The sequence below is a fragment of the Arvicanthis niloticus genome, unplaced genomic scaffold, assembly GCF_011762505.2.
Source record: "Arvicanthis niloticus isolate mArvNil1 unplaced genomic scaffold, mArvNil1.pat.X S10, whole genome shotgun sequence".
NCBI classification, from domain to species: Eukaryota; Metazoa; Chordata; class Mammalia; order Rodentia; family Muridae; genus Arvicanthis; species Arvicanthis niloticus.
The window spans coordinates 429,035-500,402 of record NW_023044982.1 but is presented as its reverse complement, the minus strand read 5'-3'; the positions used below and the strand labels follow the sequence as shown (position 1 = coordinate 500,402).

Here is a 71,368-nt window from a genome sequence, read left to right as displayed (position 1 = left end):
CCAAGGGAGCAAATATGGAGATAAAGTGTGGGACAGAATCTGAAGGGGGGGGTTGTAGGGAGACCATTCCATCTGGGTATTCATTCCATGGGCAGTCACCAAAAATAGACGCTGATAGGGATGTCAGGATGGGAAAGCTGACAGCAGCCTGATAAGGCTGTCTCCTTAGAGGTCCCCCAGAGTCGGACATACCCAGAGACAGATACCCACAGCTATCCATTAATCTGATCAAAGGTTCCCAATGGAGGAGTTAGAGAGTAAATTGAAGGAACCATAAGGGCTGGTGGCCCCATGAGGAGAGCAACAATACCAACCAGCCAGAGCTCCCCAGGGTCTAAACCACCAGCCTAGGAGCACATAGGGAGAGACACATGACTCAGGCGGTATATGTAGGGGAGGATGGCCTTGTTGGGCATAGGTGGGAGACAAGATCATTGGTACCCTGAAGGCTGAGCACTGAGGGGGGTGGAATCTGAGGGTGGGGTGGGGAGCTGGGGGTAGGTGGGTAAACACCTTCATAGAGGCAGGAGGAGGGGGGATGGGATAAGGGGTTCCTGGGTGGTGGGGGAAATATGGTAAGGGGATAAAATTTGAAATGTAAATATTATATCCAATAAAAGAGGGGGAAAAATAGAAAAGCGGGTAGAACCAACATTCTTAATAAAATGTCAGCCCTCTTTAAAAAAAAAAAACTATCTTGATACTAAAATTTGTTTTGAGAATTGTATATTGCAGAATGATCAGCCTTGGTGTATCTACTCAACAAGCAAGCTGGGCAGACCTGCTCAAGCCTCTGAGGTCTGCGAATTCCATCTGGAGGCAGCGAAGACACAGCATCAGAGGATTATCAATTTGCTCTCCCCCCCACTCCTCTTCTAATATCTCAACGCCCATAATCAGCTTGAAGAAGCTAATGATGAATCAGTGCCCCTATTCCCTGGGCATGGGGACTAAGTGGTAAATGTTGGGCTGTCTCTCTAGGGAAAAGTAGTGGTTTTGTCAGAATAGAGAGGATTAGCTAGGGTTTATTGCATAGCCATAACCTATTAGTAGAAATCTGTATAATTAATATCAAGATGAAGATATAAATTCTTAAATGGCACCAATTTACTTTGTTTACAAATTTTAAGGTTTTCATTGGCATGAGCTTCGTAGTGATATAAGAGTGAGATGAATATTGTTACTCTCATAGGCATTGTACCAGTATAACACATTTAGGAATACAAGGCTTAGACCCAGTCCTTCTTTAACTTTTTTAACTGATTTGAGATGGTCAGCCTTTGAGTTAAGGGACTATAGCAAATTCATGGCTTGGAGTTTATTATAAGGATGATCTCTATGTTTTATTTAGAAATAGCTGAGTGGAGTTAACAGGCAACAGTCCAGATTACCTTACATGGATAGCTGGTTTTCAAAACATCAGAAATCCTTAGAATTGACATGACAAACATTTCAGTATTAATGTTCATTTTCACTAGAGACCTGTCTGCTCCGGACAGCTTCCTATATTGAATTCTAAGAAGAAATTGAGCATCCTTGGAGTTACTCCAGTTGTGGTGAGATAGCCACTAAGCAAGAATTGCCACTTCCCTTCTACAGACAAATTACTGTCCAGAAAAGGACACACTTGCAGAATAGTCAACTAATTATATCTGCCTAGACAAAGTAATCAGCCCTGAATAATTCTGCAGCACTAAGGTCTGTCAGATGATCCTGGGCCAGAAGGCAGAAGAACAGATGCTCCAACGTTTTGAAGTAGAGCGAGTGTCCAGGTGTTCAGATGTCTCTATAAATTGGCTAAGTTTTTAGAAACTATGATTTGTGCTTCCCACAATTATAGTTAACTCAGTCATTCTGGATTTCTGATGGGGTTGAAAACATATAGCTATTGACCTTAAGAGAAAAGATTTGAGTGGATGGTCGTCAGCTGACATTCATCCTAAAACCAGGTTCAGAACTAAATGTTTTAGTTAGAATAGATGACAGAGGAGCTGGTTAGTCAACAAAAGGATGGACTGGGTATTAGGACTATCCTGTACCTCACTGGTACAAATTGGGATAATTATGCTCTAATTGTATTTTGAGAGAAAAGTTTCATTTTAACAGGAAGGGTGATGTGTAGGAGGAGCTAAGGTAGGAGGAGTACTGAGAGGAAGAAAAGGAGTAAGAGGAGGAGAAGAAGAAAGAGAGGAGAAGCTAGGTGATGAAAGAGAGAAAGAGGGGGGAGTCAGGGAGCCAGATGTTCAAATATCTCCACCAGTCAAAGATAGTTGTTATATCTAGGTTGGTCAGTGGGTTACACCTCTGATTGAACAATTCCAAACTTATAAAGCCTATGATTAACATTATTTTTAAAAAATGTATAAATGCAAAAAGGAAAAAGGGGTATGGGATAGGGGTTTCCTAAGGGGGGTTGGGGGGGATGGGGAAAGGGGATGCCATCTGAAGTGTAAATAAAATATCAAATAAAAAAATAAAAAATAAAAAAATAAAAAAGAAAGTAACAATATTAATCTCACTTTTATATCAATAAGACACTCATAATAATGAAAACCTTAAATTTGAAATGAAAGTAAATTTTGTACCATTTAAGAAATTGTAACTTCATCTTAATAACAATTATACCTATTTCTACAAATAGGTTATGGCTATACAACAAATCCTAGCTATTCCTCCTTGTTCCAACAAAACCACTACTTTTCCCTAGAAAGACAGCCCAATATTAACCATGTCAGTCCCCAAGCCCAGGGAATATGGGCGTCAACTCTTCATTAACTTCTTCAAGAAGATTATGGGTGTTGAGATATTAGAAGAGGGGTATGGGGAGGAGTAAATTGATAAGCCTCTGATGCTTTGTATTCACTGCATTCAGCTGGAATTCCAGGACATCAGAGGTTTGAGCAAGTCTGCTCAGCTTGCTTGATGAGTAGATACACCAAGACTATGTATTCTGCAATATACAATTCTTAAAACAAATTTTAGTATCAAGATAATTTCTTGATTGAATTCTGGAATCTAGTCTTCTGGTGGCTTGCCTCTGTCATGTCTAATCCATATAAGTCTGGGAGTTTCTATGAGGGTTTGCTTTCAATATCCTCCCGTTGCTGCCTCCCTGCTCTCAATTCCCCAACACTAGGGAATCCAAACTTTCAGGCACCAAGGCCATCCACTTTCACTGATACCTGGCAAGTCCACACTCAACTACCTATACAGGTGGAGCCATGAGTCCCTCCCTTTGTGTTCTCAGGCTGGGGATCTTAGAATGGCTACTCCAGCTTGTTTCTTAGGACCATTTGCTTGAAAAATTGTTTTCCAGTCTTTTACTCTAAAGTAGAGTCTGTCTTTGTCACTGAGGTGGATTTCCTGTATGCAGCAAAATGCTGGGTCCTCTTTACATATCTATTCTGTTATCCTATGTCTTTACATTGGAAAATTGAGTTCATTGATGTTAAGAAATATTAAGGAACAGTGGTTGTTGCTTCCTGTTATTTTTGTTATTAGATGTGGAATTATCTTTGTGTGCCTATATTCTTTTGGATTTGTTGGAAGAGGATTAATTTCTTGCTCTTTCTAGGATATAATTTCACTCCTTGTATTGGAGCTTTCCTGCTATTATCTTTTGTAATGCTGGGTTTGTGGAAAGATATTGTGTAAATTTGGTTTTGTCATGGAACATCTTGGTTTCTCCATCTATGGTAATTGAGAGTTTTGTTGGGTATAGTAGTCTGGGCTGGCATTTGTGTTCTCTTAGGGTCTGTATGATATCTGTCCAGCATCTTCTAGCTTTCATAGTATCTGATGAGTAGTCTGGTATAATTCTAATAGATCTGTGTTTATATGTTACTTGGCCTTTTTCCCTTACTGCATTTAATATTCTTTTTTTTTGCATTTGGTGTTTTGATTATTATGTGAGAGGAGATATTTCTTTTCTGGTCTAGTCTATTAGGCATTCTATAGGCTTCTTGTATGTTTATGGACATCTTGTTATTTAGGTTAGGGAAGTTTTCTTCTATGATTTTGTTGAAGATATTTATTGGCCTTTTAATTTGGGAATCTTCACTGTCATCTATACCTATTATCCTTAGGTTTGGTCTTCTCATTGTGTCCTGGATTTCCTGGATATTTTGTGTTAAGAACTTTTTGCATTTTCCTTGGCAGTTGTGTCAATATTTTCTATGGTATCTTCTGCACCTGAAATTCTCTCTTCTAGCTCTTGTATTCTGGTGGTGATGCTTGCGTCTATGACTCCTGATCTCTTTTCTAGGTTTTCTATCTCCAGGGTAGTCTCACTTTGTGATTTCTTTATGGTTTCTACTTCCATTTTTATGTCTTGGATGGTTTTGTTCAATTCCTTCACCTGTTTGGTTGTGTTCTCTTGTAATTCTTTAAGGGATTTTTGTGTTTCCTCTTTAAGGACTTCTACCTGTTTAACTGTGTTCTCCTCAAATTCTTTGAGAGTATTTATGTCCTTCTTAAAGTTCTCTAACATCATCATTAGAAGTGATCTTAAGTCTGACTCTTGCTTTCCTAGTGATATGGGGAATCCAGGACTTTCTTGTGTGGAAGAATTAGGTTCGCCGGGCAGTGGTGGCACACACCTTTAATCCCAGCATTTGGGAGGCAGAGGCAGGCAGATTTCTGAGTTTGAGGCCAGCCTCGTCTACCGAGCAAGTTCCAGGACAGCCAGGGCTATACAGAGAAACCCTGTCTCGAAAAACAAAAACAACAACAACAAAAAACCAAACAAACAAAAAAGAAGAATTAGGTTCTAATGATGCCAAGTGCTCTGGGTTGCTGATGCTTATGTTCTTGTGCTTGCCTTTTGCCATCTAGATTTCCTTAGTTCTACCTTCCCTGTCTCTGACTGGAGCCTGTCTTTCCTATGATCTTGGCTGTATCAGAACTGTATGGAGAGTGTGTTACTACTGGAGTTAGAGCTAGGACACAAGATCTGCTCAGTGCTCCGTCACAGACAGGAAGGAACCAGAGCTCGGGGCCAGGAGTGAATTCCTGGGTCCTAGTGGGTCCCAGTTACTCCTTGTTTGGGGTGGGTGTTGCTGTCTCCTTACCTAAGATACTGCCTGCATTAGAGTTCCTGGGAGGCCAGCTTACTCTGGGTTTTATGATATTGGGGGCAGAGCTGCTACCCAGGATCTGCTCCCCCAGGATCTGCCTTAACAGAATATCCTTAATAGTGTCAAGGACTAGTGCTTGCCCATGGAATGAGTCTCAAATTGAGGTGGTTATTGGGTGGCCATTCCTTCAGTCTCTGCTCCAGTTTTGTTCCTGCATTTTTTTTTTAGGAAGAAACAAATTTTGCCTCAAAAGTTTGGGTGGGGGGTAGGTTGGTGTTTTCTAATCTCCCTGTTGGAGGTCCTGCTTGATTATAAGAGGTAGCCTTTTCAGGTTTGAGATCCTCACTGCTATGTGCCTCAGTAAGGTCACTCACATTGTCTCCTGGGATTCTCCTGTCCATAAAATTTCATAGAGATATCCTCCAACTCCACACCTCTGCAACTCCCACAGCTGCAGATTTGCATTCATTCTCCTGCCCTCTAGACCTCTCTCCTGTGTCTACCCACACCTGATCTTGCCCCACCCCCAATACCCCTACTGTTTTAGTTAGGGTTTTACTACTGTGAACAGACACCATGAACAAGGCAACTCTTATCAGAACAATATTTAATTGGGGGCTGGCTTACAGGTTTTGAGGAGGTTCATTCCATTATCATCAAGCATGGCAGCACCCAAGCATGTATGGTGCAAAAAGAGCTGGTAGTTCAACATCTTGTTCCAAAGTCAAACAGGAGAAGAATGGCTTCCAGGCAACTAGGATAAGGGTCTTAAAAGAATGGCTTCCAGGCAACTAGGATAAGGGTCTTAAAGCCCACACCCACAGTGACACACTTTCTTTATCAGGGCCACAACTACTCCAACAAAGATGCACATAATATTGGCACTGAGGCTCAAGCATCCTTGCTTGGGTCTTTTTTCTTGTTTAACTTCTTTGGGTCTATGGGGTATATAATGAGTATTCTGTACTTTATGACATATATATATATCAGTGAGTAAATACCATGCTTTTCCTTTTGGTTTGGGTTACCTAATTCAGGATGATATTTTCTAGTCCCAATCCATTTGCCTGCAAAATTCATGGTATCCATGAGCACTGACATGTTGGTAGAGCATCCAGAGCATTGGTGGGTAAAGGCTTCATCTGCCCTTGGCTTAGGGAGTGAAGTCTGATTGGGGAACACTAAGATGGCTCAGTGAGTGAGAGTTTGCCACACAGCCTCAGTCCATAGTGTGATCCTTGAAATTTCCTGTGGAAAGAAAAACTAGCCCTCAAAAGTTACCTTCTGACACGCAAGGAGGCATGCACACACAGAGAAATGCTCACATATATAAACACACATAAAGACACACACACTCGAGAGAAAGACAGATAGATAGAAATTCTCACATAAATAAACACACACACTTATACCTTGCACATACTCACACATATGTTGCGGTCTGAGGTGGCCCACATTTGGGGGCCAAAAATGTCTCAGACCTCTCTGTCAATGTTGGAACTTGCACTGCCAAAAGCTTTGAGGACTAAATTGTTAGAGCTTGCATTGCCCCAAGCTGCTCTAGTCTGCTGGTCAGGGTTCAGGAAGAGAGAGACTGAGGATGGACTCAAAGAATGGAGACCAGACAGAGTGCAATTCAATCCTGTTAATTCTTCAGTCTCTCTTCTTAGTCCAAGTCCCAATTCTTGAGTTCCTAGTCCCTAGTGCCTAGTTCCTAATCCCTAGTGCCTCCAAGTTGTAAGTGCCTAATACCTAATAATAATAATTCTTCTGAGTTCTCTAGTCAAAGTGTCTTCTCCTCAATGCCTAATTCCTACTCCAAGTTGTACTCCAAGTTGTACTCTCTAACCTAATTCCTAGTTCCAAGTTGTACTGTAAGTTGTACTCTCTGAAGTGTCTGATTCTCTATTCCTAGTGTCTCTCTGAAGTGTCTGATTCTCTTACACCAAATTGTTCTGAACTCTCCTGTCTGTCTCTCACCTTTTATATGTCTCACTTCTAAGCCACACCTCTAAGTCTCACCTTTAATCATGCCCTTAGGTCTTCTCTCTAAATCTGATCTCTAAGTCACACCCTTAAGTCACACACCTTTAAGTCTCAGACACCCAAGGGAAAATCCTGGGTATCTAAAGCAAGATGTTATCAGAGTGTGCTCAGCTGTTGCAGGCTGATGTAATCAAGTCTTTTTTCAGTGTATATGGCTCAAGATGGCTGCAAGGATGATAGCCGCCTTCTTTTGGCTCCCCACACATATATGCTAACATAAGCACTGTAATGGCTATTTCTGGTTTTCAAATTCACTATATCTGGAATGATCTACAATCCAGATTTGGAGGGCACAGCTGTGGTCCAGATCTTGAGGCTAGAAGACACAGTTTCTGACCAGGATCTTGGTGTGGAGATCTTGAAGCACAGTGGACAAGAAAAGCTTCAGCCCAGGCAATGTTGTATATACATTTAATCTTAGGAGACTGATGCAAAGAGGTATGTGGCTTCAAAGTCAACCTGGGACAAAGCAAGGCCTAGATCCAGGTGTGGTGACACACACCTATAATCAGGGCCATACCTTCTACTGGAAACCTACCTAGTGACATTGGAAAAAGGAAGAATGACTCTTCTTCAACTGCTTGCACTTACTTGCCAGCAAATCTGTTGAAACCTACTTCTACAGAAGACCAGCTCAAACAACTAGCCTCATGATACTGAGCCACTAGTAGATTCTTGGACTTCCCATTCACAGCTGCCTGTTTTGGGGTCAGTTGGACTACAGATTGTAAGTTATCACAATAAATTGCCTTAATATGTTGAGATATTCCAGAAGAACTGTAACTCTAGAGAACCCTGACTTATACAAGCGCATACACACTCAAAACACACATATACTTAGAAATGCAGAGTCACACAAGTCACACTCACAGACTCTCAATGATAACACATCAAAGCACTTACTGAAAACATTGCTCTGAGGGTTTAGTCTCCTGAAGTTCTTTAGATGGGAGAGATTGGAAAGAGCTTTCTGAAGAGGTTCTGACTTTCCTGAAGAGTAGAGGACTGAACAAAAGGGGTGAGCAGGTGGGGGGCATTTCCAGGAAGAGACAGAGATCTGTGATAAAGGATGTCCCCAAGTATCAATGAGGGTGACCTTAACTGTGATTCAGTACATTGGGTATATGGAACTTGAAGAAGACATTTCCTGTAGCCAGGCAGGAAGCCCAGTGGAGCAATAGACATATCAACCCACCTACAAAACTTTTGACTCAATATTATACTTTCTACAAGAACTGCAGGCACAGAGAATGGGGCAGAACCTGAGAGAACAGCTAACCAATAACCAGCCCATCTTGAGACCCATCCCATGGGCTAGCACCAGTCTCTAACACTGTTAATGATACTCTATTATACTTGCAGAGAGGTTTGTGTTGTCCTCTGAGGCTCCACCTAACAGCTGAATCAGACAGATATAGACACCCACAGCTGAACTGTGGATGGAGCTTGGGGAGTCTTATGGAAGAACAGGAGGAAGGATTACAGACCCAGAAGGGAATAAGAACTGCACAGGAATACCAACAGAGTCAACTAACCTGGACCTTCAGGGTTCTCAGAGTCTGAACTACCAACCAAAGAACACACACAGGCTGGACAGAGGCCTCCCCCAGATATGTAGCAGATGTGCAGCTTTGTCTTCCTGTGGTTCCCAAAACTGGAATGGGAGCTATCCAACATTTCTGTTGTATTGGGATATGTTCTTTTAGCTGGGCTGCCTAATCTGGCCTAGTAGGAGAGAGGAGGTACCTAGCCTTGAAGAGACTTAAAATGCCAGGGTGAAGGGATAATGGGGGGGGGGGGAGACAACCACTTATATAAGAAGAAGATGAGGGATGGATTGTGAAAGGGGGTGGCCAGGAGGGGGACAGTGAGTGGAATGTAAAGTTAATAGGTTAAAAAAATTTACAAAAAGAATAGAAAAAAACAAGAGTAAAGGACGAAACCTTGTGTCCAAAGGGGGTTTAATTCTTCCTTCTTCGAGGACATGGCTAGAATCCATACATTCCCTAACAAAGGGGAAGTATATATCCTGAGAGGTAATTAAACCTGTCAACTGAAACCACTCAGAATCCTCCAGCCTGTTCCTCTACTGGCCAAAAACTCAGACATCTGCCAGTGGTCTCTGCCAACCCAGTGCTGGAGTGAAAGGTGTGTGCCACCACAATGGTACTTGTTTTATTCTTTGAAATATTTTAATTTTTTTAGTCATGTGTATGATTTGTATATGTGCAGAAGAGTACAAGTATTTCCAGAGAGCACATTAAAATGTCAGATCATCTGAAGCTAGAGTTACAGATGGTTATAGATATAAAAAATAAAACAGTCCTCTCCAGGAAGACCACCAAGCAATTTTAAACTTTGAGCCATCTTTCCAAGAGAATCTTGGTAGGATTTTGAACAGGATTTCAGGAAGCTGAAGTGTCTATAATCTTTAAACACTAGGTGTGTTATTCTGAAAATTCTGGGTAGACAGAGAGAAGGAAACACAAGAATATGGGAAGGTCAAACAAAACAGTAAGTACCATATTCAAATTTCATTTGCTGTGTCAAGGTATCTACTGTTGAGCTTAGGCAAAAAATAAGCCCTCATTCTCCAAATTAGTACTTCTTCAACTATGATCCAATGGAACAATCATCATTCCCGAGTACATCAAAAAACATATGCTGAAATACACATGCTCTATCTCAAATGTGTCACTTGAGTTCTGGCTTTCCTTTCTCAGAGTCCAGCAGTGACCTCTCTGATTGCCAACAGAGACATAGTATGGCCCCAAATTTGTAGACACAGAATCCCCCACAACCTGCACAAATGTTACTCACAAAACAAATCTCCTTTGGCTGCCTTATAACATTGAGTGTGACCATTAGCTCAGAGCACTGTTGTACAAATTTTTGTGGGAGGACATTACCAAATTCATCATAGACCTCATAGGGGGCAGGGTACCTTTCCCTGGTCAGTTGTCTCAAGTTAGCAGTGTGCTGCAGCAGCTTCTTCAGGATGTCCATAGATAAGAAGTTCATCTGAAAATCGACCTCAGTGAGTTGGGAGCATCGGCTCAGAGCAGGTAGGAGGACATTGATTTGGAAGTCCACGATCATACAGCCCTTCAATTTCAGCTTCTGCAGTGTAGCTGTCAGTCTTCCTAGAAGTCTTCCTAGAAATTTATAACTTGAATTTATAAAGTCGGTGCCACTCAGATCCAGGTGTGTGAGCTGATGGAGCCTTGGACACTCAGACAGACAACTCATATGTGACTCTGTCAGCTTGCAGCGAGTGATTGCAAGGGTCTCTAAGGGACTCTCTAAGCTCCTAGAGAGAGACAAAGGAGATCATCTCCTTAAAGTTCAATAGTGGCACACAAAGGGCAAGATTTCAAGGAAGAAAAGGTTAGCTACATCCAAGGTCATTCTGTGTCCATAATGAAACTCAAGGTTAGAATGTTCCCTGATAGTACCAAATAAATCTTGTTACTATAAGCAGAGGACACACACCATCATTATGATTGCTTTTGCCTGGAGCTCTACAGTGCCCTCTGCACTTGGGAGCACAAGACCACATCCGTGAATAGATGATATCAGCAAGGAAACCCAGTAGGACTGTCTTGGAAAGACCTAGAACCATTCCTGGGTGTGATAACTTTGAGCTCATGAGCTCCACCTCTATGGCATGGATTCTATCCAGTCCACATAGCTTTCCTGTGGCCATAATGACTCTCAATCATTACTCATCCCATACCAGTGTTCAGATAGCCTCAGACCCATGGGGAGTCAGAGGAAGATGAAAAGTCTTCATACAGTTATTAGGACAGAACTGGCATGGGGAAAATGTAATATAAGCTCTCATAGCCTTTATAGATCTGTGTTTAGTACATCTGGGTACTTGGCAAAGAACTTTTCTAAATCAGGAACACACAAATGGCAGTCTGAGTTTACTAACGTGACAACTCAGGATCTAGAGTAGCACAAACTCTAAGATCAATTATTCTAAGGTCACATCCATGTAAATTCAACAGTGCCTGGGAAACCACAGGTGTGCACTGGCCTTTCATGTAACAGAGAATGGCTTTGTTCTGGCCCCTGGATAAGGCTTTCTTTCCTCCTTACTCACCTGAGCACTTGGTCCAGGCATTTATTCACAAAGCAGACGTCATTCAAGTAGAGATGCTGGAGCTTGTGGAGTTTCGAGAATTGGGGAATGATCATACTTACACACCAGTCTTCTATCTTTTTATTTCCAAGCCACTCCAAAGACATGTGGATATCATTGAGAAGGAGTTTTTGAAGGTTTGTCATCTGGCCTAAACCAGGGGCTATCATTGCAAGGGTGTTCAGGTCGCAGTGTTTATACACTTCCAATTCCTGGATAGAACTTAACTCAACTACATCCTGAAGATAAGTTGAGTAGTAGACAGGGTTGGTCCAAATCTCTATCTTCTGACAGTTCACCTGTACTACATCTTTTCTCTCCATTGACCACTGATAAAAATATTCATTGTATTCACTTATGTTCCCGGGATTCATAGAAAGGTTTATCTTTATAGTCAAAGACTGTTTTCCCTGTTGTATGGGATGATACATCAAAGGCTGAGGCTGACTAATGTCTGGAAAGCAAACACCATCCCATATTCCAGCCCACACATTCCAGAAATTATGATTGGCATCTCGTAAATCAAGCACTTGTAGTTTCCACATCCTGTGGATCAAATGGGAAAAAATTCAGATGACAGAAGAGGCAATGTGTAAACAGCTTTGTCCCTATAACACAAAGACCCTTAAATCCATTCCTTGAGGGAAGAGGCCAGGACAGACTCATTGCATATTTTGTGCATCTGTACTCTCTGCTCTGCTGCACACACCACTATCCTTTTTCTTTGTTTCTCTCCACAAAGTTAGTGGCATCAGAAGCCTCTGATTCAACTTGGATTGCATGGTGAATACTTCCATCATTCCACACACTTCCCCCCCCCCCCCACACGCATGCTACTTTGGTGTCACTTACCTGGGTTGATCTTTTTGTGTCATCAGCAAATCCAGGCCATCCAGCACAGTCTTCAAGATCTCCAAGTCTGGAGTTGTCATCAGAGCTCCGACAGGAAGGCATGGGAAGGGCCAGGCTGCCACCATCTCCCTCAGGATTTTATGTTGTTTGCTGTTGAATGCATCCTTAAAGAGTGGTGGGAAGAGCTCCATGGGCAGGTGCTGCAGAGCAGAGATGGTTAAGGCTTCATCTTTCAGCAGACTTCTTCTCGCCAGCTGCACTAGCGTGGGTGGGGTCTTGGAGCTCATCATGGCTTTCAGGTAGGGAGATGCTATGGATATAGCAAGATAAAGAAATTATTTCAGGGAAAATACTCTTTAGCTTGCTTCTTTTCCCACTAATTAGATAAACAGACTCGGCCTCAGTCACTGTTCTGGCAATGTCAGAAACCTGTATTTCCCATTAGACACTATTTTTCCCAGAACCACATTTCCTTTTAGGACCTCCTGGAAAGTCAAAAGCACCCATTCAACCCAATCACATCTACAGCTCACATGCTGGGAAGCTGGTATCAGGACATTCAACCTGAAGTCCACACTTTTGTTTGAAACCATCTACAAATGTATCTCATGACCCTAAATGTCAAAGTTAAAGGTCACATATCCAAACTATCCTTGAATTCAATGAATGGAACTGTTGGAGAGAATCTGTGATATGCATGTTGTTACTTTGACTTCCTTAAGCTTTAGATCCAGTAGGCACACTGAGCTGTAGCCTGCTCTTTGGGAGATTGAATTGTGAGAATTGTCAATTTTATGCTTTCACGGGGGTCACTATTTCCTTCATTTTTCACTCTTTTTGAATTTTCAATCATTTTGAATTAGGGTATTTTAGGGTATACAGCAGATATTGGTAAGAAAATAAGGCCCTTCCTCAGTGGGCCAAGTCCTTGAATGTTACATCCTCAGCTTTCTATAAATGGCACAAAGCAGTTCAACTTGAGGTCTCAGGACTCAGGAGAGAGAGTCAGAAAAATCAGTCTTAAATGACAGCTACATATGGAGTTCTAAGCTAACCTGGGTTGAATGATATTTCCTACTTCAAAACTGTAACATCAAACAAGGAGCCAAAAAAAATTTACAATGACCAAATATCAAAATTACTGAGGTGAAATGGGAGACTGAATAGGAGAAGCATGAATGGTCTGCCTGGGTGAGATGGGGCATCCTAATGGATTGAATGATTTACCTGATCAGCACACTGCTTTCAGGTTTTCCCATCCTAGCAGGAGCAGGTAGTTGCTCCAGGCTCCAAGCCTCAGAATGTCTTGTACAGCCACACTGAACCTTATATCCACCTTTTCCTCACACCTTCCCTTTTAGCCCCACCTCTCAGCAATAATCTGCCACCTGAGTGAATCATAAAGTTTCCACCCATTTAATTATTTTGACATTTACATCTTTAGTTAGATTGAATCAGATTTCTATATGAGAATGTTTAAAATCAAGACCTGGTCAAGGTCTCAGGCCTTCCAAGATGTTTCTCCTCAAACTCTGAGCTCTGAGATTACTTGTCCTAATTAACTATATATTTTGGGAGTTTCTTGTCTGTTTGTTTGAAACATGGTTTTCCTGTGTAACTGTGGCTGTCCTGGATGGCACTCACCATGCACTCTGGTCTGGCTTAAACTCATTATGAAACCCCTGCATCAGCTTTCCCGGTAGCTACTAGGTGGATTTGAGCCATAACACCTGGATTCTCTTCTGCTCTCCTTGCCCACACTGCATCATGGGAGACTGAATGTGCTGATCAGAAAGGGTCTTCTAGTGAAGCAGTGGGACTTAGAAGAAGCATGAATGGCATCAAGGCACACACAATTATATATCAGGGATTGCCTTTGCTTCCCACATGCTGGGATTACAGTTATATTCTATCACATTTCAGCATGTGCCACCCCAGCATTTCCAATGCAGAACTGCTTGGTCTAGCCTTTGTTGGTTCTAAAGCCATAATTCTCCAATCTGCTTGTGAAGCTTGTTCAAAGTATCCTAGTTCCCGAAGACTCTACTAATTCCAACCAATCTTGGGTGAATTCATCCCAGTGGGAAGAGATCAACAGGAAGCCTGGGAACTCAGGCTATATTTTGATGATAAATAAACTATGCTTAGTTCTCCCAGCCCTCATGATTGTAACAGACAATGTTTTATTGTTACTCGGCATTTACAAATACTGTTTTTGTTTGTTTGTTTGCTTGCTTTGCTTTCCTGAGACACATCTTATCCCTGGATGTTTTGAAACTCACTATATAGGTCAGATTGGCTTCAAATTCAAAGATCAGCTTGCCTCTGCCTCCCTGTTGTTGGGATTAAAGGCACACTCAAGAATGCCAGGCTTAAAGTGACATAAACATCATCAGTCAAGGCACTTGAATAACTCACAGCTGTCATTACAGCATGGATTGCCTTGAATTCAAGGTCACATTGATATCCTTTTTGTTTGTTTGGTTGGTTGGTTTTTGGTTTTTCGAGACAGAGTTTCTCTGTGTATCCCTAGCTGTCCTGGAACTCACTCTGTAGGCCAGACTGGCCCCAAACTCAGAAATCTATCTGCCTCTGCCTCCCAAATGCTGGGATTAAACGTATGCACCACCACTGCCACACTGATATTCTTAATGTGAATGTTTTTTTCAAAAAAAAAAAAAAAAAAAACACAGAAACCATACTTACCCAATCAAGCATCCCTCAGTTTTCTGAGACGGGAGAAGGCCAGGCAAGGTTATATAAAAATATTTCATTTCAAAAAAAGACAAATCAGTTATATATATATATATATATATATATATATATATATATATATATATTATTTGAAGTGAGGGTACAGGGCTAGACTAGCTTGCATAAGATAAGGAATCCTGATAATGCTAAGGGGCTTACCTGATCTGGACTCTGCTGAAAGGTCTCTGAACCCAGGCAGGAAAAGGCTCTGACTCCAGGCACCAAGACTCTGAGGTTTCCTCTGGATGCTGTGACTTTTTGTATACTTTTCAAGTGGATGCTCTGACTCTTTATATAACTTTCCATTGAACCCTCCCTTTGTAGCCACACCTTCTCAGCCAAAATCGGCCTCTGATTCAATAGTTGAGAATCTCCCCACGAGATCATTTTTAGATTTTGATGATATAAGTGGATTGGATCAGATCCATACTTAGGAAAATACTTAGGCCAGACTTATATCAAGAACTGATTTATTGAAGCAATTGGTTGTGCCTTTAATCCCAGCACTCCTTAGGCAGATGCAGGAGGATCTCTGAGTTCCAAGGCAGCCTTGTCTACAGAGTAAGTTCCAGGACAGTCAGGGTCACACAAAGAATCTCTGGCTTGAAATAAACAAAGCAAAACAAAAAGAGAAAGAATACAAAAATCTCCAAACAGAAAAAAAAAAACTTTTTAAATTGATCTATGTACTTTGCTTTTTAACGTTTTGAGATGGGGTTTCTTTCATTGTGTATCTAAGATTAGTTGGCACTCCATTTGTTGACCAATCCTAGTTCCTCAGTCTGACTAAATCTGTGTTATGATGTAAGATTCTACTTCTGACTTAGTTTTATTCTTATTTTGACAGCATTGTTCAAGATACAGTAGAAGCTTATCACCTTCACTTACTTCTACCCCTGTGACTAAGGACCAACCTAGGAATACGAATCTACCATCCATCATGATTTAGTGTGGGAGGTGCTTCAAAGAACTCATTAGTGGTCAGTTTCTAGTGAGGGAAAGAGGTGGAGCTTTTTAAACTTTGGAGTGAATTCTAGGTTAGACTTTTATTTCCAGAAAGCTCTCAGGATTCAGGCACAGTTTTTGAAGCAGAGGTGCATACAGTGTTCTGATTTGCACACTACACAGTGAGCACAACTTGCTTCATATATTCTTGCTAAAACTTGAAATCTCCATTGCTAAAATGCTAATCTGAGGTTCTGGCAAGATCCCATGACACTTCTCCTCAAACTCTGAGCTCTTGGATGGTTTTAAATTTTTCTACATTAAGACTCTGTTACTCAAGCCTCTCTGGAACTCACTATGTATCTTTCAAGTCACTGAGAAGATGAGAAGACACTAAGAATTTTTTTCTTTCTTTCTCTTTTTTGTTTTGTTTCCTTCCTTCCTTCCTTCCTTCCTTCCTTCCTTCCTTCCTTCCTTCCTTCCTTCCTTCCATCTTCCTCTCATTTTTTATTTCCTTTCCGCTTTCTTTTCATTTCTGTATGATTTGATCTTTGATGAATCATTGCCATGATGTGGAGAAAGTACGTCTAGGCCTCAGTAATCTTCCAGTCTGGGTGGATGTGTATGTAAATAGGGTATATTCATGTTGATATCTCAGTGCAGGAAAGAATGAACGGAGATACTAGTGAAAATCAGGACTCCTTGCAAGACTGAGTGCTGTGTTGTGTACAGGCTGATTTTAGGGCTAAATTGTACTTCTACCATGGAATCAGTTGTAAGGTCTCCATACAGAAAAGACAATGAACTGAGACCATGTGGCAAGGTCTTTCATCCAGAGTGCTGGGATTAAAGGCTTGAGCCAGCCCTTGAAGGTTCACTTGAAAACTTCTGAGATGGGTTATCAAAGTGTCCTTGAACTCTAGATCTTTCTGGCTATGAAAGCCTCCTAAGCTCATCCTGAAATTCAAGTGGGGATCTGCTTTGGTAATGTAATTCCTTTGCTTTTTATTTGTTTGTTAGATTTCTTTTAGTTTTTTAATATCCCAAACACTGTTCCCTCCAGTCCCCTATCCCACAGATCCTCCTCCACTCCCCTTTCACCTGTTTCACTTCAGCTTGAAAACACAAAAGGTCAAGCAGGCTTCTAGCAATCATTTATAAAGTGATAGAAGATGAGGAGTTCAAGGCCAGCCTGAACTACCTGACACCAGTAAAAAGAAAGAAAGATAATACAAAGATGGATGCTTGAAGGAAAATGGCGAGGGGCTGCATGAGGGGGTCTGGTAGGAGAGGGAAGTTGATATTGGGATAATAAGTGAATAAATAAACTAATTTTAAAAAGAATGATGCTGATTACACAGGTTTTCTCTTTTGTTTTGCTTCAGCAATATTTGATCCTAGCCTGAATATCTGAATAGTAAATGTTGAAATTCACCAAAACTTCCTTCATCAAACCTTTACTTTGATTCTCTTGGATACTTTGCAATTTTTTTTTTTTTACATATACTCGACAAGGCAGATATACAAGTGGGAAATCTAGTTAAACTGTATACATTCTGTTTTATAACACTACCCTGAGGCTGGAGGATTACTCTTACTCACGGGTTAACATAACCTACATAATGAGTAGCTGATAACTGTTAGGTATACTAGGAGAAACTACTTGATGAGAAAAAAAAATTCTAAGAGCAAGCCGGTCAGAAGATACTAGAAAGAAAATTCCAATACTAAGTGGTTAACTACACTCAAGGAAATATAAGGAACAAATGATTCCACATCACTAAAATCAAAAGAAGAGAATCACACATATACACAGTAGCACCAAAAATATACCAGGAATTAGAAAATATTGACCATTAATATCTCTCAAGATCAATTGTTGAGAACTGCACTAGTCCCACGTTTGGGGGCCAAAAAATGTTGGGGCCTAGGCTGGCCCACTTTGGGCAGCCTAAAATATTGTGGCCCTCTCCACTCCACTGTTTCCTGGCCCAGGCTGCTGCTCCAGTCCGAGGGTTGGGGTTCAGCAAGAGAGAGAGTGAGGACAGACTGGAAGAATGGAGACCAGACAGAGTGTGTTTCAATCCCATTTATTCTTCAGTCTCTCTTACTAGTCCAAGTCCCGAGTCTTGAGTTCCTAGTTCCTAATTCTACTCCTCTCGTTGTTCTCTTCCGAGTGTCTAACGTCTATTCCTACTTCTAGTGTCTGAATCTCTGTTATTCCAAATTGTTCTCTCTTTTTATATGTCTCACTCCTAAGCCATGCCTTTTGGTCATGCCTTTAATCATGCCCTTAGGTCATGTCTCTCAATCTGATCTCTAAGCCACACTCTCAAGTTACACACCTTTAATCTCACACACCTTTAATCTCACACACCTTTAATCTCACACACTCAAGGAAAGTCCTGGGTATGTAAAGCAAGATGTTATCAGAGTGTGCTCAGTTGTTGTAGGCTATTGTAATCCAACTCTCTTGTCAGGGTATATGGCTCAAGATGGCTGCAAAGCTGATAGCCGCTTTCTGCTAAAAGTCAGCTCCCAACAATCAACGAACTCAATTCCCTAATAAAATGACCCAGGCGCACAGAATGGATGTATAAACAGAACCCATCATTCTGCTGTATACAAGAAACACATTTGAGCAACAAAGATAGACATTACTTCTGAGTAGATGGCTGAAAAACAAAGGTTATAAAGCAAATGGACCAAAAAGGAAAATATAGAAACCAGTCTAATATCTACTAACAAATTTCCAACCAAAAGTAAGCAAAAAAGACTGGGAAGAACACTTCATGTTCATTAAAGGAAAATGCACCAAGAGGACATCTCCTTGTAAACATCTATGCCCCAAATGCAAGAGCACCCACATTCATAAAAGAAACACTCATAAAATAATTTGAGAAGGTGGAGGCAGGAAACAGCCTTCCTCACTGCTGACTTCCACCTGCCTTGAGTTTGGAGTTGAGGCCTCCCCAACTCTTGTTCCTCAGCAGCCTACAGTGTCTGACCATGTTTGACCCATGGAGAAATGCAGTAATCAGCTTGAACCTGTACTGCTGTGGGGCTAGCCTTGGAGTGGCTGCTTAAATTGCTTGGCTTCCTGGCTGTGTCGTTGGAGGAGACCAATGCCATCATGTCTCCTAAGTAGGAGCTAGAGGTCTGTGTGCCGGAAGTGTATCTTGTTTTATGTAGAGGTCCTCGATCTACTTGGATTCGAGCTTCATATAAAGAGATAGAAATGGATCAATTTACATTCTGCTACTGGCAGACTTCAGGTTAGACCAGCACCATTTGTAGAAGATACTGTCTTTTTTCTACTGTATGGTTTTGGCTTCTTTGTCAAAGATCAAATGACCATAGGTATGCAGGTATATTTTTGGGTCTATTTGGATTCTATTCTATTTATCAACTAGTCTGTCTCTTTACCAATACCATGTGGCTTTTATCATTATTGATCTTTAGTAGACCTTGAGGTCAGGAAAATTCCCACAATTTTTTTTTTTTTTTTTATGGTTCAGAATTGTTTTGCAGTCCTGGGTTATTTTTATTATTCCATATGAAGTTGAGAACTGCTCTTCCTCTATCTGAGAAGAGTTGAGTTGGACTTCTCATGGAGATTACATTTGGTAAAATGGCCATTTTACTATAGTAATCCTACACTTCCATTAGCATCAGAGAGCTTTTCCCCCTCTGAGATCATCTTCAATTTCTTCTTTCAGGGACTTGGCATTATTCTCATACTGATCTTTCACTTGCTTGGTTACAGTTTCACCAAGATATTTTATATTATTTGACTATTGTGAAGGGTGTTATTTCCCTAATTTTTAAAGCCATTTTGTCCTGTGTATGGAAGAAGGCTACTGGTTTGTTTGAGTTAATTTTGTATCTACCCACATTGCTAAAGCTGGCTGTTTTTTTCCCAATAGTCATCATGTGTTTCTGACAACAACTGACCAAGTCTTCAATGGCTGATTCTGAGGGACACAGGGAAGAACTGCACTTCTAATTTTCAAATGATGAGTTCAATTAGGGTTTTAGTTTTCTGAGAGGTATAAGCATGTAAAAACAGGATCCGTGTTTCCCAATGACAGTAATAAACAATCCACAAGGCATTAAAGTCTCTACTCAGAGGAAAATAGATAATTCCAGGGAAAGCAAAAAAAAAAAAAAAATTATCGTACAGATTTTTGCTTTTGTTTTTGTTATTGAAGCTTTCTCTCTTCTAAAGAGGACATAAGACAGAACACTTTACTCTTAACCAAATCTCTAAAACTTTTAGATTTTGTTCCTTCATGAATAACAGGGTCTGGTCTTCCACTAACTGAGAGCTGGAATGACCAATAACAAAACAAAAACCAAAATCAACACAAGGGGCCAGCAGGGATATATATGCAAAGAAATGGTGAAGACAAGAGAAGATAAATTCACAGAAGAAATTCTTTTGTTTGTGATCCAGACCTTGACCAACATTCCTCATCCCCTCAAGATTCTTGTATCTCGAATGCTCTTAAAATCTCCAAGAGCACACTAGTTACCACAAACCTATCAAACTTTCCTAAGGCTTCAAAAAAGCACTAGGCTACTAAAGTGACTCTGTTAGTGCTGAGGACCAGCTTTCTTTAAAGGCCACTGGAGAACTATGATTTTAGAGGCTGGCTGTGCTTCTTTAACTTCTAAGCCTTGCCTTCAGAATACCTCTTGTAGGAAGGATCCCATGTCAGAATAATCTACTCTCCCAGCCCCACAAAACATAGCAACAAAGACCCTCCCCCCACCAAAATAAGACTTTCCATTAATAAATAAGGAATCTCAGGTTCCACAACACAAAACACACATGTTCAAAGTGCAAATTTCTGCCATTAGCCTGGGACTTTTCTCACTGACAGAGAGCCCTATCTTACAGCCAGAAAGACTGTACAGAGGGCAGTACCCTCTCTTGGGAGCCTGCTTCCAAGCAAGTGAGCACCATTAAGAGCATTATGGAGGTTCAGACATGGGGGGAACTGAGGCGCTGGGATCCACTGAAAGGGAAGGAGGTGGTCCCCATGTATCCTTCCTTCCCCAAACCCAGTGAGTAATGGAAGAGGGGTGAGAGATATGTGCTGTTTTAACAGCATCCTGCCAAGGGGCCCTAAAGTGCCAAGTCAAGCTGCCAGCCTCCAGAAAATAGAATTATATAATATTTGAGGATAAGTGTTGGTTGTTGCAGTGGGGAGAAGCCAGAGCCATAGGACAGTAGTAGAGGAGAAAAGATTTAGATGATAGTAATATACTATTATGAGTTCAAAGCTGATCCAGAGCACATCAAAGTTAGAGGTTGGAAAAAAAGAGATCTGCCAATGAGCAGGAAGTCTGCTGCTGGCTAGAACCTAGTATGTTGCTGCTTTTTAATCAACCTTTCTGGTAAAGGCTACATCAATATTTTAAGGATGAGGAAAAGGAGTTCAGGGAATGGGGATGGTGTGTGTGTGTGTGTGTGTGTGTGTGTGTGTGTGTGTGTGTGTTGTGATCCACAATGCAAAGAACAGGCCCCTCAGTTATTTTACTAGATTTTTAAATGCTTTAATTTTTTTGTCTTTTTTATCTTTTAAATACAAAGTCTGCACTGCCCCAGTGCCCAAAGTCTTCCTTTGCACTAGGGTCCAGTAGTAGAGTCTGTATCTTCAATCAGAACCTCTGTGATAGCACCGAGTATATCCGAGTTCATGACCAGCCCCACTGCTGCCACTTCCCACAAAGATCTTCCCGTCAGCCATAAGGCTCACCCGTTCTGTCCCACTGCAGTATGACTTTGACATCCCTTCAGCTTCTAGCAGTAGGCACTCTCCAGATGTTGAGTTTCCCAAGGGCTCAGGAAGAAGAGGAAGCCCCTGACCATCTGCAGGTTGTGTCAGGGGCTCTGGGTTAGTGCTGGTGATGAGGGCGCCCGCATTGGCTGCCAGAGCTTCTGCAATCAGCACCTCAGGGTGGCTTTTTGCTTTGTGTGCCACTACACTGTCCTTCTTCTCAATTTTTTTTGCCACAGATATTGCAAGAATACTGGTAGAAGGAGTCTGCATCACATTTCTTCATGTGCCAATTGAGAGATGCTTTTTGTCGACTAGTAAATCCACAGATCTCACATTGTAATGGCTTCTCGCATGTATGAATCATCCAGTGTACTGCCAAATTGTGGGAACTCTTGAAGGCCCGAGCACAATATTCACAGATATAACCCCTCTGGTCTGTATGATGCTTCACATGTTGCAAAAGTTGTTTCTGGAGCCTGAAGTCCACAGGAGGGATGGGGACATACATATTTTTTTTCAGCAAATGCTGGTATTTAATATGGTGCTGCAAATAGCGAGGCTGAGCAAGAACAGTCCCACATCCTTCTACCTCACAATGGACCTACTGGATTGGAGGCTTTTTTTCTCCTTTTGGGTAACCGTGGACTTTTGTCATCTTTCGCCTTCTCCCTCTCTTCCTAGGAGGCTCCTCATCTTCCCTAATTTCATTCTCTTCTTCTTTCACCTCTACTTCTACTTCCACTTTAATTTATTTCTTTTCTTTCTCTTCTTTCACCTTCCCTGATTTCCTCCGTGGCTTTGGGGTCTCCCTTTCAAGGTGGGGCTTGTAAGTCTCACCTCTTGGGTCATCTTTGAATGGTATTTCCTCTTCACTGTTTAACATTTCTTCCTCCTCATCTTCCTCATCACTACTAATGCCACCGGGAGACTGATGTTCTTCTGGAACGTCATAATCAAGTTGATCTGTAATTGGTTCTTGTTGCAAACCCCCCACGCTTGGGCACCAAACTGTTGCGCTTACTGGAGCCCGATGTTGGACGCCAAACTGTTGCAGCCCGTACTGCCCGTTCCGGTCCGAGGGTCAGGGTCTAGCGAGAGAGAGAGTGGGGATAAAGGGGAAGAGAAGCGAAGAATGGAGACAAGACAGAGATTCTGATCAAGTCTCGTTTATTGAAGGGAATTCTGAGCTATTTATAGGCTTTTGCCACGTGCCTTGTAGGCACATCCACGTGCCTTGCAGGTGTTGATATGACGTAAGCCTTACAGGCGTCTATAGCATGGACAGCACGTGTACCGCAATGCCTTGCAGGCGTGGATAGCACATGCGCCTTATAAGCATGTATGGCGTAGATAGCACGTGGACAGCACGTGAACTGCATGCCTTGCAGGCGTGACTACCACGTGCACCTTGCAGCTGGGGCCAGTAAACAGCAACACAAAATATGTGGGATATCAGAGTGTGCTTCAGCTGTTGTAGGCTATTGAAAACCAAATCTTTCGTCAGGGTATATGGTTCCAGATGGCTGCAAAGTTGATCTAGCCGCTTTCTGCTAAAGTCGGCTCCCAACAGGTTCTGTCTTGCAGACAAGTTGCAGTGAGCCAGTCTTGGACCTAGAGCTCCGAGTATTCTCACTGTCTGGAAGGGGAGAGACAGAGGTCCTGCTACTACTGTGCCAGCTCCTGCTAGGTATAGTTGCAGTAATGGAAACTTCCCGAGGGAGGACAGAATCATCTTCTTTCTCTTCCTTGGGATCTAGATGAAAACATAATTCTTTATCAGTTGTTATTTTTTCTATACACTGGAGTCACAGACACTTCTTGCCTTGAGCAGGAGATGGGCTTCGTGGCCACGGGCTAATGCCCGGGACCATCGTCTGGAGGCCTGTTGCTGGGGCTGTTCCTCTGCCAGCTGGGATACTCGGTCTTTCTCAGGCGGGACACAGCAGCGGAGGTGGCCGCGGTCCGGACATTGCCTCAGCCCTTGGCTGCTCGCGGTTTCTACAGGCGCCTCCTCTGCGCCGCGCCTGAGCTAGATTGAAGCAGCATTGGCCGCCGCTGCGGGAGGGCCCCCTTCCTGGTCCTGCTGCTCCGGGAATCGCAGCTCCTCCGTCTACCCCAGCATCGGGGTTCGTCCATCCCCATCCCTGCTTCCCAGGCGGTGGAGGCTGCCTTGACCGCGGCACAGCTCTCCCTGACCCCCTTTGCTCCCAGAGGGTGGGGCTCCCTCACTCCACAGCGCCTCCTCCCCCCTTTACCACCCCCAACTCCCGCCCCTCTACCCCTCCACCGGTTCCTAGGGCGACCTTTTTTTGGTTTTCAAGACACGGTTTCCCTGTGTAGCCCTGGCTGTCCTGGAACACACTCTGTAGACCAGGCTGGCCTTGAATTCAGAAATCCTCCTGCCTCTGCCTCCCAAGTGCTGGGATTAAAGGCGTGTGCCACACCGGGCGCTGAAGCTGTTTTTAAGTGGAGGAATTCTCTGACAGAATTTTGGCGGCCACTTATGTATACTCTCATATCATCCACAAAGAGTAATACCTAGAATTCTTTCTTTACAATTTATATCCCAGGGACTTCATTTGTTGTCTATTTGCTCTAGCTAGAATTTCCAATGTTGTATTAAAAAAAATAGAGTGGGCAGCCTTGTTCCTCATTTTAGTGAGATTGTTTCAAGTTGCTCTCCATTCAATTTGATGTTGGCTGCTTGTTTGATCTATATTGCTTTAATTAAGTTCAGGCATGTGCCTTCAATTCCTGATCTCTTCAAGACTTTTAACATGAAGCTGTGTTGTATATTATCATAGGACTTTTCAGCATCTAATGTGATGATCATGTGAATTTTCTCTTTGAGTTCTTATATAGGGGATTACATTGATGGGTTTCAGTATATTGAACCATTCCCTGCATCCCTGGAATGAAACCTACTTGATCATTGTGTATAATCCTTTTGATATGTTCTTGGATTTGGATTGTCAGAATTTTATTGAGAATTGTTGCACCAACATTCAAAAGAAAATTGGACTGAAATTCTCTTTCTTTGTTGGGTCTTTGTATGTCTTAGGTATCAGTGTAAATGTGACTTCATGAAATGAATTAGGTAGTGTTTCTTCTGCTTTTATTTTGTGGAATCGTGTGAGAAGCACTAGCATTAGGTCTCCTTTGAAAGTCTGAGAGAATTTTCACTAAAACGGTCTGTCCTTGTGCTTCTTGTAGTTTGTAGCCTTTTAATGACGGCTACTATTTCCTTAGGTGTTATGGGTCTGTTTAGATAGTTTACTTGATTCTGATTTAACGTTGGTATGCAGTATCTAGAAAATTATCCATTTCATCTCCTATCTAGAAGGTTTGGATGTGCATAAATGGGGGAAACCACTTAATGATGCAAAATAAACTCCCAGCATTTCTTCTTGATTTCTCAGATGATTATACTGAAGATCTCATGTTGAGCCTGTTTTGTGAACAGAGTTGATTACATGCTACTCTTGGCTGCTTCAAAAACAACAACAGAAAAAAAAGAAACCAGTCATGAGGCCTCATACATATAGGCTTAGCGCTCAGGAGGTGGAGACAGTCAGATTACTCTGTTTATAGCCAGCTTGATCCACATAAAGAGTTCCCCATAAATCCAATTTATCAAGCCAAACCAAGTCTCCAACAAAATAAATGGATTACTGACAAAATTATTAAAATTCCTGATTTAATCATATGTGTCCAGTAAGACAGGTCAATGACAAAGTTTTACTGTCAGAAGTGAACCATGGAGGTCAACTTCAAACTCAAATGCACATGCAAAGGGAACATGGAAACTTAAATAAGCCACAGATTTAAAAATTTTTAATTAAATTTTTTATTTTTTGAAATTAACAATATAATTACAGCATACCCCCAATTTCCTCTTACCACATCATCCCACATACCCCTTGCTCTTTCAAATTCAGAGCCTATTCTCTGTTTCTCTCTCTCTCTCTCTCTCTCTCTCTCTCTCTCTCTCTCTTCCCCCCAAAACATAAATACAACCTGCTCACAGGCTGCAAAACATTACTTATAGGTAAACCTTGAACTCATTATCTTTGCTTCTCTCTCTTTTTTGGATATTTTATTTATTTAAATTTCAGATGTTATTCCCTTTCCCCATCACCCTTGAAACCCCCTATCTCATCCCCCTCCTCCTGCTTTTTATGAGGGTGAACCCCCACCCACTCCTGCCTCCCCACCCTTGCATTCTCCCATACTGGGGCATCCAGCCTTCACAGGACCAAGGGCCTCCTCCATCCTCCACTACATATATGGCTAGAGCTGTGGATCTCTCTAAGTGTATTCCCAGGCTGGCTGCTTAGACCCTAAAAGCTCTGGTTAGTTGGTATTGTCACTGTCCATATGGGGCCACAAACTCCTTCAGCTCCTTCATTCCTCTCTCTAACTCTTCCATTGGGGACCCCATGCTCAGTTCAATAGTTGGCTGCCAGCATCCTCCTCTGTATATGCAGCCTCTGGCAGAGCCTCTCAGAAGACAGCTATATTTACACTCAGAAAACACACACTAGAAAACCCTCACACATTTGAGTATATAAACACACACTAAACAATTCAATCAGTAGACTCTTCACTTTCTAATTTACTATTTTTGAGTTCACACAATCAACTATGATTCAATACATCTACCACAAGAAGAACCAATCACAAAGATCCAGAAGATGGAATCTTGCGCTTAGGGGTGGGGCTACATAGGTTGGGTGTGGTATAAAAGGGTTAAGACAGAGTTCTGGAGTCTACAGTCTTTGCCTGACCTCACTGGGAATAGGACCTCTCTCACCAGTATCCTGATCAGGTAAGTCACTTGTCACTCTCCTCTATCAGGAGGCCTCTCACAGTCTGGACAGGCATATTACTAACTCAACTACATTTCAAGATGCTGGATTTAAAATAAAATAGGGCAAATTCATATATATATATATATCTCGAAAATGATGATGATGAAAATGATGATAATTTGCTTCTATTGGGTTTGGTGTTAATGAGAAATTCACATTGCACTGGAATTTTCATGTTAATAGGTTCATTTGAGTACTATTAGGAGATGTGGTCTTGTCCCTTCTTCTAACCACATGGGAGCCAGTCTTCCCCTAATGGTCTTCAAATGAAGACATAGAATTCTCAGCTCCTCCTGCACCATGCCTGGCTGGACAAGGCCATGCTCCCATTGTGATGATAATGGATGAAAACTCTAAAGCTATAAGCTAGAACAAATTGAATGTTTCCATAACAGTTGCCTTGGTCATGGTTTCTATTCACAGCAGTAAAACCCTAAGACCCTAAATAGCTACCGAGGACTCGAGTACTGTTGTCATAGGCCTAAGCTTTTGTTTGGAAGAGTGTGGGTTTTTTGGACTTTGCATCTGGAAAGTCATGGAATGCCTTAAGTGGGGCTTAATGGGCTGTCCTAGTAGGAATATGGAAGAGTTGGTTGTTGAGAGTGATTTGAACTGTGCAGACCTGCCATAAGAGGTTTCAGTGGAGAAGAATTTTAGTATGTGGCCTAGTGATCATTTTTGTGGTATTTTGGTGAAGAATATGGCTGCCTTTTGCCCTTGTCTGAAGAGTCTGCCTGAGGCTAAGGCTAAGGTGAAGAGAATCAGATTAATTGCATTGACAAAGGAATTCTCAGCAAAGGCCAGCATAGACTTTGTCCTCTGGCTTACTATCACAAAGAGCATTTTTATCAATTATAGCAAGCTTAGAAAGGAAAACCACAAAATATATAGTTTAGGTAATAATAAAGGGGCACCAGGACATGGAATAGAATTTAATCCTGTGCTTAGGAGATTAAGAGAAAGTGGTGATCTCAGAGCAAGATCCCACCCAGCTAAACTTATTTTTTGTGTGTGCAGTCAAACAAGGAGTAGTTTGGACTTTTAATCTGGAAAGAAATATAATCTAGAAATGGAGGGCACATGTGTAATCCAGATTTTGAGGCTGGAAGACACACTCTTTTGATCCAGATCTTTAGGAATAGTGACCATGAACAAACTAGGCCCAGGCATTATGGTATATATCTTTAAATCCAGGAGACAAACCCAGCCATATTCAAACCACCACAAACCCTACTACCAAACCATTTCCTATCATATGTTATTTGAAATCTACTACTCAGGAGAGGCGTGAAAGTATAATATGTAGCTTAACTTTCCCCAGAATCCTCCTTACTCCTCCTCTAAAATGCTGATATTAGAGGCTCCTACTACCACACCTGGCAGCTATGCAGTATTTTACAAGTAAAGTGCACTAGCCAGGTGTTGTTGCTAAAACAGAGTATTCTAATCCTCCCAGTGACAGTTAGGACCATGGCGAGGGGGTGCAAGCCTAGGCTACAAAATGAGTTCCATTCAGGTTTTGAACTGTGCCCAATTTCACTGTAGCCTCCACTCTAGGCAACAACATATTTTAAAAAGGAAACAAATCTAGATGGTTTTCCTAAAGTCATTCTTTTCCTAGACCTCAATGAACATGGGAAATCCCCTTCCTTGTAGCCCCCTACACTGGCTTCTCCACCTCAGACTCACAGTCTTTCTGGATGCTCTCATTCAGTCATGGCTGCTTTGAGGACCCATGAGGTTTGGCTTTACATTTCAGACAGAGTCTGTCAGACACTTAGGCACCTTTTTTTCCCCTTCCTTCCTGCCTTCCTGCCTTCCTTCCTTTCTTTCTACATTTCTTTCTTTAGTTTTTAGTTTTCCATACAAGGTTTCTTTGTATATCATTAGTTGTCCTAGAACTAGCTGTTGCGCTTACTGGAGCCCAATGTTGGACGCCAAACTGTTGCGGCCTGTACTGTCCGTTTTGGTCCGAGGGTCAGGGTCTAGCGAGAGAGAGAGAGAGAGAGAGAGAGAGAGAGAGAGAGAGAGAGAGAAGAATGGAGACAAGACAGAGATTCTAATCAAGTCTCTTTTATTGAAGGGAATTCTGAGCTATTATAGGCTTTTGCCATGTGCCTTGTAGGCGCGTGGTTATCACATGTCTTGCAGGTGTTGATATGACGTAAGCCTTACAGGCGTCTATAGCGTGAACAGCACGTGCACCGCAATGCCTTGCAGGATTGGATAGCACGTGTACCTTACAGGCATGTATGGCGTAGATAGCACGTGGACAGCACATGAACTGCAATACCTTGCAGGCGTGGCCACCACGTGCACCTTGCAGCTGGGGGCAGTAAGCAGCAACACAAAATATGTGGGATATCAGAGTGTGCTTTAGCTGTTGTAGGCTATTGAAAACCAAATCTTTCGTCAGGGTATATAGTTCCAGATGGCTGCAAAGTTGATCTAGCCGCTTTCTGCTAAAGTCGGCTCCCAACACTAGCTCTGTAGACTAAGCTGGCCTCAAACTAACAGAGATCTCCTTGCCTCTGCCTTCTGAGTGCTTAGAATAAAGGTATGTGCTACCACTACACAATGGCAATCCATTCCTTGAGGACCTTGAAATATGATCAGTGCATGCTTTGTCACATAAAAGATGCTGATCAGACTGCTTGCCCCTGACCAACCTTTTCAAAAGGGAATAAGATTCAGAGGAGCAACGACAAGTGGTTGTTACCTCATGTGCCAATGGTTAGTTTGTGCACTGCTGCAGATTCTTGTGAGAGACCCTATATGCAGAGAGTGATAAGGGTTTGGCTTTGTGACCACCAGATTTTACAACAGGACATGCTGAGTTCCACACTGTGGCCAAAGCAGGGACTCTGGCACTTTGGTGATTCCTTGGTATAGGGATTTACAGATTCCCAAGACATATCTTGAAAACTGGATTTCTGAATGCTTCAACAGGTCCATTCTGACTAAAGATTCATCAAGATGAGCTTCCAGGTCCCACCCACACTCCAGAGCTTGGCAGTACAGAGCTTGTTGAAGAATGAAGCCTTGGCCATGTCTGCTCTGCAGAAGCTGCCGAGAGTGTTCTTCCCACCACTCTTCAAGGCAGCCTTCATTGGCAGACACACAAAGATACTGAAGGCAATGGTGGCAGCCTGGCCCTTTCCCTGCCTCCCTGTGGGGGCACTGATGAAATTCCATGACATGATGATATTGCAAGCTGTGCTGGATGGTGTAGACATGCAGCTGATAGGAAATTTTCACCCAAGGTAAGCAATAACCATGTAATGCCAAATGGCTTATATTTATGTGTAGGGAGGAGGACATCTGGGTTCATGAAGAATAAGGGTCAAAGGTGTATCAGAGGCTTCTGTTGGCATCATCTTAAAGAGTCCTGGGCAGCTGTTGAGTCTTTGTATCAAATGTCCATTAAGTATGCAGTACACCTTGGAACCCATGTAGCTACATGACCCTGTATCTCTACCAAGTAATAGATATAGGAACAGCAGAAGTCCAGAGTAACAAATGGAGGAAGGAGGGCAGATCTCCAAATGCAGTTAAGGCCCTTGCCCAGCAGGCTTGAGTTGCTATATGGAGACCCAGCACTGGAAACTTAAATCTGTGGAGGACAGACAGACAGAGTACAAAAGCTAGCAGCTAACAAGAAAGTTGTCTAGAAAAAGCTGGCTAATGGCTAATCCTCCTTACACTTCTACCTGTTTTACCCACAGAAGACAGAAGCTTCAAGTGCTAGACCTTAGGAATGTGCACCATGACTTCTGGGATGTTTCAGCTGGACCTGTTGATGGAGACCGCTCAGCAGAGACTGTGTGTGAAAAGCAAATACCAACACGCCCTCATCGATATGCACTGAGGCAACGTCTGAAGGTGGTCACTGACCTTCACCTTGAGTTTGATCTGGATGAATACCAAACTTATCTATTGCAGTGGGCACAGGAGAGAAGAGGTTGCCTGCACCTGTGCTGTGTGAAGATGCAGATAAGGGGATTGTCTATGTCCACAGTCAAGAAGGTCTTCAAGATTTTCCAGCCAGAGTGCATTGAGGAGTTAGAACTGAATACAGGGTGGACTCTGTCCACACTGGCAGGCTTTGCACCTTGCCTGGGTCAGATGAAACATCTTCGTAAACTCCTTCTAACAGTAGTCCATGAGAATCTCTTTAATTTTCTAATTACGTCAACAGACACACAGGAGAAGAGAGTCACCAAGTTCATTTCTCAGTTCTCCAAATTCAACTGTCTCCAGCATCTCAATATGATTGGTGTCTACTTTCTTGAGGACCGCCTGGATGAATTGCTTCGGTAAGGAAGGAGGAAGAGCTCTTTTTGATTCCACAGCAAACGTTCCTTGGTTCCCATATAGATGAGTGGCCATTGTAGATTTAGCAATAATGATCAAGTCTTATCATGATGGCCACTGTTAACAACCTAGAATGGTGTGACCTGAGTGGAAGACTCCAACAGGCTCCACTGGATGCTCACTGCCATCCCACAGGGACACTGACCCCAGATATGTGGTTTCCCCTGCTCTAGGTTAGCCCTGTCACTCTATGCCAAACTGATCTCACTGTCTCTCTTCAGGTGTCTGAAGACCCCATTGGAGTTCCTGTCCATTACTCTCTGCAAGTTCTCACAATCAGACTTGGAGTCCTTTGCCCAGTGTCAGAGCCTCCATCATCTCAAACATCTGCATTTAGCAGGCATCATTTTGTGTGATCTGAGTCTTGTGCCTCTCAGAATTCTCCTAGAAAAAGTCACAGACACTCTGAAGACCCTGCAATTAGAACACTGTAGAATGACAGACTCTCAGCTCAGTGCACTTTTCCCTGCCCTGCGTCAGTGCTCTCAGCTCATTGAGTTCAACTTCTATGACAATGACATCTCCATGGCTGTCCTAAGGAACTTTCTGCATCACACAGCCAACCTAAAGCAGTTGAATGTCGAGTTTTACCCTGCCCCTCTGGAATGCTATGAAACTGGTTCTGTCATCAGAGCAGAGACATTTTTCCAGCTTTCTTCTGAGCTTATGAACACACTTTGTACTTTAAGGCAGCCCCAGTTTGTCTCCTTTGCCTCTCAGATATGCCTTCAGTGTTCATGGCGCTGTATCTATAACATGGAGACCAGACTTTGCCATTGTTGGCAGTAAATAGGAGAAGGTTGCTTTTGGTTACTAAGAAATGAAACTCTAGGGACAAGTCTATGACCAAGGGGCTCCTGAACACATGTCTTCTTATATTATTCAATGTGTTGGAAACAAATAGGCTGACTTTGACATCTAGAGAGTGGAAATATGAGGAGAAAAAACTAATGGAATCATACAGCTGTGCATTTCAATATGTGGATCTGTCCAAGACTAGATGTTCAACCAGTCACTTCTGTATTTAATTCTCAAATGGAATATAATTGTATTAAATCAGTAATCATGGTTAGTTAAATAAATACATAAGTAAATAAATAAATTAATTAATACCTGTTATTAAAACTCTAGGTGGAGGTGGCTCAGTAGATAACAGCACTGCCTTCTCCTACCAGACACCTGAGTGTGATTCCTGACATCCACCAGGCATCTCACAGCCATCTGTAAATATAGTTCCAGAGGCTCTGGCTCTGATATGCTCTCTGGCCTCCTCAAGAACTAGACAAATGCTTGGTACACAAATATAGCATGCTGACATAATCTGCATACAAATTAATTAAATAACAAAAATAAGAAGAGGAACCTTGTAGACTTGTAATAGGTCAGGGTAATATCCCTGATAAATCCCAGTGTTCTTTTGTGTTGAGAACTGCATTGGCCCACGTTTGGGCTCCAAAAAAATGTTGGGGCCTAGGCTGCCCCACTTTGGGTGGCCTAAAATGTTGTGGCCCTCTCCACTCTGCGCTTGGCAGCCAGTGTATCCCAGCCCAAGCGGCCGCTCTGGTCCCCGAGGGTCAGAGTTCAGCATGAGAGAGAGTGAGGATGGACTCGAAGAATGGAGACCAGACAGAGTGTGATTCAATCCCGTTTATTCTTCAGTCTCTCTTCCTAGTCAAAGTCCCAAGTCTTGAGTTCCTAGTTCCTAGTTCCTAGTTGTACCCCTCCTAGTTCCTAGTTGTACTCAATCTGTTCTCTTCCGAGTGTCTAATGTCTACTCCTACTCCTAGTGTCTGAATCTCTGTTACTCCAAATTGTTCTCTGCCTTTTATGTCTCACTTTTGAGCCATGCCTTTAGGTCACGCCTTTAAGTCATGCCCTTGGTTCTTCTCTCTAAATCTGATCTCTAAGTCACACCTTTAATCTCACACACCTTTAATCTCACACACACAAGGAAAGTCCTAGGTATCTAAAGCAAGATGTTATCACAGTATGCTCACCTGTTGTAGGCTATTGTAATCCAAGTCTCATGTCAGGGTATATGGCTCAAGATGGCTGCAAAGCTGATAGCCGCTTTCTGCTAAAAGTCTGCTCCCAACACTTTTGGTCCTGTTTTTTTTTTTTTTTTTTTTTTTTTTTTTTTTTTTTTTTTTTTTTTTTTTTTTTTTTTTTTTTTTTTTTTGCAATGGGTATGTTACAATGTGTATTAATCATTACTAAGCAGTGTGTGGTGTTCTGTTCTTAGAGGAATTTTCCTTATGCAGACAGGTTCAACAGGTGCTGCCTTTTCCATCTCTATAATATTTTAGAAGCCAGTTTTCAGAAGAAGGCATTTGAAAGTTAACCCTGGAGTTTGAGATGGCTCATCAGTAGAGAGTACTGAGGACCTATGTGTGATTCCCAGCACCCACATGGCAATTGCTAACTGTAACTCCACTTCCAGGGACCTGATCTCCTCTTTTGGCCTCAACTGGCAATACACAGCCAACATGTATTCACACAGACACACCTTCACATGAATGAAAATAAAAATAGTTTAAAAGGAAATGAGTATGTGTAGCCAAGACTGCTCAACATGCAAAGGAACCCATAGCCAAGCTTACCAATCTGAGTTTGATCCATGCATGAGACCCACATGATGGAAGGGGAATGACTCCCAAAATTGAACTTTTACTTCCGTGAGTCTGCAATGGTGCTATGTAAAGTGCAGGCATCCACATAAAAATATATGGTAGTAGTCCCAGCATTGTAGGTGAATGCTGAGTTCCATATAACATGAGAAACTCTGCAGCACCTCCTCCTCACTAATAATGTGAACAAAAGTAAAAAACGTGAACTGAAGAGGTCCTAAAAGATAGCTCAGCAGTTACAAAGCACATGATGTTCATGCAGGGAGCCTTGGTTCAGAGAAGGCATCTGTGCTATAATGGAGATCCTTTCCTAAGACAGGACATTAAACAGAGGTCTGGGGAGGTCACCTGAAAGAGACCAGTGTGTGGGGGGGCAGGCAATGATGCAAAGAAACAGGGCTTGTCTATGGGCTGATCAAACAGTAATTTTTAATTTTTAATTTTTAACACAGGAGCTATATACACAAAAAGGCAGGATGTGGGGACAGGGATGACACAGGAGTGTAGGTGTTCAGGGTTAGTACAGACATCTTCCAGAACAGTGTGTCAGCTGGATGAAGGTTCAGGGGACAGGACACTATGACTCTGCCTATGATTCATTTGTCCTAATCTAAGTTGGTACTGTCTACAAGGTCACATATCTACCAGGTCTATGACTAGAGCCTGGCAACTATCTACCAAAGCTGTTGTTTTACAATAGCTTCTAGCCATCTGTTCTAGTGTTTTTACCCAGAGACTTAAGACTTTGTGCTAGCAGGCATGCATGTTAGGCCTACTGCTGTCTTCAAGCATAATTTCAGGCTGATTCCAGGCCTTCAGTTTATAGACAGAGATACCCCTGACAAAAGATGGTTTGACTGTGTTTGTGTTGATATTGTCTTCTGTTAATGGTGTTTTATGAATTGCTGCTGGGCCAGTGACCTTTAGATACCTTTTAGAAAATGGGCATTTGTCTTCCACACATTATGATGGATGTTAAGACTGCAATTCTAACCTCATGTCTCTGTCTCTGTCTCTCTCTCTCTTTCTGTATGTGTGTGTGTGTTTATTGCATTGTGAGTATTGATTTATGCATGTCATGATGTTTATGTAGACACTAGAGGACATTTTTTGCACTTTGGTTCTCTTTTGCCACAGTAGGGATCAAACTCAAGTCCTTTGGATTTGTATGGTAAAGGCTTTCATCCACTCAGCCATCTCTACTGGCCATTTCTTACCATTTTGAACAGAAGTGTTGAAATAAATGAAAAATCAGAACAATGTGGAAGTTGACAAGTGTAGACAGATCATTATTTGTTGGGAGCTGACTTTTAGCAGAAAGCGGCTATCAGCTTTGCATCCATCTCAAGCCATATACCCTGACATGAGACTTGTTTTTCTACAGCCTACAACAGCTGAAGCACACTCTGATATCCCACATATTTTGTTTTGCTGTTTACTGCCCCCAGCTGCAAGGCGCACATGGTATCCATGCCTGCAAGGCATGCGGTTCACGGGCTATCCATGCTATAGACGCCTGCAAGGCTTATGTCATATCCATACCTGCAAGGCACGTGATAGTCACTCAACTACAAGGCACGTGGCAAAAGCCTATAAGTACCCTAGATTTCCCTGCAATAGAGAGAATACGGGAGACAATGAGAGAGACAATAAAGGAGAGAGACATACAATAAATGAGATTTGAGACTTGATCAGAAGCCTCCTGTCTTGTCTCCATTCTTCTTGTCGTTTGCCCCACATTCTCTCTTGCTAGACCCAGACCTTTGGAGCAGAGCAGGCCATTACAATTATTGGCTACCTAGTCAATTTGAGGCCAGCCATGGATACATAAGACTCTGACTTAATAAAATAAAAATGATTTTAGTACTCTAATACTTAAAGTTGTGAGCCTTTAAAGTCATGACAAACCTATACATGAGAACAATATGGTGGACATGTCTTTCATTTCTGAACTTGAAGATAGAAGCAAGATAATCTTTGATGTGAGGCCAGCTGTGTCTACATAGTTAATTCCAGTGCCACAGACTGAACCTCTTCTCAAACTAGCAAAATCTGCACATGAAAATTTTAAATCGTCTCTATAGAATGACGAACAATGCATAAATTCCTGATTCAATTTGCTCAGCTCATGGGTGGCAGTGTTTCATGAAGATAAGTTTACTCACATATTGTTGGGAGCCGACTTTAGTAAAAAGCAGCTAGATCAACTTTGCAGCTATCTGGAAACATATACCCTGATGAAAGACTTGGTTGTCAAAAGCCTATAACAGCTGAAGCACACTCTGATAAATATATTGTTTATCCCACATAGCTTGTTTTGCTGTTTAGTGACCTCAGCTGTATGGTGCACATGTTAAAGTGTTTTCACCTGTGTTCTCCTGCGTGTGTATATAAATACCTCAGAATTCCCTTCAAAGAAGAGACTTGATCACACCCTGTCTTGTCTCCATTCTTTGCATCTCCTGCCCCTGCAGCCCCACTCTCTCTCTTGACCAGAGCACTTAGCCCCAAAGCATTGACGCAGAGTAAAGATTACCAACAACATATAAGACTGATTATTCAGCCCCAACATTTGAACACAAGTGGAATAACCTGATGTTATAAAATGGAGTCACTCCAAGGCTGAAAGATACATATTCTTTGAAACTACTAAACAGAAAAGGGCATAGATTGACCTAAAAAACATTCAGGTTAAGCTATAGCAAGTCAAGCATAGTGACACATGCCCACAATCCAAGTACATAGGAGGTAGAGGCAGGAGAATCAGGAGTTCAAGACCAGCCTGGACTACAGATTGAGACCATGTCTCAAAAGAAAAATAAGACCAAAATAATGACTTGAGTCAAGGACATGAAACCAACACTAGACCTATGAAGAACAAGGCCTGTTGACAAAAGCCTGTAATCTGAGCTACTCAGTAATCCTCCAGCTACCCTGGAGGCTGTGGCAGCAGAATCACAGAGACATATGAAAAATTATTTTAGAAACTCACTAGCACAAAGGATAACTTAATAGAATTTTTTTAAACAGGAGTTTATGTAGGCATAATGATGCATCCCTTTAATCCATAACTGGGGAGGCAGAGGCACATGGATCTGTGAGTTGGATGACAGCCTAGTCTAAGTAGGGAATTTTAGGATGATCACTATCATGTGGCAAGAAAATGAATAGATTTCTTAGAATGGTTTACAGGCTGTGGTTCAGCTAATTCAACTATGGATTTCTACCAACTGAAATTCCAAGAGTCAGTTGTCATTCAGTCCATGAGGATAGATGTCTCAGGTGTTCAGTACATGCTGGAATCCCAAAGAAGTGCTTCTAATGCCAGTGAAGGTAAGGACTTGCTAGCAAAAACAAGCAGGCAAAGAGGAAGCCTCCCCTTTCTATACACTTTATTTAGACTGCTTGAAGAAGGTGTTGCCCAGATTAAAGATGGATCTTTGTACTTATGCTTAGGCATAAATATTTGCAAACTCCTTTTAACAAGGCTTCTACCTTCTCCTCTAACACACCACCCAGAAGAGTAGTGGAAGAGAAAAGTTGTTAGGGTGTGGGGGAAGTAGAACTAGTCAGCAATAATTTTTTGGCAGCAGTTCAGTTCCATAGCAAACTATGACTCAGCAGCTGCAGACCAGTCCTCTAGGCAGGCAGACAGCAGCCATGAACCAGCAGCTAAAGTCCAGTCTTTTTAGCAGGCAAAGACCAGGCATGAACTGGCAGTAATTCAATCCTGAAGAAGCCACCAGGCTCTAAGACCTGCCTGAGGTGAGGCTACTAAAACAGCAAGCTGCCTTCATGGGACCAAAATGTCTCCCACCTATGCCCAACAAGGCCATCCTCCCCTACATATACAGCTGGGGTCATGTGTCCCTCACTATGTGCTCCTAGGTTGGTGGTTTAGACCCTGGGGAGCTCTGGCTGGTTGGTATTGTTGCTCTCCTCATGGGGCCACCAACCCTTTTGGCTCCTTCAGTCTTCTCTCTAACTTCTCCTTTGGGAACCCTTGATCAGATCAATGGTTAGCTGTGAGTATCTGGCTCTGGGTATGTCAGATTCTGGGGGACCTCTAAGGAGACAGCCTTATCAGGCTGCTGTCAACATTCACTTCCTGTCATCCATAATAGCATCTATTTTTGGTGACTGCACATGGGATGAATACGCAGGTGGAATGGTCTGCATACAACCTCTCCTTTAGTTTCTGTCCCACACTTTGTCTCCGTATTTGCTCTTTTGGGTATTTTGATGCTCCTTCTAAGTAAGACCTAGGCATCCACACTTGTTCTTCCTTCTTCATGAGCTTCATGTGGTCTGTCAGTTGAATTTTTGTTGTTTCAAACTTTTGGGCTAATATTCGCTTATCAGTGAGTAAATACCATGTGTGTTCTTTTGTGATTGGGTTACCTCACTCAGGATGATATTTTCCAGTTCTATCCATTTACCTAAGAATTTCTCGAATTCATTATTTTTAATAGCTGAGTAATATTCCACTGTGTAAATGTTCCACATTTTTTTTTTTTTATCCATTCCTCTGTTGAAGGGCATCTGAGTTCTTCCCGGCTTCTGGCTATTATAAATAAGGCTGCTATGAACATAGGGGAGCGTATGTCTTTGTTATATGTTGGAGCATTTTCTGGGTATATGCCCAGGAGTGGTATACTTGGGACCTCAGGTAGTGCTATGTCCAATTTTCTGAGGAACCACCAGACTGACTTCAAGAGTGGTTGTACCAGCTTGCAACCCCACCAACAATGGAGGAGTGTTCCTCTTTCTCCACATTCTCACCAGCATTTACTATCAGCTGAATTTTGATCTTAGCCATTCTGACTGGTGTGAGGTGGTATCTCAGGGTTGTTTGGATGTGCATTTCCCTGATGACTAAGGATGTTGAGCATTTCTTAAGGTGCTTCTCGACTATTCGTGTTTCCTCAGTTGAGAATTCTGTTTAGCTCTGTACCCCATTTTTAATGGGGTTATTTTGTTGTCTGGTGTCTAATTTCTTGAGTTCTTTGTATATATTTTATATTAGCCCTCTATCAGATCTAGGATTGGTAATGATCTTTTCCCAATTGATTGGTTATCATTTGTCTTATTGACAGTTTCCTTTGCCTTAAAAAAGCTTTGCAATTTGATGAGGTCCCATTTGTTGATTCTTGATCTTAGAGCATAAGCCATTGGTGTTCAGTTCAGGAACTTTTCCCCTGTGCCTAGGTATTCGAGTGTCTTCCCCCAACTTCTCTTCTATTAGTTTCAGTGTATCTGGTTTTATGTGAAGGTCCTTTATCCACTTGGAGTTGAGCTTTGTACAAGGGGATAAGAATGGATTAATTTGCATTCTTCTACATGCTGACATCCAGTTGAGCCAGCACCATTTGTTGAAAATGCTGTCCTTTTTCCACTGGATGGTTTTAGCACCTTTGTCAAAGATCAAGTGACCATAGGTGTTTGGGTTCATTTCTGGGTCTTCAATTCTATTCCATTGATCTTCCTGTCTGTCTCTGTGCCAATACCATGCAGTTTTTATCACTACTGCTCTGTAGTGCAGTTTGAGGTTAGGGATGGTGATTCCCCCAGAAGTTGTTTTACTGTTGAGAATAGTTCTCACTATCCTAGGTTTTTTGTTATTCCAAATGAATTTGTAAATTGTTCTTTCTATCTCTATGAAGAATTAATTTGGAATTTTAATGGGGACTGCATTGCATCTATAGATTGCTTTTGGCAAGATGACCATTTTTACTAAATTAATCCTGCCGATCAAGGAGCATGGAAGATCTTTCCATCTTCTCAGATCTTCTTCTATTTCTTTCTTCGTAGATTTGAAGTTCCAGTTGTGGTGAGACAGTCACTAGGCAAGAATTGCCTCTTTCAATCTACAGACCAATTACTGTCCAGAAAAGGACACACTTACAGAATAGTCGACTGATTATATCTGCCTAGACAGAGTAATCAGCCCTTAATAATTCTGCAGCACTAAGGTCTGTCAGATGGTCCTGGGCCAGAAGGCTGAAGATCAGATGCTCCAAAGTTTTGTAGTATAGGGAGTTTCCAAGTGTTCAGCCATCTCTATAAATTGGCTAAGTTTTAGAAGCTATGCTTTGTGCTTCCCATAATTTTAGTTAACTCAGCCATTCTGGATGTCCTACAGGGTTGAAAACTTATAGTCTCATAGCAAATTCCTGGCTATTTCCCTTGAGAGAAAACATTTGAGTGGATGGTTTTCAGCTGACATTCATTCTAAAGCCAAGGATAAAGCCAGGTTCAGAACTAAGTGTTTTAGTTAGGAGAGATGACAGAGGTTCTGGTTAGTCAACAAAATGATGGACTGGGTATTAGGACTATCTTGTACCTCACTGGCACAGATTGGCATAATTATGCTCTATTGTATTTTGAGAGAAAAGTTTTATTTTAACAGGAAGGGTGATATGTAGGAGGAGCTAAGGTGGGAGGAGTACTGAGAGGGAAAGAAAGAGGAAGGAGAGGAGGAGAAGGAGGAGAGAAGATAGGTGATGAGAGAGAGAAAGAGGGGGAATATCAAGGCAGATGTTCACGTGTCTCCACCAGTCAAAGATAGTTGATATATCTAGGTTGGGTATCGGGTTACACTTCTGATTGAGCATTACCAAACTTATAAAGCCTTTGCTTAATATTTTTTAAAAGTGTATAAAAGCAAAAAGGAAAAGGGGGCATGAGATAGGGGTTTTCTAGTGGGGGGAGAATGGGGAAAAAGGATGGCATCTGAAATGTAAATAACATATCCAATAAAAAAAATAATAAAAAAATAAAACAGCAAGCTGCCATAGGAGCCTCATGAGCAGTTCTTGGGTGAGTGTCTTTCAATGGTGATATTATCACAAGTTGAGCTCAACAATGCTATATAAGTCAAAACAATAAAGATATGTGGTTAGGGAAGAAGACCATACCAAGATGGAGCAAACGAAACCAATGCTCAGTGCTGGTCTCCCACTGTCTGTTATACTCCCTCATGACAAGTATTTTCACATGTTTGCTATATCAAAACATCCTCTCACCTGTGTCTGCTTCAGTAAAGCATTTTTTTCACGTGTCAGCTTTAGCAAGGTATCCTTTCATCTGTGTGCCCCAGCAAAACATCATTTGACATAACTAATTTTCCAAAGAAACTAGAAGTTTCCACTTCATCTATGAACATTTAATTTTTGATAAAGAATCCAGAAATACACAATGGAAAAAAGAAAACATCTTCAAAAAATAGGACTATTCTAACTACACATCTGCATGTAGAAGTCTAAAAATAGTTGCATATTTATCATCCTGCACAGAACTCAGATCCAAGTGGATTAAAGATCCCATTACAACAGACTCACTATACGTGATAGGAGAGAAAACACATCGTACCAGAAGACAATGTCCTAAAGAGAACACTGTTGCAGCCCGTACTGCCCGTTCCAGTCCGAGGGTCAGGTTCTAGCGAGAGAGGGAGTGGGGATAAAGGGGAAAAGACGCGAAGAATGGAGACAAGACAGAGATTCTGATCAAGTCTCGTTTATTGAAGGGAATTCTGAGCTATTTATAGGCTTTTGCCACGTGCCTTGTAGGCGCGTGGATACCACGTGCCTTGCAGGTGTTGATATGACGTAAGCCTTACAGGCGTCTATAGCGTGGACAGCACGTGCACTGCAATGCCTTGCAGGCATGGCCACCAAGTGCACCTTGCAGCTGGGGGCAGTAAACAGCAACACAAAATATGTGGGATATCCGAGTGTGCTTTAGCTGTTGTAGGCTATTGAAAACCAAATCTTTCGTCAGGGTATATGGTTCCAGATGGCTGCAAAGTTGATCTAGCCACTTTCTGCTAAAGTCGGCTCCCAACAGAACACCAGTCATGCAGGAACAAAGATTGCCAATTAAAAAGTGGGACCTTATGACTGTAAGACAAAGGACACCATCAATAGTACAAAATAGCAGCCTACAGAATGGAAAAAGATTTTTTTACCAACCCCATATCCATAGAGGGATAGTATCTGAAATATCTGAGGAACACAAAAAAACTACACATTAACAAACCAAACAAGCCAATTAAAAATGGGCAAAGATCTAAACAAGGATTCTCAATAGATGAATCTCTAATGGTTAAGAAACATAAAGAAATGTTCAATGTCCTTAGACATAAGGGAAATACAAATCAAAACAATTCTGAGATACCATCTTTCACCTGTCAGCATGGTTAACATCAATAATACAGGTGACAATCCAAGCTGGAGAATATGTGGAGCATAGGAAACACTCCTTCATTGCTGGTGAGAGTGTAAAGTTGCACAGCTATGATGGAAATCAATACGGAATTTTCTCAGAAAATTGGGACTCAATCTACCACAAGACCCAGCTATACCACTCTTGGGCACATACCCAAAAGACACTCCATTCTACCACAAGGATAGTTGTTCAACTGTGTTCACAGCAGATTTTTTTTTATAATAGTTAGAAACTGAAAATAATATAAATGTCCCTCCACAAATAAATAGATGAAGAAAATATGGGGTTCCCAATGGAGGAGTGAGAGAGGAGACTGAAGGAGCTGAAAGGGTTTGCAGCCCCAGGAGGAGAGAAATAATACCAACCAACCAGAGCTCCCAGGGTCTAAACCACCAGCCTGGGAGCACTTAGAGAGGGACCCATGGCTCCAACTGTATATGTAAGGGAGGATGGCCTTGTCGGGCATAGGTGGGAGAGGAGATCTTTGGTCCCATGAAGGCTGGATGCCAAGTATGGGGGAATTCAAGGGTGGTGATGTGGGAGTGGGGGAGGTGGCTGGGAGCATATCTTTATAAAAGCAGGAGGAGGGGGGATGGGATAAGGGTTCCTGGGTGGGGGGGAAAGGGGATTACATTTGAAATGTAAATAAAATATCCAATAAAAAAAGAAAATGTGGTTTATTTACACAAGGATGTATTACTAAGCTTTTTAAAAAATAAGTATCAGTTGTGTGGTGGTGGTTCTTAACTTTAATCCCAGCACTTGGGAAGCAATTTCTAGTCCTGCCTGGTCTACACAATGAGTTCCAGAGCAGCCAATGCTACATACAAACGAAAAAATACTCTGTCTAAAATAAATGAATGAGTGAAAAAGAAAAAGTAAAAAGAATGAATGAAAGTAAGAAAGAAAGAAAAAATATGACATCATGAAATTTGCAGACAAATGGATAGAACAGTCATCCTAAATGAGGCAACCCAGAGCCAGAAAGACAAAAATAATATGTACTCACTTATAAGTGTATATTAGCTGTTAAGTATAATCACACTACAACACACATTTCCACAGGGTCTGATAAGGAGGGCTCTGCCAAGGGGCATGATCTCCCTGGAAAGGGAAAATAGAATAGACTTTTGGTTGGGTTGGCTGCAGGTGGACATGGGAACATGGGGGATCAGGTGGGGAGGTAGAGAGCAGTGGCAGGAGTCAACTAGAATAAGGAGGCATTTAGTAAGCAATGTGGAAACCTAGAGCAGTGGAGACTTCCCGGAACCTGCTGGTGACCTAGCAGGACTTCTAGTAATGGATGATATGGATCCTAAATAAACAATCTTCAATAATCTGGAAAGGTTTCCAGTGCTGTGGCTGGGACATCGAAACATCCACAAAACCTGTTGACTCATACCTTTAGTACTGCAGGATATGCAGGGGCAATGGTAGTACAGAGCATGTTGAAGTGGCCAACCAATGACTGGTGTAACATGGAGCCATGAGAGGAAGCCCATGACCAACACTAACTGAATGACCAAGAACCAGAAGCTGGATGGCTCAGAGACTAGGATTTGTGCCTAGACCAATCATCATCACAGATATTTCCTCCAGCAGCTGATGGGAGCAGATATAGAGACACATTCAAACATTAGACAGGAGGTACCCCATGGAAGATGGGTAGGACAGACTGTGGGAGCCAGAAAGGTTGTGGACACCAGGAGAACATAGCCCACAGAATCAGCTATAAAGAGCACATAAGGCCTCACAGAGACTGTTCTGGCAGCCAGGAAACCTGCATGGGTCTGAGCTGTGCCCTCTGCAAACATAGTGTGGTTATTTAGCCTGTGATTTTTGTGGGCCTCCTAATACTGAGAGTGGGTGTCTCTGACTCTTCTGTCTACTTTTAGAACCCATTTCCTCCTACTGAGTTGCCTTGTCCAGCCTCGAGGGTTTGTTCCTGGTCTTATTGCATCTTGCTATGTATGTTCAGAGATATCACTTGGATGCCTCCTTTCTGAAAGGAAATGGAGGAGCAGTGGATCTGGGAGAGAGGAGAAGTGGGGTGCATTGGGAGGAGTGGGGAGACGGGAGGCTGTGATCAGGATGTGTTAAATAAGTAAAGAGAAAATAAATAAAAAGGGAAAAAAGGAGGGTGTCTGTGGGGAGGAAATCTCACTGGTGGGGGGAAGAGGGAGTCCAGCAGCCGAGTCCCACGTCGGTCTGGCATTAGGGTCCCGGGTGGGCTTCCCATGCCGCCAGCAGAGGGTCCCACATTGGGACAGCCTCCACGGGCTCGAGGTGGGCGGCTCAAGTTTCCAAAGGCTGGGAACCTGGCTGTGGCAGATCAGGTGACATGTGGAGTCCGGTTTTCCAAAGCTTTTATTGTTCATGGCATGGTAATGAATGTAGGTGGTATGCACTTCCCCCACCAAAGGCTAGGGCAGCCTAATTTTATAGGGAGGGGGAAAGGGGCGGGAATAACTTAATTAGCAACACCCCTGGCCTTTAGATAACTCATTAATATTTAAACCTCTGGAGGTGGAGACCTCTACCTGTGCTACCTGAAGGTTGCAGGTTAAATAGAGTTACCTTCTCCAAGGCCCAACAGGTGTCTTCCCATTTCAAATGATTTAATTACCAAAAACAACAAATCCCTTGGTGGGCAATGGTTGTACTTGCCTTTAATACCAGCACTGAGGGAGAGAGAGAGGCAGAAGCAGGTAGATCTCTGTATCTGAGGCCAGCCTGCTCTACAGAGATAGTTTCCTGATAGCTGGGGTGATACAAAGTAACCTTGTCTCTTAGAAAATGGAGAAAGAGAAGGAGGAGAGGAAGGAAGGAAGGAAGGAAGGAAGGAAGGAAGGAAGGACAACAAAAAGTCATCATTGGTGTACTTAACCACATCCTTTCTTTAAAAACAAACAAACCAATAAAAAAATAATTTGTTTGATATGTTCTACATGGCTCAACAAGTATCTTGGGTTGCATCTTCAATACACTCTCATCAGAGTTTACTGCAATCATTAGATGACAGCCTTGGGTTCATGTATGTGCCACAACCAGCCACACAATTGAGATGTAGCAGAGTCTTCCCAAAATGAGGGAGAGAATGTGAAAGCAACTTCAGTATATTTTATTTCAAGTGGCTATCCACACAACTTTTTTAGCTTTACAAATATAAACCATGCTAATTATACCGATAGGAAAGATACACATTTCCCAGTTCCAAATATGACTTTATAATCACTATACTGGAGTATTTCCCTTATATATCCATCTTGCCTAAATTCACTCTCATGACTGTCAACAAGTCAACAAGCAACCTAAAACCATATGTTGTGTATGCCCTTACGAGATACCTGTGCCTTGCCTTTCATCTCCCACTGTCCACCAAGGTTTTTGATATTTGCATACAGCTAGTAAGATCTCTGACAGTTACACATAATGGTTTTCTTATAGATATATCGATTGCAGCACTGATCACAGCGGTCAGTACCAAAGAAGACCCTGCCTGGCTCCCTAATGGTTTTCAGTAGATTCATAAGATCATCACAGCATTGTTGCATCCTTTGCATGTGGGGAGTACCGCTGTAGTCATAGCTGTCCTGAGGGACAGGGTACAGCTCCAGCCTAAGGTGTATCAATCTGGCAGTGTGGTGTAGTAGATCCTTCATGGCAGGCATAGAGATTTGGTTCCCATAGAAACTGAACTTGGTGAGCCGGGAGCACCTGCTCAGGGCAGGTAGGATGGCATAGAGCTGGCTCTCCTCAAGGTGACAGTCCTCCAAGTCCAAGGCCACCAGGGTGGGTCCAGCTTTTACTAACAGAACTCGGAGGGGTTCAGGACTTAAACCAGTCAATCTGACATTTTCCAAATTCAGGTGTTGCAATTGACTGACACATGGGAACTCAGAAAGATGGTTCCATTCTGATACTGAGAGAGTACAGTGAGTCACTGCCAAGTCATCCAAGGAGGTCTTCACAGACCTAATGAGAAAAAAAGCAAACAGTTCTTGGAATTGATGGCTAGTATAGGAGGATGGCCAAGAATAATATAGGAGGACCATGTGGGCCAAAATCTTTGTAACTCTGACAGATCAGTACCCATGATGCTACACAAGAGTCTACATAATAAAATCTGTACTAAGGTCTGCCGCCATCCTCAACTGCACATACTTCACTCATTGTCAAGCAAGACCCAAGTCATGCCTAAAGAAGTAAGGAGCACAAGAAAGGACTGGCAAAAGCCATGCAGCAGCCACTGACCAACCACACCCTCAGCAATCCTCTCTTTGTCCAGTGTTTCACGCCTTTGTACCTCCCCAACCTCACTACTACACATTCCCAACTACCCATCACCTATCCAGACTAAAAGACATCAAAGCTGGGTGTGGGAACTAGTCAGATTAGTGTACATCTTTAATCCCAGCACTTGGAAGAGGCAAGTAGATATCTGTGAATTTGAGGCCAGCCTAGTCTACACAGTAAGTTCTAAGACAGCCAGAGCAACAAAGTGAGAACCTATCTTGAAAAAAAAGCTGAGTATTCCAGCACACAACTGTAATATTGACACCAGGAAGCTGAGACAAAAGAAACAAGGTGTTTAAGGTCATTCCGGGCCACATAGTAAGAAGTCATTTTTTAAAGAGCCCATTCCTGCTGGGTGGTGGTAATGCATGCCTTTGATCACAACATTCAGGAGGCAGAGGCAAGCAGAGTTCCTAGTTAGAGGCCATAATATATACAGAGGTTTACAGAAGGATTTCCAGGACATCCAGGGCTACACAAAGAAACCTTGTTGGGGCTGGAGAGATGGCTCATCAATCAAGAGCACTGGCTGTTCTTCCAGAGGTCCTGAGTTCAATTCCCAGCAACCACATGGTAGCTCACAACCGTCTGTAATGGGATCCAATACCATCTTTTGGTGTGTCTGAAGACAGCTAGCTACAGTATCCTCCTATAAAATAAATAAATAATTTTTTTGAAAAAAAAAAAGAAACCTTGTTGAAAACACACAGATAGAGAAACATAAACACAAACAAAAAACAAAACAAATACAAAGAGAAAATTAAACAAACCACAACAAACCCAACCTATTCCAGGGTAAGACTCCTTAGCAGATAAAAGTGCCTGTCCCCAAAGGGGCTGACAGTCTATATTTTATCACTGGGATCTATATGATAGAAGGAAGAGAACTGACTCCTGCAAATTGTCCTTTGACTTCCACAAGAGCTGAAGCTCTCCATCCCCATTTGCCTGAAACACACAAAATAAATTCCTTAGAATATAGTGATGAAGATTGCAGCTTCTTCTAATCCCAGCACTGGAAATGGAGACAAAGATAAACAGACCACTGTCAGTGTGATCTGAGGAAGGTAGGGGGCAAAGTTCAGTGGATCTCTGTGAAACTGACACCAGCCTGGTCTATAGGACAACTTGGGTTACATAGAGAAACCCTATTTCAAAAAACAAACAAACAAAATAATATAAAACAAAGTTAGGTGCTAGAGCCTGACTGGAGTAGTTAAGAGCATTTGCTGTTCTTGGAAAGGATGTGGGTTCAGTTCCCAGTACCAACATGTTAGCCCACCTGAAACAGTACCTGGGGATCAAATCGATAATGACTTCTTCTGATCTCTACTGGCAAATAATATACAAACCTACACTTAGACTCACACATATACACATAAAATATCAAAACATCTGTAAAGCAAATTTTCCCTATTTCTTCAAAAAGGGCAAACTTTAATTTATGCTCAGAAACTTCAGATATTACCATCATGAATAAGCCTCCACTAAATCTAGTCATGAGGAAAATGAAAACATATAGGCCAGTCAGAATCAAGCGAGGCTAAATGATTCACACTTCAGCTTGGTGCCAAGGAAAATGCCTGTTAAGAACTCTTAGAAGTGTTTCTCCATTTCTACAGGATAATTTTTTTTATAATAGCACCATTACATTTAAAGAAAAATTTCATTATTTCCTATATGAGAAATTGTATGCAAACTGATGTGACTATTCACATGCCTGCTGAATAGAGGACAGATGGAAACCTAATACAGTTAGTTGTAACAATGCCCTTTCACTTGTCTCTTTCCCTCTTAGTTGAAACACACTAGCTAAGGAAAAAACAGAAGCCACTCACTAGATCTCATTGACTTCTAATGGGCTTCTCAGCATGCATCTCTTTGAAGATCACCAAGCCCAGGTTAGACCTGCATCTTTCCATTAGTGATTATGTGAGACTTCTCTCCAGGCCAGAGCAGACATGAAAATGACACCCTGATATGCTAATGCCTCGGTAGTGTCAACCTACAGTGGCTGCAGGGACTCAAGTACCCACTAATGTAAAGGAATAGGCTTGGCTTTGCTCTGCAGAGCATGTCTTTACCCAAGCAGCTGGTCCAGGTGTCCCTCAAGGAAGCAGACAGCATCGAGATGCAGCTTCTGCAGTCTCTCCAGCTTAAGAAGCTGCAAGGTAAACCTGGTGATGATACGCCTCCTCTTCTCTGGGGAGACAAAGTTCTCTTCACGGATGTTGGAGAGAGCAAGTTTACGCAGGTTCCTCATTTGGCGCAGGTAAGGAGCCAAGTTAAGCAAAAAGGATGGACTGCAGGAAGAATGCAGGCCCAGTGTTTCTACGTGCTCCAGGTTCACCTTTTGTGAGAGCCTCCTGTAGTTTTGATGGGATGGTGACCAAATCTGAAGCTCATTACAGTACAGCTGTAACAACCCTTTCCTCCTATCACTCCACTGAACAAGGTAGGAGAACAGCCTACTCTGGCCTCTATCTTTGAGATACAAGTCCACTGCTACTTTCAAGGGATGTGTTAATACTGTCTTAGAACAGCAAGGATCTGCTTGAGTGGTCTTGGGTAACCAGTCATCCATGGACCCAGGCCACACATCCAAATAGTGTTGTCCCACAGACCGTAAATCCAGCACTCTTAGTTTGTACTTCCTGTGGGTAAAACAGAAAAACAAGTTAAAGCAGGTAGGCAAGGGGGCAATATCTAAAGAGAGAGAGAGTGTGTGTGTGTGTGTGTGTGTGTGTGTGTGTGTGTGTAAGATTTATTTATTTATTTATAATGTAGTGTTTTGCCTGCACATATGCCTGAAAGCCAGAAGAGGGCAGTAGATCCCACTACAGATGGTTGTGAGCCACCTTGTGGTTGTTGGGAATTGAACTCAGGACCCTTGGAAAAGCAGCCAGTGCTCTCAACCTCTAAACTATCTCTCCAGCTCCCTGAAGTGTGTCTTTATTCTATCCCTGAAGTTGGCCTTCCATTCTGTGTCTCACTTTTTTCCATGGACTTTGGCATGTCCCTGTCCCATTTCTAGTACCTGTGGAAAGCAGGGGTAGGCCTTCAGCCACTGCTGTATCCAGCCTGTGTCCCGCACACTCCACAGCCCTTTCCAAGATGGCACAGCAATGGCCAAATCGTCCGTGGTTCTCCAAGTTGATGGCATCAGAATCCTCCACCCCATCCTTGCACCCTTCCACACCTGACTCCCTTCATCTCTGCTCTAGATTTTCTGGGCTACCCTGTGAGTGTATCTAAGTCTTCCTCACCTGGGGCAAACCTTCTGGATAAGCAGCTTATCAATCTCCTCTAAGACAACTTGTAATTGAGTCTCCAAGTAGGGTGTCCTCTTCCTCAGAACTCCAAGCGGAAGGCGGGGGAAAGGCCAGGAAGACACTATTGACCTCAGGACCTTACAATGATTACCATCATAGGCTTGTTTCAACAGTTGTGGTAAGAATAGTATGGGTAAGTCCTCCAAAGCAATGATGGCCAAGGCCTCATTCCTCAGAAGGTTCTGTCCTGCCAGCTCCTGGAGAGTGAGTAGGGGCTTGCTGCTCATCTTGGTGTTTCTTCAGGGGTAAAAGTCCTGGAGAAGAATCTAAAAAAGAACATCTATTTTTATGTTAGGACTTAGAGAACCCTTCTCACCCATCACAGGGCCACAGTCACTGCTCAGTCCACTCTGGGTTCCATTGAGCTTAAACCCAAAGCACACACTGCTGGCTGCAGTAGCTGTCTTCTCTCAAGCATCATTGGGCGCAGCCTACTTCATCCTCATCCTTGTCAGTTCAAAGGGAGTCCTGAGGATCCTGGAAGCTCACTTAAACTCTCTTAACCTCCACTCAAGACCCTGCATGGCTGAGAGTGCACAGGCTTGTGTTCCCAACACTTGAAAGACAGGAGGTCTAGAGCTAGGACAATGGCTCAGCAATTAAGAGCACTTGCTGCTCTTATAGAGTACCTGGATTTGATTCTCAGCTTTTGCCTCTCAATTTGCAACTGCCTGTAACTCCAGGTCCAGGAAATCTGATATATATATGTATATATATATATATATATATATATATATATATATATATCTCCCAGCCTTATGTATGTTTATATGTATGTGTATACTTACTTATCAGGCTGAGTCTTTTTTAAGATTTATTTATTTATTTACTTATTTATTTATTTATTTATTTATTATGTGAATACACTGTAGCTGTCTTCAGACACATCAGCTTATCAGGCTGAGTCTTTTTTAAGATTTATTTATTTATTTATTTATTTATTTATTATGTGAATACACTGTAGCTGTCTTCAGACACATCAGCAGAAGGCATCAGATCCCATTACAGACGGTTGTGAGCCACCATGTGGTTGCTGGGAAATTGAACTCAGAACTTCTGGAAGAGTAGTCAGTGCTCTTAACCACTGAGCCATCTCTCCAGTTCTAGGCTAAGTCTTATTACTATGTAGTCAGAATGGAAAATCACTGTGAAGATGTAGATAGACCAGGCTAGACTTGAACTCAGAGATCTGCCTGCCTCCCCAGTGCTAAGATTAAAGTTATGGACCAACATGCTTGGTCTCCAGACAGAAAGCCCCCATTCTCACCCCCCACCCCCCCACACACAGGGTTTCTCTTTGTAGTCCAGGCTGACCTTGAACTCAACAGAGAGACCCATCTCAATAATAATAATAATAATAATAATAATAATAATAATAATAATAATAATAATCTAATTCAGTAAAATATGTAGCTTAGAATTTAGGATGATATAACTTGTATAGTACTGCATGCTCAACTGCAAAATGAGAGGACTTTAAAAATAAAAATGTTTGCCTCGGGATGGAGATGGCTCAGGAGTAAGAGCACTGACTGCTCTTCCAGAGGTCCTGAGTTCAATTCCCAGCAACCACATGGTGGCTCACAACCATCTGTAATGGGATTTCATTCCCTCTTCTGGTATGTCTGAAGACAGCAACCATATACTCACATATATAAAATAAATAAATCTTTAAAAAAAATTGTTTGCCTCGGGTTTTTGTAAATTTTTATTCCATTTTTTTTTTTTTTAGACAGAGTCTTTCTTAATCTAGCCCTGGCCTGGAATTCTTTAGTAGACCAGGCGGGCGTCAGACTCAGAGATCCTCCTGCCTCTGTCACCCAAGGACTGTGATAAAAGGTGTGTAATATTACATCTGGAAGTTTTCTGTACTTTTTAATGAAAAGTGTACATTTTCACTGCTGCTGCTTACATGTAATACTAGTTCATGAGGCCAAGGCAGGAGGATGTCCCTGAATGTGAGACTAGCCCAGACTCCATAGTGATTCCCATGTGGGGCTCAAGAGTGAAACCCCCACCCCCAGCCCCACCAACTCAGAAAACAAAGTTCAAAATTCCATGTTAGAAGTCTCTCAATGACTGGGTTTCTGTCCTCATTGAACTATAGCTGTAGCTCCCCAACCCTAAACAGCCTCCTTCTACAAACTTGCAAAGTCATTACCCCCTTCCTTTCTAGTGTTTCTCTCTTGAAAATAAGTATACTAAGGTAATGCTATCTTATCCCCAGGAATCTACCAAACATGAACCAAATGCTGCCCAACTCAGTGACTCTAGTCCTAAGACTAGGATGAAGCTTGCTTCCTGCTGCAGAGGACCCAGGATTGATGCCCAACACTTACATAGATCGCCCAGTCATTTGTAACCCCAGTTCCAATGGATGCAGGGCTCTATTCTGGCATCTCTGAGCAGTGCATGAACATTATGATATAAATAAGCAAGTTAGGCTGGGAATGCGACTCAGTGATGGAGAAGTTGCCTACTGTGTCAACCCAACTCTATGAACAATCCCTGGGTAGATGTGAACTAATAAGTTGTCACCCCAGGTAAACCACCAATGGTGACATGGGAGCTTCCCACTGAAGTTCAACTTGGCCAGCCAATGAACTTATCAGATTTCTATACAGGATCCTGGGTGAGGTTATATACAGAAGCCTAAGTGACCCCCAAATAGTTACAACACAGTCCCACCCCAACATGACATCCCCATAGCTGCAAAGATGGAACCCTTCCTTCAGCGAACCTTCTGCTCCAACATACTCAGCCTCCTGATAGCAGGAACAGTTCGGGCAGAAATGCATACAGCTGGCATGGGTGCACCACAGGTGAGGGGCTAGTGTCCCTCCCAGAATGGAAGGTCAACAGACATGATCAAGTAACCACAGCTGATATGATAAAGAGGTTAATGGCTCGTGGGCACCAGGGCAGCATATCACAACATACCTCTACTATTTTTTTTTCTAACATGAGAGTCTCCCTATTTACTTTGTGCTGGCCTCTAACCCATATTTTTTCCTGGCTTGGTTTTGCAAGTTTACAGGCCTGTGCTGCTAAAGTCTTGCTTTAAATATAATGTAAATATCCAGGTGTGGGAGGTTCATGTCTTTAACCCCAGCACTCCGGAGGCAAAAACATGATGATCTCATGGAGGCCAGCCTGGTCTCCCTAATGAGTTCTAGGACAACCAGGACTATGTAGAGACTGTGTTTTCAACAAAATAATAATAATAATAATAATAATAATAATAATAATAATAAATAATAATGTAAAATAAGCGAAAAGCAGAAATTAAAATGATTAGGCAAGGCTGAGCATGTTTGTAAATGTTTTTAACCACAGCAGTGCTTGGAAGGCAGAGGCAGGCTGATATCTTTGAATTCAAGGCCAGGCCAGGGTAACATAGTGAGACCTCAAAAACAGGGGTTCGGAAAGTGGAGGGATAGGTCAGTGCCTAAGTGAGTTGGCTGCTTTGAGAACTTGGGTTGAATTCTCAGCAGCCACATGATGGCTTACAGCTCCGATTCTAGGACTCTTCTAGGCTTCACAGGCTCCAGGCATTCATGTGATACAGAGTTCAGGAAATCAACCATTGTGAGATTCAGGTTAGCCTGGGATACATAACAAGATTGTCCCCAAACCAGGGAAATATTCCATTCACCTAAGAGTCTGAATCAAGATCATAGCATATCAAGTGCATACACACTTGGCTACCAGAGATTGGCTGTAGACAGTGCTGAGATCCTCCAGCACTCCTTCCAGCCCAGCTATATTGCTCAGTCTAGCTTAGAACTCCTGAGCTCAAGAAGTAACCTGACCCTCCAACCTCAGTGGAGCAGGATTCTAGGTGGCACTACCAAGGGCCTCATTTGGGGGAAAGAGAGAAGAAGGGTCTCAGTGGAAGTGAGCGACTCACCAGATGGGACAGAGAACTTTCTATCTGCCTGCCTGTGACTCCAAGTTCCCAGAAGTCTTCTCTGGTTCTGCTGCAGCCTTAACACCTTGCTACTCAAATCTCCCCTTCACAGCTGGAACTCAGAGGCAAACTGCTACTAGCTGATTAGAAGTTGGAATCTCCACCCAGCAAACCTCTTAAGGAGGTTTGGTTTTCCTTGTGTTTAGTAATTAAAAGGGAAACTGTGAAATTCAATTGTAAAATCCAAGTGAGTTTCAAAACCTTTGGAAATTCACACCACAAACACCTACACTTCCCAGTGAGTGAGCACTGCCTTAGGCCTTAGGGAACAGATGTAACAAAGCATTTAGTCTGTGTACCTAGACTGAAACCTGAAACCAAACCAATACCAAACAACAGTGGACTTGCAGGCTCTGGCCTGTAGTCCTAACACTTTTGATGTAAAAGCTAGAGGAGTAGAAGTTGAGGACAGCCTGAGCTACATAGTGAGAGGACAGCCTGGATTACATGAAACCCTGTCTCAAACACAGAGTCAAGAAGATGGCTCAGCTAGAAAAGACACTTTATGTCAAGCCTGATTACCAAACAATTCCCTTAAATAGAAATAGAGGCTGAGAAATGGCTTAGTGGTTAAGAGCACTGGCTGCTCTTCCTAGAGGACCCAGCTTCAGTTCCCACCACTCACATGGCAGCTCACAACCTTTTATAACTCCTGTTTCAAGGGAACTAACTTTTCTGCAGACACACACACACACACACACACACACACACACACACACACACACACACACGGTGCACAGACATACATGCACACAGGTAAAACACACACAAAAAAGGAATAAATCTAAATAATAATAACAAAACCCCAAACCTTTCATTCTTTGACATCAAAAGGTTACAAATATTCCATAGAGAAACAGGTCTATGAAGACAGCCATTCTTCATGCCTTCCCTCCACAGAAAGGCACCATGCAGCCAGTGTCACCTGATTTGATTCCCTTCAGACAGGACACTGTTATATCCAGACTTGGATTTGCTGTTGGGTTAATAGCAGCTGCTACTACTGGGTAGAGAATGTCTGTTGGTGGGTCTGTAAACTGCTTGCTTGTCTTCTGGCCTCACCATTCAGCTTTGCTGCCATTTTGGCATCTCGAACAGAACAGCTGTTCCTATGTATCTGTTATCCCAACATGTAGAACCACAGTTTCTAAGTCTGAAAGTACAAAAGGTGAGTTATGTTTAACATCTGATTTAATTATCAAGGATTCAGATTTTCTGTTCTCTCTCTCTCTCTCTCTCTCTCTCTCTCTCTCTCTCTGTTGTCTAGTGTGGTGTGGTGGCATAGGCACCCCAATTTCAGCACTCAGAAAGCAGATGGACCTATAAATTCAAGGCCAGCCTTGTTTATATAGAAAATTCCAACCTGCCTACATAGTGAAGACCTGTCTCAAAACACCACCACCTAAACTACACATTCTGTGTGCTGTATGTCATGTATGGTTGTCAGGTAGGAGTGGTAAGCCTGTCACTCCATGAGAATAGGCGTCAAACACATTTTGCACCTTCTACTGTTACTTGGGTTCCTAAGATTTCACTCTGGTTGTCAGGTGTGGGCCTTTAATCCCAACATTCCAGAGACAAGCACAATTGAACTTCTGTGAGTTCCATGTCAGCCTGGTCTACAAGTGTTGAGGCCTTTACTCTGCCTCAAGGCTCTTGGGGGCTAAGTGCTCTGGTCAAGAGAGAGAGTGGGGCTGCAGGGGCAGGAGACTCGAAGAATGGAGACAAGACAGAAAGTCTGATCAAGTCTCAAGTCTTAAGTCTCTTTTTTATTGAAGGGAATTCTGAGGTATTTATAAGCTTTTGCCACATGCCTTGCAGGTGTGGATATGATGTAAGCCTTACATGTGTCTATAGCGTGGATAGCACGTGCACCGTGTGCCTTACAGGCATGTATGGTGTAGATAGCTCATGGACAGCACATGAACTGCATGCCTTGCAGGCGTGGCTACCACGTGCGCCTTGCAGCTGGGGGATGTAAACAGCAACACAAAATATGTGGGATATCAGAGTGTGCTTCAGCTGTTGTAGGCTATTGAAAACCAAATCTCTTATCAGGGTATATGGTTCCAGATGGCTGCAAAGATAATCTAGCCACTTTCTGCTAAAAGTCGGCTCTCAACATACAAGAGCTTGTTCCAGGACAGCCAGGGTTACACAAAGAATCTCTGCCTTGAAAAACAAAACCACAAAGAAAAGAAATCCATTTCTATACTTACTTAAATCAACAAAAACAAATGCAATGCTATCTCAACTAGTCCAAGAACGGAATTTGACAAGACTCATCTACACATTCATGATTTTCTTTGCATTACCCCACTCACCCACCCACCCCAAAGCAATGTGTCCAGTGGCACAATCCACCTTTAAACTTGCTGTCTGGCCAAGGATGACCTTGAATTCCTGATCCTTGCCCCCACCTCCACTTTCACCTCCTCAATCCTAATCCTGCAGCCCTTTAAGACAGGTGGGGCGACCTCCCAATATAAAACTATTTTGTTGTTACTTTACAACTGTAGTTCTGCTGCTGTTATGGAACGGAATGTAGATAGCTGACGTGCAGCACATTTGGTATTTGATCACAGGTTGAGAACTAGTGCCCTAAATGATGGGATTAGATGCTAAGAGCTGCTGTGTGTTTTCTTTAGTGCTGAGGATTGAACCAGGTGTCAGGCATGCTGGGCACATCTCCAGGCAATGTGTATCATTGCTTCAGGTAACCCAGACTGTCCGTAGACTCTCTGTGTAACTAAACGTGACTTTGAACTTCTTATACTCTTGCTTCTGCCTCACAAGAGTTAGGACTATAGCTGTGTGCCAGTGTACATGACTTTTAGTATTCTTTCCATCTTGTGTAATAAGCCTAATTAGCTTAATACTGCTCTTTTAATTCTTTGGAGAATTTCTGAGACTCTTCATTCAAGGTTAAAAGAATTAGATGAAGCATTTAACCTTGGGAAAGTTGGTCAAAAATGTCAAAAGTTTTAAATCACTTAATAAAAACAAGTAGACCCAGATCATGATGAAACAAAAGCCTTTTCATTTACCAGAGGGATAACTAGAAGGGTTTAAAAGTGAAGACAGGAAGTTATATGTTAAAGGAAATAAAAGACTGTCTCTGTTTGTTCCTCTACCCAGAACTATCACTAGGTAGTCTGGAAGGGACAGGAGTGCTTACAGCTCAAGACAACACTCTGTCTCAAGAAACAATGCTCATCCTTTCAGAGGCCTTCATGATATGGTCCCAAAAGTTTAAAAAAGAAAAAGGTCTATTTTGCTGTGTGTGTGTGTGTGTGTGTGTGTGTGTGTGTGTGTAGGTTACCTGTAGAGGCCATAAGAGGACATTCGATTCCGTGGAACTACTGTTTCCAGAGTCATCCCTAATGTGAGTGGCAAGACCTAACCTCTGGCTCTTCAGAGAGCAGTAAGCCCTCTTAAGCCCTGAGCCCTCCATCTTTCAAGCTCTGGTCCCTTCCCATCTTAGATCTTCTTCTTAACCATAGTTCTGGGACTCCCAGAAGGCTATTGCACTTTAACATGACCTTTGGTGTAATTTCCTCCATAGTTAGGACTATAGCTGTGTGCCACTGCATATGACTTTTAGTGTTCTTTCCATCATATGAAATAAGGCTGATTAGCTTAATGCTGCTCCATTAATTCTTTTGAGAATTTCTGAGACTCTCAGTTCAAGGTCAAAAGGATTAGATGAAGCATTTAACCTTGGGAAAGTTGGTCAAAAATATCAAAAGTTCTTTTTTGTGTGTGTGTGTGTGTGTGTGTGTGTGTTTCTAGACAGGGTTTCTCTGTGTAGTCCTGGCTGTCCTGGAACTCACTCTATAGACCAGGCTGGCCTCGAACTCAGAAATCCACCCGTCTCTGCCTCCCAAGTGCTGGGATTAAAGGAATGCGCCACCACTGCCTGGGCCAAAAATGTCAAAAGTTTTATTTAAATCATTTAATAAAAATAAATAGACCCTGATCATGATGAAACAAAAGTATTTCCATTTACCAGAAGGATAACTAGAAGAGTTTAATTGCTCAGACAAGAAGTTACATATTAAAGGAAATAGAAGACTGCCTCTGTTTGTTCCTGTCCCCAGTGCTAGAACTAGGTAGTCTGGAAGGGCAGGAGGAGTGCTTACAGCTCAAGGCAGCACTATGGGCTTACTTTTTCTCCTAGTGGCAATGTTGATCAAAAGTGGGAGGGAAAGAGACTATGCCCAAGACAGAGTGACCCAGGAATGGCAATGAGCTCCCAGTTCACCCTGTTAGAGTTGTTTTCTCAAATCACTCAATTGTAGACTGATGAGTGTCACCATCAATGTGGGAGTGTGTGAGTGCACAGTTGTCAGCTACACTTATTCAGTGACAGGCAGACACCCAGAGCTGCCCCTAGGACCACAAGGGTACACAGGAAAGAGCAATAAAAGCCACCACAGGATCATATTGAGTCTGCCCCTGGTGTATGTCCATTCTGTAAATGTACCACAGTTTCTGTTTCCATTCTTCCATTGAGGGACTTCTGGGTGGATTCCAGCTTCTGGCTATTTTAAATAAGGCTGCAATGAACATAGTGGAGCATGTGCCCTTGTAGTATGGTGAAACATCTTTGAGTATGTGCCCAGAAGATATATAGCTGTGTCTTCAGGTACAATTATTTCAAGTTGGTTTTTTTTTTTTTTTTTGAGGAACTGCCATATTGATTTCCAAAGTGTTTGTACCAGCTTACAATTCCAGAAGAAATGGAGGAGTGTAGCTTTTCTCAACGATCTCCCCAGCATCTGCTGCTACCTAAATTTTTTATATTACCCAACGTGATTGTTATAAGGTGAGATCTATGAGTAATTTTGATTTTCATTTCACTAATGACTAAGGGCTTTCACCATTTTCCTTAAGTGCTTCTAGGCCATTCCAGATTCCTACAAAAGAATTCTCTGTTTAGCTATGTATTACAATTTTTAATTGGGTTATTTGGTTTTCTAGAGTTTAACTTACTCAGTTCTTTGTATTTTTGGATGTTAGCCCTTTATTGGAGGTAGGGTTAGTAAAGATCTTTCCCAAATCTGTTGGATGCTGTTTGGTCTTATTGATGGTGTCTTTTGCTTTACAGAGGTATTTCAGTTTCATGAGGTCCCATTTGTCAATTGTTGATCTTAGAGACTGAGTAACTGTTGTACTGTTCATGAAACTTTCCCCTGTGTCAACATGTCCAGTGCTATTTCCCACTTTCTGATGTATTAGATTCAATGTATTTGGTTTTATGTGGAGGTCCTTAATCCACTTGGATGCAAGCTTTCTATAAAGAGATAGAAATAGATCACTTTACATTCTCCTACTGGCAGACATCAAGTTAGACCAGCACCATTTGTAGAAGATGCTTTCTTTTTTCATTGTATGGTTTTAGAGTCTTTGTCAAAGATAAAATATCCATAGGCATGTGGGTATATTTTTGGGTCTTCAATTCTATTGCATTGATCAACTAGTCTGTGTCATTACCAATATCATGTGGTTTTTATCACTGTTAATCTTTAGTAGAGCTTGAGGACAGGGATAGTGATTCCAACAAAAAGTGCTTTTATGGTTCAGAATTGTTTTTCAGTCCTGGGTTATTTTGTTATTCCACATGAAGTTCAGAACTGCTCTTTCTAGCTCTGCAAAGAATAGAGTTGGACTTTTCATGGGGATTGCACTGAATCTGTAGATTGCTTTTGGTAAGATGGCCATTTGACTATAGTAAACCTACAATTCTATGAGCATCAGACAGCTTTCCCTCCTCTGAGATCATCTTCAGTTTCCTTTTTCATGGACTTTGCATTATTCTCATAAAGACCTTTCACTTACTTGTTTAGAGTTTCAAGAAGATATTTTACATTATTTGACTATTGTGAAGGATTTTGTTTCACTAATTTCTTTTTCAGCTCATGTGTCCTGTGTATGGAGGAAGGCTACTGGTTTGTTTGAATTAATTTTATATCTACCCACATTGCTGAACCTGTTTTTCAATGTAGGATTTCTCTGGCAGAATTTTGGCGGTCACTTATGTATGCTATCATATCATCCACAAGTAGTAATACCTAGAATTCTTTACTGCTTGTATCCCGGTGACTTTATTTTGTTGTCTTATTTGCTCTAGCTAGAAGTTCTAGTATTGTATTAAAAAAATAGAGACTGGGGAGTATTGACTTGTCTTTGATTTTAGTGAGAATGTTTCAAGTTTCACTCAATTTAATTTCATACTGGCTGCTGATTTCATCTTTATGGTCTTTATTAAGTTCAGGCATGTGCCTTCAATTCCTGATCTCTTCAAGACTTTTAACATGAAGAAATCTCGAGGGTGGGGGGGAGGGAATCCAGCAGCAGGGTCCCGGGCGGGCTTCCCACATCACCAGCGGAGGTCATGCAGCTGTCGGTGGGCGGGCCGGCGGCTACATCAACAAGGTTCCAGGGTTCCAAAAGCTGGGAATCAGGCGGAGAGACCATGCTACACGTGGAGTCAGGTTTTCCAAAGCTTTATTGTTCATGACCTGGTTATTGGATGTAAGTGGTACACGCTTCTCCCGCCAAAAGCCAGGGGAGACCAAACTCTTAAGGGAGAAAGGGGAGGGAATAATTTAATTAGCTATGCCCCTGGCCTTTTGATAATTCATTAATATTTAAATCTCTGGAGGTGGAGACTTGTTAATCAAGCCCTCTACCTGTGTCCTACCGTGACTAAAGGTGTCAGGTTAAATGAAGTTACCTCATCCAAGGCCCAACAGAAAATCTCATTCTTTGTTGGGTCTTTGTGTGTCTTAGTTATCAATGTAAATGTGACATCATGAAATGAATTGGGTAGTGTTTCTTCTGTTTTATTTTGTGGAATTGTGTGAGGAGTGCTAGCATTATGTCTCCTTTGAAAGTCAAAGAATTTTGCACTAAAACGGTCTGTCCCTGTGCTTCTTTTCATTTGTAGACTTTTAATGACTGCTACTATTTCCTTAGGTGTTATGGGTCTGTTTAGATAGTTTACTTGATTCTGATTTTACGTTGGTATGTGGTATCTAGAAAATTATCCATTTTTTTCCCTATCTTATAGGTTTGGATGTGCATAAATGGAGAAACCACTTAATGATGCAAAATGAACTCCCAGCGTTTTGGCAGAGCAGCAATGAGGCACAGGAAGATAAGTGGGGGCTCTCCAGGAATATGATCAAAGTTATTTTAAATATTTAGGGAAAGGCCGTGATACCCACCATTTCACATGTAAACCTCATTGTGCTTCTTGTGTTAGTTTTGATTTTTAATTTGTTTGTTTCGTGTTGTATTTGTTACTTTTCATTTTGTGTTGTTGTTCTTATTGTGGTTGTTGTTATTGATGGTTTTTGTTGATATTTGTTTTGTTTTGAAACATGATCTCTATGTGTAGCACCTATTTTTCTGGAATTTGTAGAAGAGGCTGATCTTGAAATCAGAGATCTGCCTGCCTCTGCTGCCTCAAAGTTGGCCTGTGAAACAGTGTCTGAATACAGATGTGATTAAAAAGTCCTAACATTCTTTCTTTTTGTTTCCCCTATATGGATGCCTGTCTGCCTGCCTGTATTTTACATTTTTGCATTGTGTGGTTGGATGGATCACATGGAAGCTAGCAAAGGGCAATAGGTTGGTGGAACTGGAGACAGATTTTTGTTTTAGTTAAATAAAAGCAAAGTTTTTTTTTCTTAGTTTTGGGATTTGGTGCATGTGACCATTCCATGACACTCTCATGGAGGTCAAGTATATATTTTATGGAATCAGCACCCTCTTTTCAGAGATTAAAGTCGGGTGATGATGCTGATGCAGGCATCAACTTTACTTGCTGAGCCATTTCAAAGAAGCCCCTTATCATACATGTACATAGCATACATGTCTTTGTGTTTAGGTTACCTCACTCACTATCTTATATTCTATTTGAATCAATTTCCTTGCAAAATTCCCGATATCCTTGATTTTAATCTCTAAATAGTAGTCCAATGTGTAGATGTACCACATTTTTTTATCCATTTTTCATTTGAGGGACATGTAGGTTTCTTGTGATTCCTATTAGAAATTAACTTGCCATGAATATTATTAATGAAGTGTCCTTATGGCATAGTAGAACATCTTTTGGGAATGTGCTAGGAAGTGATACTTCTGGGTCTTCCAGTATAAATCCCCCAATTTTAAAACAAAAAATAATTGATTTACATCACAGTTGGTTCTCAAATCAGTGATGGCTCAAAATGTAGAGAAGCTTCAAGCATACATTCTATACTAGTTCTGTACCCAGACTACAGCTTGGCTTCCTGTTTTCCATTCTTTCTTTGGATTCCTCTTTCATAGTACTGATAACTGCATCCAGGGCTTTCATTGGGCTAGGGAACAGCTATTCTGCCAGCTCTGGTAGTACACACTTTTAATCCCCACACTCAGATTGCATGTGAATATCATGACCTGGAGGCTAGTCTTCTTACCATGAGTTCCAGACAGGCAAGATATAGAGCTATAGAGCTACACATACATACACACACATGCGTGCACACACACACACACACATGCGTGCACACACACACACACAAGCACACACACTCACACAAAGAAAGAGACAAAGAGACAGAGAAACAGAGAAAAACAGTGACAGAGACAGAAAGAAAAAGAAAGAAGACAAAGATAGACAGAGACATAATGACAAGGAAAGAGAGACAGCCAGCAAGAGAACATTGCTGTGGAGCTTTTGTTATGAGGCATTCAAGACAGCAGGGACTGGGATGAGATTTCTGTGTATGTCTTGTCATTTCTCAAGAGTAAAAAATTGTGTCCTGCATCCTAAATGCACTAAACGTCATCTTTCTTCATGGAGGACATGGCTAGAATTTATAAAATCCTCATCCAGAGAACATATTCATTCTTGAGTTGGAACCATAGCCATTAAGCACAAACACATATTCCTCAGCCTCTGTCCTGAAGGTCCATCACCAGCTAAACTACCTTTAGATTTTTGTATTTTGTAAAAAGTAATCGCAATATGTTTAACCAATGTATGAAGAAATTAACCAATGTTTGTTTTGATGCATTAACTTACATTTTAAAATATTTATTTCAATTTGTTTCTAATTAGATAAATGACTTTGTGTTTTAGCATGTGTAGGTGACTCAAGTGTTCCTAGAGAATAGAGGAAAATGTCAGACAGCTGTAATTGGAGATACAGGTACTTGTGGGTACTGGGAATCAACCCCTCCTTTTCTGGAAGAGCTCCAAGCTTTGTATGCCCTTGAGCCATATCTCCAAATGATTCCATATAGCATTTAGGATAGGGTCTCATGAGTCATAAGATTATAAAGTCTTTCTGGGGAAAGAACATGTTGGGTCATTATTTACTCTGAAAAATCCAGGAGGAGGAAGGGGCAGAGACAAGGGGACACATGATTATTGGCCCAGGGTAAGCACAATACCCAAGTATGAATTTGTCAAAAAACTAACTCAGTAAAACAAAACAAAAATGCTCATATTCAGAACTGATTATTGGAATGTATGACAAATTATACTTGGTTGTGGGAGAAGAGCAAATCAGGCTGCAGGACCTCCCCAAGAAAGAGACACAGCTTAAAAATCATAACACTCTAATACAAAGAGACTCCTGGGTAAAGTCAGAATTATATTTTATAAAAATGTGTCCATACAGTGCAGAAGAGTATCTAAGAGGACAGCCAAAATGTGGATGCCATCCAGAGGCAGAATGACACAGAGTCCTCCTATTTAATTGCATTATGCTCTTTATAATGTCTTCTTTATCTCCTGTGCTTCCTCTAGCGTCCCTCATTCTATGAAAGTGCTGGGAGGAAAGCTATACAAATTTCATATATTGCTGCTCTCCAATGGTGTGTTTTTCCTGTAGACATAAGGCTGAAAATAAGCTTATGGTTCTCCATGTCTACACAGTTATTTTAAATCTGAAAACTTTTATTAGAATTAAAATGAAATGAAATAATTCTTTCCAAAGTCCATTCAGAAATGGTTAAATACACATGGCCAATGCCTCTAATCAATCACTTGACTCCTGCCTTCCATTTCTCAGAGCCCAGAAAAGACCTCACTTTATATATCCCCAACAAGAACATTGCCTGGCCACCAAATTATAAAGAGCCTAACAATCTAGACATATTAATTACAGAGCAGACCTGTTTTGGCTGCCTTATATTCGGGACAGTGTCCATAAGCTCAGAATAAAGTTGTATAAATCTGTCTGGAAGAAGACCCATGTTATTATAGATCTCATCTGGGGGAGGGTACTTCACCAGGGTCAGCTTTGTGAGGTTGGCAGTATGCTGCAGCAGCTTCTTCAGGCTGCCCATGGACAAGACATTCTTCCCAAAATTGACTTCGGTGAGCTGGGAACACTGGCTCAGCGCAGGCAGGAGGGCACTCATTTGCGAGTCCATGATCATACAGCCCTTCAGTTTTAATGTCTGCAAAGTGGCTGTCAGTCTTTGTAACAGGCTTCCTGGAAATGCATCATTTAAATGTACGAAGGTGACACCACTCAGGTCCAGGTGTTGGAGCTTCTGGATGCTTGGACACTGGGACAGGTAGTTCATATCTGATTGTGACAGCAAGCAGTGAGTGATAGCAAGCGTCTCTAATGGACTCTCCAAAAACCTAGAGAGAAAGACAAAGATAAAAACTTTATATCACTCAAGATCAATAGTGGCAGAAGATAACCTGTAACTTCAAGGTAGCAGAGTCACCTTATTCCTAGGTCATTCTCAGACCATTATTAACATCAAGGCGGGAAGCTCCATGAAGAATGGCTAATGATTTAATGTCATGTTCTTCTAGGTAGGACATTAGCTATCACTGTCTGTGCTACTGACTCAGCTCTACAGTTCACTCTCATCTGGTAAACAGAAAACATGTTTGGAGACAGATGATGGAAGCATGAGAACACAGTAGAATCAACTGGGAACCACTCAGAACCATCCCCAGCTCTGTCACCATGTGCTCCAGCTTCCACACACAGCCTCTGATCTGTTCATAGGGTTTCCCTATGACCACAGTCATTCACTCATTTCCCATCTACTGTGCTCAAACTTCCTTTGAACCATTGGAAGTCAAAGAAGGTGGAAACTGTTCATATACTTTTGAGGACAGAGTTGACATGAGAGGACATGTGGTATAAGATCTCATACCTTTTATAGATCCATTTTCCTGTGATCTGGGTTTTTCAAGAAACCTTTTCTAATTCATGGACACAGTCGTGACAGTTTGAATTTATTAAAATGAGAAATCAGGATGCAATAGCAGCATAAAGTACTATATCAATTATTCTAAGCTCACATTTATATACATTTAACACTGGCTGGCAAAACACTATATAAACTGATGTTTAATGTAAAGCAACCCAACAACAAAATACTTTGCTCACCCCAGGGTAATGCTCACTGTTCTTTCTTACCTGAGCACTTGGTCTAGTCGACCATTCAGGAAGGAGACATCATTCAAATAGAGATGCTGGAGCTTATTCAGTTTGGAGAACTGGGAAAAGATCTCTGTAAAACAGGCTTCCATCTCTAGGTCCCCAGACAAATGCACAGGTACATAGATTTCCTTGAAAGTGAGTTTCTGAAGGTTTTTCATCTGGCCCAGGCCAGGGGCTAGCAGTGCTAGTGTGTGAATGTCCCACTGTGTCCTTATTTCTACTTCCTGGATTGAGTCTGTATCAAAAACCTCCAAAACATCCCGTGGGTCACAGGTAGGATAGTCCTGAAACTCTAACTTCTTACAGATGACCTGTATCACATCTTTCCTCTGCTTGGCCCACTGATAAAAATACTTTAGATAATTAGAGGGATGGTGGTATGTGAAGAAATGATTCATCAATACAGTCATTGGCTGTTTCTTGTCTGGAATGGGATGATTTCCCATAGCTTGGTTGGTGCCAACGACATCCGGAGAGCAGTCCATATGCTGTCTTCCAGCCCAACCCTTCCAGAAGTCGAGGTGGGCATCTCGTAAATCAAGCACTTGTAGTTTGCACCTCCTGTGAGTAAAGTAGAAGGAAGTTCATATGGCAGTAGACAAAGTGTAATCTGCATCACCCATAATTCAACTTCTTCTAAATAAATTCTTTGAACACACAGCTTCCACTTCTAGTGCTGGGGAAGAGGCAGGGAGAGACTCACTGCATATTGGCCATTTCTCTTCTCAGCTGTCCTACATACACCACCGTTCTGTTGCTTCATTTCCATTCTAGAAGATACTGACTCCCACAATCAGAATCCTCTGATTCACTTTGGACATTTTGAATACTATATTTACTTCCATTCATACAAACTTCCTCCAATACTACCAAGGTTTTACTTACTTGGGTCGATCCTTTCGTGCCATCAGCAAATCAAGGCCATCTAGCACAGCTTTGAAAGACTCCAGGTGGAGAGTCTTCTTCAGGGCTTTTAAAGGTAGGCAGGGGAAGGGCCATGCTGCCACCATCTGCCTCAGGATGTTAGGTGGTTTGCTGGTAAATGCATCCTTGAAGAGTGGTGGGAAGAAATGCAAGGGCAGGTTCTCCAGAGCAGAGATAGCCAAGGCTTCATCTTTCAGCAGGCTTCTTCTTGCCAGCTGCTGGAGTGTTGGTGGGGCCCTGAAGCTCATCACGACTTTTAGGTATGCAGATGCTGTGGAAATATCCAAAGGAAAAAATAGTTCATTTAAAACAACTTCAGCAAGCCTCTCCACACCCCACTCCCCACTAATTACATAAACCAGGCAGGGGTCCAATCCCTGGTCTGGTGACATTGCAAATCCTGTAATTCAGATTACTGGATATCTGTCTTCTCATCGCCACAGTTCCTTCAAGGTCCTCCTGGTAACATATAAGCACCATGTAAACACATCTTCCCTGAAATCTGCACAATCTGACATAATGTTCCTGTGAGTCCTACACTAAAATGTAACAGGAGACTCACACATGAATCTGACACTTTTCTGGGAAACAATTATTGTTTTACTAATATCAATGGAACAGTATATTGTATTAAATGGATAAAATTTTACTTAAATACTGTTTAGAAGCAGGAACCATAACTGGAGCTCTAAACTGTTATCTAAATATTGAATGCACTGAGGCCCTCCACAGTTTTCTCCTATTAAAGGCTTCCTTCATTCTTTCCACAACCTATCCTCCCACCTTCATCAGACCTGGGGAATCTGAACCATTCAGGTAACCCTCCCTTCCCCACCATCTTCCCTGCTCATTGAGTCCTCTCAGGCCTCCTAATCTGCCCTAAGCACCCTGTGTTCCCTCTGAATATGCAATCTCCTAACACCTTCAGCAGACCTGTGGATCAGAAACCATACAGGTAAGCATCCATTCCCTCTCACATCTTTTCTGCTCCCTAAGACCCCTGGGGCAAATCAAGCTTCCTGGAGCATCCTTCTATCTCAGGGGACCCTCATTTCTCTTGCCCTTCTTCTCTCATCTTAAACAGACTTGTGTGTCCTGAACTATACAGATAAGCCATTTATTTTCTTCACATGATGAATCCTCTGGGGCAAGTTAAGCTGCCCTGAGTGGAATTCTCTCCCAATGTAATGTACAATCCCTGGTGACCTCAAACATTTTTTGTCATGGCACAAAGACACCTGTTCAACTATGTTTATAGAAGATTTCTGTTAATAGTCACAAACTGTAAGCAGCCAGAAATGGTCACAGCTGAAGACTGACAAAGACATTGTGGCACATCTACACAATGGAATATTATCCAGCTATTAGAAACAAAGGCAGAATAAATTTTGGAGGCCAATGGATATCACAGGAGAATATCATGCTGAGTAAGATAACCTGGTCAGAAAAGAATATACATGGTATATACTCACTAAAAGGTAGATAGTAGCCTCAATATACAGGATAAGCATGCTATGCTCTACAGACACAAAGAAGCTAAACAAAAAGGAAAGAACAAATGAGGATGCTTGAATCTCACATAGGAGGATAAAATACTGATCAGAGGCAGATGGTAGTAGGAAATGGGGTGGGAGAGAGGATGGGGAGCATAATGTTTAGGGTCAGGACCAGTTGTGGTCAGAAACAAGCAAAGATGCAAATTGGCCATGAGAATGAATGGAAATCTGACAGGGATGGGTAGTTGGGGTATCTCCAGGATCAGACATAAAACTGAGATAAGGCAGGTACCCAATAATATGGGGTTGAATTTGTCTGTTACTCTTAGTTTAGGGGAATTTGATCCTGAAGTAGCCACCTACTTTAGCCAGGTGGAAACTCCAGTAGAGCAATAGGGACAATGCCCAACTACAAGATCATGACTAAAAATTTATCTTGTGTCCAAGAAATACCAGGATGGTACATAGCTTTAATGCAGCTTGATTTCACATAGTCCCAAACATGGTTAAGTGGTCTATCTCAGGCAGTTGACTATATGTATGATTTATTCATCTGGCTGCTCTGCCTCATGGGACCACAGCAGGGGAAGAAGCACCCAATCTCACAGACTTGATGTGCCAGGGTGGAGATATACCTAGGACAGGCCCACCTACTCATAGCAGAAGGCTAGGGGAGTAAGGGAAATGTTGAGGGAGGGGTTAGTGAATTGGAGTCAGAAAGAACAAAGCAATCAATCAAAAAAAACAGATTGAATGCTTAAAATAGTCAATTTGATCCTTTCCAAGAACTCATACCCAGGTATTCTCCCATAGAGAATTTTCTTCCTTGTCATTTCATAAGTCTATTATGTTCATTTTGAATGAAAATTTTTGTAAGGTAGATTAGAGTAGTTCAGGATATGTGGTGTTTTTTCAGTATGGCTGAATCCTTGAATATTGCCTCCTTTACCCACTATACACAAGCAGAGCAGGGCAGCCTCAGGTCTCAGGAGGTAGAGGCTGAACATTTAATGTTTCATGACACTTGGGTACATATGGACTTCAGTCTATCTGGGGCTAAATGAGGTTGGCTGCTTTAAAATAACCAAAGAAAGCAAGCAAGCATGTGTCAGGCCTTGGACGAGGTAACTCCATTTAACCTGCACCTTCAGTCACATAACACACAGGTTGAGGGGGTGATTAGCAGGTCTCCACCTCCAGAGATTAAAATATTAATGCTATTATTATTATTATTATTATTATTATTATTTTATTAATGTTATCTAAAGGCCGTGTCGAGTGAAAAATTATGAAGACCATTTTATGAAATATATATAGGCTTTTTCTTTACCCTAAACCTGAGCAAGAATGCAAGTTCCAGAAAGCCAAACTGGATGTAAGATTTCAGGCTTTCACTGCCCTGGGACACATTCCGGATGGAGGGCGGCATTATTCCTGAATCAGAGGACACTTGCTGGATTAACATTCCTCAAGCCTCAGGGTGGGGCTATGGCAAGTGAGAAACAGTTAACCTGAACTAGTTGGTAATGACAGGGTAGGGCACAGTGACATGGTAAAACTACATTTTTGAGAAGAATGAGTATGCAGAGTGATTTTCACGTGAATCTATATCATTTAGGGTGGGTTCCTCTGAAATGTTCCACTGTTCTTGGTTACCTCCCCTTGAGGTTTTCCCAGTGTTACAGCCTGCTTCCCTGTCTTACCACAGTTATATTCATGTCTGAGGCCTACTTCTTTGTTCTAACTTAAGACTTGGATTTTTGACTGAAATAACTTCTCTATTTTAGCCTAAAATTAGATTCCTGCCTGAACTGACTTTGTTATCATGGCCCAATGTCAGATTCCTAGCTAAAGTACTTTTCCTAGCCTTTGGCCAATGTTGTATTCCTTCCAAGCAGCCCCAAAAGTGCTCTCTCTCTCTCTCTCTCTCTCTCTCTCTCTCTCTCTCTCTCTCTCTTTCTGGTTTTGGATTTTATAGTTCAACAATACTTTGTTTTGATTGCAGACAGGAGTTTAGAATGCCTATACCCTGAGAGGCTTCACCCAGAACCTGACTAAGACTACTGTGAGAACAAAATTTGAAAGCAGCATTGTAACAATAACAAAAATTCATGGTCAGCAAAGACCACCAATTTGTTAAATATAGTCATAATAAAAATATTAAGCCCCTGCAGGAGCAGGGTGACACAAATGAAAAGGCATGCTAAGATGTGCCCAGACAAGTCCAAACAAGCCCAAGTGAGTAGTGGGCCATCTGGTGTTTACTTTTCTCTCTCCCTTTCTGAGAAGTCCAAGGTTTCATGGTCAAAAGTAACTAGTCATCTGCCAGCTCACACGCAGCCACTTCTGAAAGTTGCTGATGTTTGAAATATCCAATCATATGTAAGCGTGCCAAATTTTCCTGCTCTCCCCAACCCCTACCCATAAATATCCCAAATTTCCTGGGTTCTGGGCCGGAACCTCTATCTCCTGCATGAGATATGTTCCGGCCCATGGGCCCTCGTCATTAAACCTCCTCTGCAATTGCATCAAAAAGGTCTCTCGTGTGTCCTTGGGTTTCTGCAGTTCCGGACTTGGGTGAGGGTCCCCTTGTGTGGAGGTCTTACAACACTCACATACAAATAGTGGATGGAGCTTGGGGACTCTTAGGGAGTATAGGGGGATTGCAGGCTTTGAAGGGAATAGGAACTACATAGGAAGACACACACATTCAAAAATCAGACACTTAAGGCTCTCAGAGATGGGACCAGCAATCAAAGAACATACAGGGTCAGGGCCTAGGGCTCCCACAATCTATATAGCTTTAATCCAGTTTGATTTCACATAGTTCCCAAACAAATGGAGAAGAGATTTATCCATGATACTTTGCCTGTATGTGGGATATATTCTTCTAGGTTATCTGCCATCTTGGACCACAATGGGGGAGGGAGCACCTATGTTTATAGACTTGATGTGCCATGGTCTGGGGATACCCAGTATGGGCACACCTACTCCGAGCATAAGAGGAGGGGAGTGCAGGAAGGGTTGTGGGAAGGGGTTAATGGGAGGTCTTACTGATCTGAATATAATGTTAGTAAGTAAAAAATCAAGCAAAGAAACAAAGAGACTGAATGCTTCAGACTATCAATTTGGTGCTCTCCTAGAACTCATAGACTTGTGCTTTCTATAGAATTTTCTTTCAAAATACAATTAGAGCATAATTATGCCAATTTGTACCAGTGAGGTACAAGATAGTCCTAATACCCAGTCCATTTTGTTGACTAACCAGAACCTCTGTCATCTCTCTGAAATAAAAGATTTAGTTCTGAACCTGGCTTTTTTCTTGGCTTTACAATGAATGTCAGCTGAAAACCATCCACTCAAATCTTTTCTCTCAAAGTAAATAGCCAAGATTGGCTATGAGACTATAAGTTTTCAACCCCAGAAGAAATCCAGAATGACTGAGTTAACCAAAACTATGGGAGGCACAAAGCATAGCTTCTAAAACTTAGACAATTTATAGAGACCACTGAACACCTGGACAGTCCCTATACTACAAAACATTGGAGCCTCTGATCTTCAGCCTTCTGGCCCAGGACTCTGTATTAGGACTATCTTGTACCTCAATGGTACAAATTGGCGTAATTATGCTCTAATTGTATTTTGAGAGAAAAGATTTATTTTAACAGGAAGGGTGACATGTAGGAGGAGCTCAGGTGGGAGGAGTACTGAGAGGAAGAGAAGGAGTAAGGAGAGGAGAAGGAGAAGCTAGGTGATGAGAGAAAGTGGGGGGGGGGAGGATATGGAGGCAGATGTCCACGTGTCTCGACTAGTCAAAGATAGTTGAAATATCTAGGTTGTGTATTCGGTTACACTTCTGATTGAGGATTACTAAACTTATAAAGCCTCTGATTCACATTTTTAAAAAGTGTATAAAAGCAAAAAGGAAAAGGGGGTATGGGATAGGGGTTTTCCATGGGGGGGGGTAATGGGGAAAGGGGATGGCATCTGAAATGTAAATAAAATATCCAATAAAAAAAAAGAACAAAAAAGAATTTTCTTGTCATGTAATCAATATATTCACTTTGAATGAAAATTTTTGTAAGTTAGATTAGAGTAGATCAGAACATGAGGTGTTTGTCCAGTGTGCCTGAGTCCTTGAATATTGCCTCTTTAGCCTGTTGGGGGTGG

General features: G+C 42.0%; 4 protein-coding genes and 1 pseudogene across 4 annotated transcripts; 1 reads left to right on the top strand and 4 right to left on the bottom strand.

Moving 5' to 3' along the window:
- Positions 1 to 9,815: 9,815 nt before the first annotated feature.
- On the bottom strand, positions 9,816 to 12,407 carry LOC117696042 (PRAME family member 12-like). The gene is made up of 3 exons (XM_034486648.2): positions 12,121 to 12,407; positions 11,230 to 11,814; positions 9,816 to 10,431 (listed from the first exon to the last, which is right to left on the bottom strand). Exons 1-3 carry the CDS (start codon positions 12,405 to 12,407, stop codon positions 9,816 to 9,818), a joined length of 1,488 nt encoding a protein of 495 aa, XP_034342539.2.
- An 8,984-nt stretch (positions 12,408 to 21,391) lies between these two features.
- LOC117696072 (E3 ubiquitin-protein ligase ZFP91-like) lies at positions 21,392 to 23,730 on the bottom strand (annotated as a pseudogene).
- A 5,686-nt stretch (positions 23,731 to 29,416) lies between these two features.
- LOC117696080 (preferentially expressed antigen in melanoma-like protein 7) lies at positions 29,417 to 31,642 on the top strand. The gene is given in 3 exon segments (XM_034486671.1): positions 29,417 to 29,742; positions 30,205 to 30,795; positions 31,075 to 31,642. Coding segments are annotated over 3 exon segments (1,485 nt in total).
- A 13,471-nt stretch (positions 31,643 to 45,113) lies between these two features.
- LOC117696031 (PRAME family member 20-like) lies at positions 45,114 to 49,590 on the bottom strand. Its single transcript, XM_034486639.2, has 3 exons — positions 49,272 to 49,590; positions 48,090 to 48,659; positions 45,114 to 45,684 (listed from the first exon to the last, which is right to left on the bottom strand). Exons 1-3 carry the CDS (start codon positions 49,562 to 49,564, stop codon positions 45,114 to 45,116), a joined length of 1,434 nt encoding a protein of 477 aa, XP_034342530.1. The 5' UTR covers positions 49,565 to 49,590.
- A 13,845-nt stretch (positions 49,591 to 63,435) lies between these two features.
- LOC117696041 (PRAME family member 12-like) lies at positions 63,436 to 65,950 on the bottom strand. The gene is made up of 3 exons (XM_034486646.2): positions 65,664 to 65,950; positions 64,755 to 65,339; positions 63,436 to 63,958 (listed from the first exon to the last, which is right to left on the bottom strand). Exons 1-3 carry the CDS (start codon positions 65,948 to 65,950, stop codon positions 63,436 to 63,438), a joined length of 1,395 nt encoding a protein of 464 aa, XP_034342537.1.
- Between the last annotated feature and the right edge of the window lie 5,418 nt (positions 65,951 to 71,368).

What these genes read in the sequence shown, in the direction of transcription:
- LOC117696031 (XM_034486639.2), bottom strand. Translation starts at nt 49,564, where the DNA reads ATGAGCAGCAAGCCCCTACTCACTCTCCAGGAGCTGGCAGGACAGAAC. An exon ending in ATCCAGAAGGTTTGCCCCAG is followed by an intron (nt 48,660 to 49,271) that starts GTGAGGAAGACT and finishes TTTTACCCACAG; the next exon opens with GAAGTACAAACTAAGAGTGC. An exon ending in CACCTGGACCAGCTGCTTGG is followed by an intron (nt 45,685 to 48,089) that starts GTAAAGACATGC and finishes TTTTCTCATTAG; the next exon opens with GTCTGTGAAGACCTCCTTGG.
- LOC117696042 (XM_034486648.2), bottom strand. Translation starts at nt 12,407, where the DNA reads ATGAGCTCCAAGACCCCACCCACGCTAGTGCAGCTGGCGAGAAGAAGT. An exon ending in ACACAAAAAGATCAACCCAG is followed by an intron (nt 11,815 to 12,120) that starts GTAAGTGACACC and finishes TTTGATCCACAG; the next exon opens with GATGTGGAAACTACAAGTGC. An exon ending in TGCCTGGACCAAGTGCTCAG is followed by an intron (nt 10,432 to 11,229) that starts GTGAGTAAGGAG and finishes GTCTCTCTCTAG; the next exon opens with GAGCTTAGAGAGTCCCTTAG.
- LOC117696041 (XM_034486646.2), bottom strand. Translation starts at nt 65,950, where the DNA reads ATGAGCTTCAGGGCCCCACCAACACTCCAGCAGCTGGCAAGAAGAAGC. An exon ending in GCACGAAAGGATCGACCCAA is followed by an intron (nt 65,340 to 65,663) that starts GTAAGTAAAACC and finishes CTTTACTCACAG; the next exon opens with GAGGTGCAAACTACAAGTGC. An exon ending in CGACTAGACCAAGTGCTCAG is followed by an intron (nt 63,959 to 64,754) that starts GTAAGAAAGAAC and finishes CTTTCTCTCTAG; the next exon opens with GTTTTTGGAGAGTCCATTAG.